At 36.9% G+C, this 72,089-nt stretch overlaps 2 protein-coding genes and 2 long non-coding RNA genes across 5 annotated transcripts; 3 read left to right on the top strand and 1 right to left on the bottom strand.

Annotated features, from left to right (window-relative positions):
- Positions 1–10,650: 10,650 nt before the first annotated feature.
- On the bottom strand, positions 10,651–12,751 carry LOC121430067. Its single transcript, XR_005971996.1, has 4 exons — positions 12,724–12,751; positions 11,966–11,993; positions 11,370–11,411; positions 10,651–10,684 (listed from the first exon to the last, which is right to left on the bottom strand). It is a non-coding gene; the product is annotated as an uncharacterized LOC121430067 (long non-coding RNA).
- Positions 12,752–42,096: 29,345 nt separating this feature from the next.
- On the top strand, positions 42,097–47,504 carry LOC121430198. Its single transcript, XM_041627477.1, has 4 exons — positions 42,097–42,120; positions 44,924–45,052; positions 46,436–46,556; positions 47,368–47,504. The coding sequence occupies exons 1-4, from the start codon at positions 42,097–42,099 to the stop codon at positions 47,502–47,504; spliced, it is 411 nt and encodes a 136-aa protein (XP_041483411.1).
- Positions 47,505–52,128: 4,624 nt separating this feature from the next.
- Positions 52,129–63,204, top strand: LOC121429691. Its single transcript, XR_005971957.1, has 3 exons — positions 52,129–52,364; positions 52,917–53,117; positions 63,028–63,204. It is a non-coding gene; the product is annotated as an uncharacterized LOC121429691 (long non-coding RNA).
- On the top strand, positions 57,148–61,317 carry LOC121429690. 2 transcript variants are annotated; one of them, XM_041626853.1, is made up of 2 exons: positions 57,148–59,244; positions 60,370–61,317. In XM_041626853.1, the coding sequence occupies exons 1-2, from the start codon at positions 57,289–57,291 to the stop codon at positions 60,949–60,951; spliced, it is 2,538 nt and encodes an 845-aa protein (XP_041482787.1). In that variant the 5' UTR covers positions 57,148–57,288; the 3' UTR covers positions 60,952–61,317. The 2 variants fall into 2 exon arrangements, with proteins under 2 accessions (XP_041482787.1, XP_041482788.1); XM_041626854.1 differs by having other exon boundaries at positions 57,148–58,966; positions 60,684–60,776.
- Positions 63,205–72,089: the final 8,885 nt, after the last annotated feature.

Here is a 72,089-nt window from a genome sequence, read left to right as displayed (position 1 = left end):
GATACACCACTGGCCTAGATTATAGGTTATTATAGGTTAGAGGCAGAGAGATATATACTAATAAGTGTACATCTCTATGGTTAGAGGTTACTTTAAATTCACTTTTTCTTCATCTCTGTTGCACCCCTTCTTCGCCTTCTTATCTCATCAATTATTGGTAAATACAAACGCGTTCAAAACATGAAAATGATTATGTGTTGAATCTTAACTTACTTTTAGATTGAATCTCCAATGCAGCTTAACGTTCTCAAACCTGAAAAAGAAAAAGAAAAGCTATGCATTTTTATATGAAATTAGCATGTACTATTTTCCTTAACATTTGAAACCATTCTCGTTTTAACAAAACACGAACAAGTTTAGTTTTTCAGTTTGGGTGATTTGGGCACTTTCATTGCAAAAGGCGTAACAAATACAAATATCAAGATGGGACATACTTTCATAGCCTTGATTGACATAAAGAAAAATACAATCTGTATACTGGAATTAGAATTATATTCTATTAACTATCTCTCTCTCTCTTCCTTTCTTTCTCTTCCTCTCTCTCTGTATATATGCTTGTGTATGTATATGTGTGAGGGTGTATGTGTGGAAATCTCTCTGTTTTTATTATAACAGTAATGATAATAATAATAGTAATACTAATAATATAATATATATATTACTACCACTGTTACTACTACCACTACTACTACTACACTGCTACTTTTACTACTACTACTGCTGCTACTTTTACGACTACTTTTATACTACTACTACTACTTTTACTACTACTTTTACTACTACTACTACTTCTACCACTCCTACAACTACGACTACTACTACTTCTACTATTACTACCACTACCACCACCACCACTACTACCACTACTGCTACTTTTACTACTACTACTACTACTTTTACTACTACTACTACTTCTACTACTACTACTACCACTACGACTACTACTACTTCTACTATTACTACGAATATTACTACTACCACCACCACTACTACTACAGCTGCTACTTTTACAACACTTGCTAAACTACTACAACTACTTTTATTACTACTAACTACTACTACTACTTCTACTATTACTACCACTACCACCATCACCACTACTACAGCTGCTACTTTTACGACTACTGCTAAACTACTACTACTACTACTTTTACTACTACTACTACTACTTTTACTACTACTACTACTATAACTACTTTTACTACTACTACTACTACTTCTACTATTACTACCACTACCACCACCACCACTACTACCACTACTGCTACTTTTACTACTACTACTACTTCTACTACTAATACCACTACGACTACTACTACTTCTACTATTACTACCACTACCACCACCACCACCACTACTACTACTGCTACTTTTACTACTACTACTGCTGCTACTTTTACGACTACTGCTATACTACTACTACTACTTTTACTACTGCTACTACTACTAATACTACTTTTACTACTACTACTACTACTACTACTACTACTACTACCACTACTACTACTTCCACTACGACTACTACTACATCTACTATTACTACCACTATTACTACTACCACTACTACTACTACACTGCTACTTTTACTACTACTACTGCTGCTACTTTTACGACTACTTTTATACTACTACTACTACTTTTACTACTACTTTTACTACTACTACTACTTCTACCACTCCTACAACTACGACTACTACTACTTCTACTATTACTACCACTACCACCACCACCACTACTACCACTACTGCTACTTTTACTACTACTACTACTACTTTTACTACTACTACTACTTCTACTACTACTACTACCACTACGACTACTACTACTTCTACTATTACTACGAATATTACTACTACCACCACCACTACTACTACAGCTGCTACTTTTACAACACTTGCTAAACTACTACAACTACTTTTATTACTACTTACTACTACTACTACTTCTACTATTACTACCACTACCACCATCACCACTACTACAGCTGCTACTTTTACGACTACTGCTAAACTACTACTACTACTACTACTTTTACTACTACTACTACTACTTTTACTACTACTACTACTATAACTACTTTTACTACTACTACTACTACTACTACTACTACTTCTACTATTACTACCACTACCACCACCACCACTACTACCACTACTGCTACTTTTACTACTACTACTTCTACTACTAATACCACTACGACTACTACTACTTCTACTATTACTACCACTACCACCACCACCACCACTACTACTACTGCTACTTTTACGACTCCTGCTATACTACTACTACTACTTTTACAACTACTACTACTACTACTTTTACTACTACTACTACTACTACCACTACGACTACCACTACTTCTACTATTACTACCAATATTTCTACTACCACCACTACTACTACAGCTGCTACTTTTACGACTGCTGCTAAACTACTACTACTACTACTAGTACCACTTTTACTACTACTACTTTTACTACTACTTTTACTACTACTACTACTACTACTACTACTTCTACTACTACTTCTACTACTACTACTACTACTACCACTACCTCTACCACTACTACTACTACTACTTTTACTACTACTTCTACTACCACCATATTTCTACTACTACTACTTCTACCACTCCTACCACTACGACTACTACTACTTCGACTATTACTACCAATATTACTACTTCCACCAATACTACTACTACTAGTACTTCTACTTCTTCTACTACTACTACCACTACTACCACTACTACTTCTACTACTGCTACTTTTACTACTACTACTACTAGTAGTCGTAGTACAACTACCACTACTTCTACCACACAACTACTCCTACTACTACCATTACTATTACTACTACTACAACTACTACTTCTAGTACAACTACTTCTACTTCTACTACACAACTCATACTACTACAATTACTACTACTACTAACACCACTACTACTACTACTACTACCACTACTGCCACTTTTACTACTACTACTTCTTCTACTTCTACTACTACTACTTCTAATATTACTACCAATATTACTACTACCACCACCACTACTACTACTGCTGCTACTTTTACCACTACAGCTATACTACTTCTACTACTACTACTAATACTTTTACAATTACTACTACTAATACTACTACTATTTTTATTACTACTACTACTTTTACTACTACTACTACTACTACTACTACAACTACTTCTACTACTACTTCTACTACTACTTCTTCTACTACTACTACTACTACTACTACCACAACCACTACTACTACTACTAGGACTACTACTACTACTACTACTTCTTCTACTACTACTTGTACTACTACTACCACTACCACTACTACCACTACTATCACTACTACTACTACTACTACTACTGCTACTTTTACTACTACTACTACTACTAGTAGTACAACTACCACTACTTCTACCACACAACTAATCCTACTACTACCATTACTATTACTACTACTACTACTACTACTACTACTACTACTACTACTTCTTCTATTACTACTACTACCACTACGACTACTACTACTTCTACCATTACTACCAATATTAATACTACTAATACTACCACCAATACTACTAGTACAACTACCACTACTTCTACAACTACTTCTACTACCACTACCACTACCACCACCACTACTACTAATACTACTGCTACTTTTACTACTACTACTACTACTACTACTACTACTACTACTAGCAGTAGTACAACTACTACGACTTCTACTTCACAACTACTCCTACTACTACAATTACATCTACTACCACCACCACTACTACTACTACCACTACTGCTACTTTTAGTACTACTACTACTTCTACTACTACTACTTCTACTACTACTACTACCACTACAACTACTACTACTTCTACTATTACTACCAATATTACTACTACCACCACCACCACTACTACTACTGCTGCTACTTTTACGACTACTCCTATACTACTACTACTTTTACTACTACTACTACTTCTACCACTCCTACAACTACGACTACTACTACTTCTACTATTACTACCACTACCACCACCACCACTACTACCACTACTGCTACTTTTACTACTACTACTACTACTTTTACTACTACTACTACTTCTACTACTACTACTACCACTACGACTACTACTACTTCTACTATTACTACGAATATTACTACTACCACCACCACTACTACTACAGCTGCTACTTTTACAACACTTGCTAAACTACTACAACTACTTTTATTACTACTTACTACTACTACTACTTCTACTATTACTACCACTACCACCATCACCACTACTACAGCTGCTACTTTTACGACTACTGCTAAACTACTACTACTACTACTACTTTTACTACTACTACTACTACTACTTTTACTACTACTACTACTATAACTACTTTTACTACTACTACTACTACTACTACTACTACTACTACTTCTACTATTACTACCACTACCACCACCACCACTACTACCACTACTGCTACTTTTACTACTACTACTTCTACTACTAATACCACTACGACTACTACTACTTCTACTATTACTACCACTACCACCACCACCACCACTACTACTACTGCTACTTTTACGACTCCTGCTATACTACTACTACTACTTTTACAACTACTACTACTACTACTTTTACTACTACTACTACTACTACCACTACGACTACCACTACTTCTACTATTACTACCAATATTTCTACTACCACCACTACTACTACAGCTGCTACTTTTACGACTGCTGCTAAACTACTACTACTACTACTAGTACCACTTTTACTACTACTACTTTTACTACTACTTTTACTACTACTACTACTACTACTACTACTTCTACTACTACTTCTACTACTACTACTACTACTACCACTACCTCTACCACTACTACTACTACTACTTTTACTACTACTTCTACTACCACCATATTTCTACTACTACTACTTCTACCACTCCTACCACTACGACTACTACTACTTCGACTATTACTACCAATATTACTACTTCCACCAATACTACTACTACTAGTACTTCTACTTCTTCTACTACTACTACCACTACTACCACTACTACTTCTACTACTGCTACTTTTACTACTACTACTACTAGTAGTCGTAGTACAACTACCACTACTTCTACCACACAACTACTCCTACTACTACCATTACTATTACTACTACTACAACTACTACTTCTAGTACAACTACTTCTACTTCTACTACACAACTCATACTACTACAATTACTACTACTACTAACACCACTACTACTACTACTACTACCACTACTGCCACTTTTACTACTACTACTTCTTCTACTTCTACTACTACTACTTCTAATATTACTACCAATATTACTACTACCACCACCACTACTACTACTGCTGCTACTTTTACCACTACAGCTATACTACTTCTACTACTACTACTAATACTTTTACAATTACTACTACTAATACTACTACTATTTTTATTACTACTACTACTTTTACTACTACTACTACTACTACTACAACTACTTCTACTACTACTTCTACTACTACTTCTTCTACTACTACTACTACTACTACTACCACAACCACTACTACTACTACTAGGACTACTACTACTACTACTACTTCTTCTACTACTACTTGTACTACTACTACCACTACCACTACTACCACTACTACCACTACTATCACTACTACTACTACTACTACTACTGCTACTTTTACTACTACTACTACTACTAGTAGTACAACTACCACTACTTCTACCACACAACTAATCCTACTACTACCATTACTATTACTACTACTACTACTACTACTACTACTACTACTACTACTTCTTCTATTACTACTACTACCACTACGACTACTACTACTTCTACCATTACTACCAATATTAATACTACTAATACTACCACCAATACTACTAGTACAACTACCACTACTTCTACAACTACTTCTACTACCACTACCACTACCACCACCACTACTACTAATACTACTGCTACTTTTACTACTACTACTACTACTACTACTACTACTACTACTACTACTAGCAGAAGTACAACTACTACGACTTCTACTTCACAACTACTCCTACTACTACAATTACATCTACTACCACCACCACTACTACTACTACCACTACTGCTACTTTTAGTACTACTACTACTACTTCTACTACTACTACTTCTACTACTACTACTACCACTACAACTACTACTACTTCTACTATTACTACCAATATTACTACTACCACCACCACCACTACTACTACTGCTGCTACTTTTACGACTACTCCTATACTACTACTACTTTTATTACTACTACTACTACTACTTTTACTACTACTACTACTAATACTACTACTACTTTTATTACTACTACTACTACTACTACTACTACTACTACTACTACTTTTACTACTACTACTATTACTACTACTATTACTTCTATTACTACTACTACCACTACGACTATTACTACTTCTACCATTACTACCAATATCAATACAACTACTACCACCACTACTACTAGTACAATTACCACTACTTCTATAACTACTTCTACTACCACTACCACTACCACCACCACTACTACTAATTCTACTGCTACTTTTACTACTACTACTACTACTAGTAGTAGTAGTAGTAGTACAACTACTAATGCTACTAATACTACTACTACTACTTTTATTACTACTACTACTACTACTTTTACTACTACTACTACTACTTCTATTACTACTACTACCACTACGACTACTACTACTTGTACCATTACTACCAATATTAATACTACTACTACTACCACTACTACTACTAGTACAACTACCACTACTTCTATAACTACTTCTACTACCACTACCACTACCACCACCACTACTACTTCTACTACTACTTCTACTACTACTTCTACTACTACTACTACTACTACTACTACCACAACCTCTACTACTACTACTACTAGGACTACTACTACTACTACTTCTTCTACTACTACTTGTACTACTACTACCACTACCACTACTACCACTACAACCACTACTACTACTACTACTACTACTACTACTACTACTACTGCTACTTTTACTACTACTTTTACTACTAGAAGTACAACTACCACTACTTCTACCACACAACTAATCCTACTACTACCATTACTATTACTACTACTACTACTACTTCTATTACTACTACTACCACTACGACTACTACTACTTCTACCATTACTACCAATATTAATACTACTACTACTACCACCACCACTACTACTAGTACAACTACCACTACTTCTATAACTATTTCTACTACCACTACCACTACCACCACCACTACTACTAATACTACTGCTACTTTTACTACTACTACTACTACTACTAGTAGTAGTAGTAGTAGTACAACTACTACGACTTTTACTACACAACTACTTCTACTACTACAATTACTTCTACTACCACCACCACTAGTACTACTACCACTACTGCTACTTTTACTACTACTACTACTACTACTTCTACTATTACTACCGATATTACTACTACTACCACCACTACTACTACTGCTGCTACTTTTACGACTACTGCTATACTACTACTACTACTTTTACTACTACTACTACTACTACTACTGCTGCTACTGTTACTACTACTACTACTACTTTTACTACTACTACTACTACTACTTCTAATACTACTACTTTTACTACTACTTCTACTACTACTACCATTACCACTACCACTACTACTACACTACTACTACTACTATTACTGCTACTCTTACTACTACTTTTACTACTTTTACTACTACTTTTACTACTACTACTACTACAACTACTACTACGACTACTACTACTACTACTACAGCTGCTTCTTTTACGACTACTGCTAAACTACGACTACTACTACTTCTACTATTACTACCAATATTACTACTACCACCACCACTACTACTACTACAGCTGCTACTTTTACGACTACTGCTAAACTACTACTACTACTACTACTTTTACTACTTTTACTACTACTACTACTACTTCTACTACTACTACCGCTACGACTACTACTACTTCTACTATTACTACCACTACCACCACCACTACTACTACTACTGCTACTTTTACTACTACTACTACTTCTATTACTACTACTACCACTACGACTACTACTACTTCTACTATTACTACCAATATTACTACTACCACCACTACTACTACTACTACTACTACTACTACAGCTGCTACTTTTACTACTACTACTACTTCTTCTACTACTACTACTTTTACTACTACTTTTACTACTACTACTACTACTTCTACCACTCCTAACACTACGACTACTACTACTACTACCATTACCACTACCACTACTGCTACTACTACTATTACTGCTACTTTTACTACTACTTTTACTACTGGTACTACTACTACTTTAACTACTACTACCACTACGACTACAACTACTTCAACTATTACTACTACTACTACTACTACCACCACCACTACTACTACTACTACTACTGCTACTTTTACTACTACTACTGCTGCTATTTTTACGACTAATGCTATACTACTACTACTACTACTACTTTGACTACTACTACTACTTTTACTACTACTACTACTACTTTTACTGCTACTACTACTACTACTTCTTCTACTACTTCTACTACTACTACTACTACTACTACTATTTACTACTACTACTACTACTATTTTTACTACTACTACTACTACCACCACCACCACTACTACTATTACTTCTACTACTACTACTACTACCATTACCACTACTACCACTACCACCACCACTAATACTACTACTGCTACTTCTATTACTACTACTACCACTACGACTACTACTACTTCTAATATTACTACCAATATTACTACTACCACCACCACTACTACTACTACTGCTGCTACTTTTACGACTACTGCTACTACTACTTTTACTACTACTACTACTACCACTACGACTACTACTACTTCTACTATTACTACCAATATTACTACTACCACCACTACTACTACTACTACTACTACTACAGCTGCTACTTTTACGACTACTTTTACTACTACTACTTCTTCTACTACTACTACTTTTACTACTACTACTACTACTTCTACCACTCCTAACACTACGACTACTACTACTACTACTACCATTACCACTACCACTACTGCTACTACTACTATTACTGCTACTTTTACTACTACTTTTACTACTGCTACTACTTTAACTACTACTACCACTACGACTACAACTACTTCTACTATTACTACTACTACTACTACCACCACTACTACTACTACTACTACTACTACTGCTACTTTTACTACTACTACTGCTGCTATTTTTACGACTAATGCTATACTACTACTACTACTACTACTACTACTACTACTACTACTACTTTGACTACTACTACTACTACTTTTACTACTACTACTACTACTACTTTAACTACTACTACCACTACGACTACAACTACTTCTACTATTACTACTACTACTACTACTACCACCACTACTACTACTACTACTACTGCTACTTTTACTACTACTACTACTGCTGCTATTTTTACGACTAATACTATACTACTACTACTACTACTACTATTCTCTACTACTACTACTTTTACTATTTTTACTACTACTACTACCACTACCACCACCACCACTACTACTATTACTTCTACTACTACTACTACTACCATTACCACTACTACCACTACTACCACCACTACTACTACTACTGCTACTTTTACTACTACTACCACTACGACTACTACTACTTCTACTATTACTACCAATATTACTGCTACCACTACTACTACTACTACTAGTACTGCTACTACTACTACTACTTTTACTACTACTACTTTTTCTACTACTACTACTAGTACTACTACTACTACTACTACTACCACTACTACCACCACTACTACTACTACCACTACGACTACTACTACTTCTTCTACTATTACTACCAATATAATTGCTACCACCACTACTGCTACTACTACTACTACTACTACTTTTACTACTTCTACTATTACTACTGCTATACTACTACTGCACTACGACTACGGCTCCTATGATTACCACTACAGGGACATCAGGGAAGACCAGATGGGCTATATATATATATATATATATATATATAAGTTTTATATGTTGTATTATACTCATTGTGCTGTAAGAAAATGAAATGTTAATTCAGCACTTACATTGCTTGTATAGTGACTTCACTACTTTTGTAGTTTAAATTTGAACTAGAAAAAATGCATATGTCCCTTTTTTTAGGTCTGAATATAAAAAATCAGCTCGCGCTTCGCGCTTGAGTTATTCGATTACTGAGAAAAATATTTCAATGGCCCAGTCCTGTTAGATCATTATACTTTCGCACACCCACTAAGTGACTCAAAATGTTTGCTGGTTCCCCCCCCCCCCACCACATGCCGTGACCCACGATTCGCCAATGGCCTAGATTATAGGTTACTATAAGTTATTATAGGTTAGAGGTTACTTTAAATTCACTTTTTCTTCATCTCTATTGCACCCCTTTTTCGCCTTCTTATCTCGTCAATGATCGATGAATACAAACTCATTCAAAACATGAAAACGATTATGTGTTGAATCTTAACTTACTTCTTGGATTGAAATTCCAACCTTGTTCTCAAACCTGAAAAAGAAAATAAAGAAAAGCTATGCATTTTATATGAAATTAGCACGTACTATTTTTCATATTGTGAAACTACATTGACACCATGCTCGTTCTAAAAAAACACGAACAAGTTTTGTTTCTCAGTTTTGGTGATTTGGCCACTTTCATTGCAAAAGGTGTAAAAAAAATACAAATATCGAGATAAGACATACTTTCTCAGCATTGATTGAAATAAAGAAAAATACAATCTGTAAAATTAGAATTATATTCTTTTAATTATACATATATATAAACTCTTCAAAAAAGTTTGGAAATGAATAGGTCATTTCATTTCTTTTAAAATGATACCCTACATGATATGATTCACATGGAGGAGCAGTGACTTGAAATGTGGGGCAAGGTCAAAATTCAAAAGTTGCAAAATGACACAAAACTGGAAGTCACTGTTCTTTATATATATATATATCTTAAAGTTTCACGTATTGGCTACTCTAATGGTAACAAAATATGCTGACGATAATGCTTTCAATATATATATATATATATATATATATATATACATATATATGCGTGTGGGGTATATGTGTACACACATAACATATTTCTTGCAATATGACCAGAAATAGCTGTATTTTTAAATGATAAACAGTAATGATAATGACAATAATAATAATTCCGTGGATCCTTTTTACTTATTACTTACACGAACACCAACTGTCACGAATCAAATCAAATCAAATCGAAACTGAAAATGAAGTGGAAAAATAAAAAAACATTATGCATTTTTATATCAAAAGGGTATCAGAATTAGCAATATCAAGAATGGGTATACTTAGATACATGTATATAATTACATAATGAAAACTCAAATTGCAAGAATATTTTGCGCAAACTGATTTGAAAACGGGATGTTTTAAGCATCCTGTGATCCTTTTGAGTAAATTAATATTAACAGAACAGTTTAAATTTCATATGATGTCATGAAAGTCTCTTTTAACCGAAAACGGCAATGACATTAATGGTAATGATAAAAATCAATGATAAATCCTACAACAACCAGTGGTGGATCCAGACAAGGGCATATATTTGTAAGGGAATATGTCATTCATATTTCAGCATTCTTTTCGCTGGTAGAATTATTAATGGGGGCTGTTAATTTGTTTTATACCAAAATGCCTACTCCCCTCTTGTGAAAAATGCTGGATCCGCCCCTAACAACAACTTTAGTGATGATAATAATAGTAATACTAATAATATTGATAATGATTGTTATGATCCGGGTAAATAACTTATACTTACTCTGAACGATATACGAATACGTAGCAACCTGAAATTGAAATTGAAAAGAAAGAAACGCTATGCATTTTATCTAAAATCAGCATGTGATAATTTTCATATTGTTGAAAGTTTGGTGACACGTCAGTGAACACCTTGCTCATTCACAAAAACACAAACAAATTTTATTTTTCAGTTTGGGTGATTTAGGCTACTCGCCTCTAATGAAAAGGGTATCAAGATATATATATATATATATATATATATATATATGTATGTATGTGAGTGTGTGTATACATGTGCATTTATATTATACATATATATTCTGTATACATAATAATGGAAATATAATTGAGATGTTAATTACAGTGAAAATACATGTTGAAGGTACTTCAAAATCGACTGATGATTAACTGTTTTGGGTCTAGTTTGAAGGTGCATTAGTGCACAAGCATGGTATCAACATTTCAATAAGAGATGCCCCCTGGTCGGGCCAGTCCCCTGTGTAAACAAAAATAAACCCGTCAATGTGGCAAAATCATACTTTTAGAGGTATGATAAAGAATTTAAAATTGATCATACTTAATTGTGCCAACAAAATGATACTGGCTTGATGATGATGATGATGACAATGATGATGATGATGGCAATGATGATAATGATGATGATGATGATGGTGATGATGATGATAATGATGATAGTGATGATGATGATGATGATGATGACAATGATGATGATAGTGAGGATGATGATGATTATCCGGGTAAATCATTTTTACTTACTCAGATAATTATGATGAACGAAGCAAGCTGAAATTGAAAATAAAGAAACACTGTATTTTTATCTGAAATTCACGTCTGATATTTTTCATATTGTTGAAAGTTGGGTGACACGTCAGAGTGATTGGGCTCATTCACAAAAACACGAACAAATTTTGTTTTTTAGTACGCGCCTACAATGAAAAGGATATCAAACTTACGAATATCAAGTTGGCGCCTGTACTTACAAAGCCTGGATACATTAAATATGATATATATATATATATATATATATATATATATATATATATATATATATCACTCTATAAAGGAACTAGAATATTTGACATGTTAATTACATTGGAAATAGATTAAAAAAAACGTTTAAGGTACTCGAATGATTACTACTAGTTTTGGTCTCTTTTGAAGGTGCATTTAAAGGGATGGTCTGGTATTTATTACTGAATAAATACCAGAATACTGAATATTAAAATTCACTGAGCAAAATGCTGAAAATTTCATCAAAATCGGATAACAGATAATAAAGTTATTAAATTCTAAACTATCAATATTTTGTGAAAACAGTTATATGCACATCATCATGAATATTCATCAGGTGAGCTGATGATATCACAACCCCACTTTCCTTTTGCTTATGTTATTACATTAAATCAGCAATGTTTCATTTTTCGTACATGTGTAAATGATGTGTCTCCATTATGAGAAAATAAGTTGCGGCAATAAATAACTAATGCACTTAATCAGTTGTTAATCCAATTGTTATAGTTCTTGGTAGAAAAGTTTGGAATTTACCTAATTTCATATAATAAAATACAAAAACAAGTGGGGATATGACATCATCAGCCCACCTATGCCTGGAACTGTTTCAGTAGAATAATTCAAATCTTTAAAATTCAATATCTTCGTTATTTGTTATCCGATTTTGATCAAATTGTCAGCATTTTCAATTATGAATTTTACTATATTTCTTGAAATATAAATATCTCTAGCCTGGACCATCCCTTTAACAGTGTACGAGCATGGATTTGAAATTCCATCAGTTTTGACACTGCCGTAGAAAATGGGGTTGGGGACTTTGGATCCTAAGTTTTTTCTGACCAAGGGGGGGAGAAAAGAAGAGGTGGAGGGACGACTTGTGATGTTTTAACAAAAATGTTTGTGTATTAAAAGGGTATTTTTTGGCTCATTCGCTTAGCTTGCACATTTTCATTTTTTTATCATGCCATATATGCCATGCCTGGTGCCCTCAAACGTTTTCCTCATTACGATTTAATCATGTTAATAGCAGGACCCCGCCCCCGGGGGTACCCCCTGGATTTTAGAAGACGAAAAGTACCTGTCAAGTGGCAAATTCATAGGCGTACTTTGGAGGTATGATGAAGATTTTGAAAATATCATCATGCTCTTGCCTGCAAAATGATACAGGATTGACGGAACTCCTTTTAAAGAGATTAAAACATGCTAGCAGTAGCATTTGGTCGTATATATTTTTATGCATTATTACGAACTCAAGCAAAATCCTATCAAACTAATTTCTACTTTTTATGTATTTGACCCAATATTCCAACTTCCAAAATCCTGCATTTATAGGGAAATTGTGTATTTGAAGAGCTTGATTCCACACTCTAAAAAATGAAGTGCTAATTTAGCTCTTAAAGAGCGTGTATAGTGACTGCACTTCGGAGTGCTGATTTTTCACGTTCAAATTTGAACTAGACAAATCAGCACTCCGAAGTGCAGTCACTATCCACGCTCTTTAAGAGCTGAATTAGCACTTCCTTTTTTAGAGTGCATAAGGGGCTAAATCCACTTTTGATCAAAATTGATGCAAATCTCAGACATTGGATTCAATTGCATCACATCGCATTGGAAAAAAGGGGTGGTTGGTAAAAATTGATTTTGAAAATTGTATTAAATTTGAGTTTTATTCCAAAAGGAGCTTAATCTAAAACATTTTTATTCTAAAGTAGCCAATTCCTCTACATGAAAATTTAAAATTGGTCAATTTTACTACTCTGCATAAAGTTATGCCCTCAAACTTTTAGGTACATACAAGTTCAGACTATAAATGCATGAAAATAACCGAACTCTACTATTTTCATTAGTAATTTCATATTTAGATCCTTTTGGAATAAAATATCGAAAAGCTACCGTCCTTAAAAAAGATGAAATATATATATATTCGTTTCTATTTTTCAACAGATAAACCTCAGAAAAGATGTAACATGCATTCTGCAAGCAATATTTATGTATTTCATGTTCAATTTCCAATATTAGGCATGTTCAAATTGACCAGAAATGGGCATTCGAATTAGGTTTTATTCCAAAAGGAGCAGAATCCATTAAAAAAAAGAGTTTTCAAAAAAGGTTAAAAGTTGATAATGAAGGTTAGATTTTTTAAAACATGATTTAAAAACATATATCAAAATAAAACGGAAAACGCCAAAAGTGGATCTACCTCTTTTTTTCATAAAAAAGACAATTAGTATATGAATTAGACCCTTTGCAGATTGAAATCTTTTGTTTTGGGTTAAACTTAACGCACCGAGCGCCGGTGACGATAACTCGAGCTAAATCCGACATAATAATAGTAACGGTTTGTATCCCCAAGCAAAAAGCGCATTAAAATCAAACTATTATTATTATTAATATTAATAATAATTTTTTCAAGAGACTTCATTTAATTTCATGGGATGGTTTCATGGGTATACGATAGAATTGAAAACTTGGGTGTTAAGCTAACACTCGTTGATAGAGATCCATACATTCACACATTCACAAATCAAACCTTACAATTTGTATAACGAGTAGTGTATACATGATAAAAGGTTCCAAACCAAAGGTGCTGCCTTAAGGATTGTATTACATTCGGAGTACCCAAACTGTCTCATTTGACTAAAATATTACTTTCCCTTAACACGTATGTATAGCGTTGTAAAATTAAGAAAAAAATATGAGGCACAAAGTCTTCCAGATATTTTTATCAGGATTCAATTCTTTGTTAAATATATGCCTACTGGCAATATTTTGTGGGGGGGGGGGGTTAAGAGAGAGAAGACGCTTTTGGACAGAATATGTTTAGAAACATTGAAAAATGTACTAAATGAAACAGATGTGGGCTCGGAGAGCATTCTAATTTTTTTTGCATAGTGTCTACATAGTGTCTACATACAAGTGCCCATATAGAAAAAAAAAGTCATTAATAATTAAGTCATAATAGTGTGCGCCAAAGTGCTTGATTCGGAGAGGCCAGACATGTATGTTCAGACAGAAAAGTCACGAGAAATCAAAATGTCATTAGCTTCTGTGAATTTAAGGTTTTGAACAGTAGCTTTTTGATCATTCTGATTAGAAAAATATTGCATACTGATTGCTAATAATAGACATGCACGGGCTTAAAATTGAAAAAAATCGAAATGAGACAATAATTTTTGGCCCTACCATGCCGGATACTCTCAATGTTGAGAAGTAAACGTATATTTCACAATATCTTTCCTTTCGCAGGTTGTTCAAATAATTCCCAGTAGCATTCCATCTTAATTTTAAGACAAAACTCATTTCATTTTATGATGCGTTTATAGAAAGTATAAACTAAAAAACTACCTATCAAACCCATCGGTATTAAACTCATATTGACATTAAAAAATATAAACGACTCATGTGGTCCTGTACGTACACCGTTCGAAACGACGATTTTATTCCCCCTTGGTAATGGCGCCATTTTTAACGCTATCATGGAAGCCGTCTTTATATATTACGGCACGACGTAAATGGCAATCACATCACACGACATCAACAAAATCCGTTGAAACCGAAAAGTATAAGGTTCAGAATTATCAAGACATACATGGTTACTATATAGATCTTATACACGTTTAGTCATGCACATTCTAATGGTCAGGGGCGTCGATCCATTTTTCAGATGGGGGGGCAAAATTATGAATCAACTTTCCAAAGGCACTCGATGATATCGATCAAACAAAACAAACAAACTCACACACACATATGCCTATGTATATATATATATATATAATGACTCGTGAGATAGAGATACATATCTCACCAACAAATTAATGCGAGCGCGAAGCGCGAGCTGAAATTTCTTTATATTCTTTCCTGAAAGCTTGATATTCTAAGCATTTTTGGTACTAATGATTAAGACGTGTATCTAAAAAACAATAGATGCGAGCGCGAAGCGCAAGCTGAAAATTTTGATATTCGATCTAAAAAGAAATGAGTTTAATGGAGGTTTTTAATAAAGAACAAGATATACATCCAACAACAAAAAAATTGCAAATCGAAGAGGGAGTTCTTTCGAGGTTTAGAACTGAAAACGGGACATTCTATTCACCTATTTAATCATGAAAAGTATGCACATGCGGAATTATTGGGGGCCAAAACGATCTGTTTGCCCCCGATATTTTCATTGGTGGTGCGATCGTCCCCCCCCCCTCCAGGATCGACGCCTCTGCTAATGGTTATTGGTTGCACACATACACAGTCACTAAAGGCGCAGGAACATTTCCCTAAGACGGTCGAAAGGCGAATGTAATAACCAGCTAAATCATATGTTCTTTGAATTAAAATAAAATCGATGTTTTCGACTCGCTGTATGGCCGCCGTAGCCTAAATGTGACTGTGCCTTCAGCGAACTCCACCAGAAATCACACAACATAATATTAATATAATCTAAAGGAATAAAGTTTCAGAATTAATTTAGACGTACAGTTAATTGTACACATAGTTAAAAGGAAATGTCCTTGATATCGATAAAAACAGACTACACCCATACACGTAAACATTTGCCATGTATATTCTAAAGGTATTGAAATATTGTTAATACACGCATATAGTATATAACTATATTATGTTTATTTAAAATTGGCGCCTCGAAATAGCGTCATAATAATGGCGCCACAGTGACCGATTTAAAATGACGCCACAAAGATGACACCACAATCCTTAAAGAATTAAAATAAGATGTGACATCTTAATTAATAAACACACACATAGGCCTACTATATAGAACTACATTGTATCTAAAAATGGCGCCTCAAATGGGCTCCATAATGGCGCCACACTGACCTATTCAAAATGACGCCAAAAAGATGTCACCATAATCCTTGAAAAATTAAAATAAGATGTGACATCTTAATTTAGAAACACACACATAGGCCTACTATAGAACTACATTGTATCTAAACATGGAGCTTCAAAATGGCGCCATACCGACCGATTCAAAATGACGCCACAAAGATGTCACCAAAATCCTTAAAGAATTAAAATAAGATGTGACATCTTAATTAATAAACACACACACATAGGCCTACTATATAGAACTACATTGTATCTAAACATGGAGCTTCAAAATGGCGCCATACTGACAGATTCAAAATGACGCCACAAAGATGTCACCAAAATCCTTAAAGAATTAAAATAAGATGTGACATCTGAATTAATAAACACACACATAGGCCTACTATAGAACTACATTGTATCTAAACATGGAGCTTCAAAATGGCGCCACACTGACCTATTCAAAATGACGCCACAAAGATGTCACCATAATCCTTGAAAAATTAAAATAAGATGTGACATCTGAATTAATAAACACACACATAGGCCTACTATAGAACTACATTGTATCTAAACATGGAGCTTCAAAAATATCGCCACAATGACCGATTCAAAATGACGCCACAAAGATGTCACCATAATCCTTGAAAAATTAAAATAAGATGTGACATCTTAATTAATAAACACACACACATAGGCCTACTATATAGAACTACATTGTATCTAAACACGGCGCTTAAAAACAAAGATGTCTCTACAATCCTTGAAGAATTAAAATAAGATGAGACATCTTAATTAAAACACACACACACAAGCCTACTATAGAACCACATTGTATATGGCAGTGTATCCTATTGCCGGACACCTTTATTTCAGTGCTTTAAAAATGACAAGTAGAGGAAATACAATGAAGAAAAATTATACCTTGCTATTCCAAATCTTCTGAAAATTATGAATATGGTGAAATTATTTTATATTTTCCAACCGTTTTCTTTGCACCGCACTTGCCGCATACCCCTCCGCGAAAAACAATTATTTTCGTGCGTGACAAATTACATCATAATTCCGGACGCGCCACGGACGAGTAAAAATATTCTTAATTATAATGGTGTAAGAAAAAGTTGGTGTGATTTTTTCATGACATATCATCTCATGAGTAAATTCTAAGTTTTGGTTTGCTTTCTTATATCGATTTTGAGCAGATCTTTGTAATAAATTGGTGTTTGCTAACTAATTTCATTTTTTTTTATTTTTTTGATTGCGAGTTCGATATGGCACTTTCCCGTATTTATGCTCGTTCATATCGTGACCCTCAGTCAAGTTCTATCGATGCGCAGACGATCGTTGACGGCTCTCTACCCCGCGCACGGACGGCCGGGGTACATACCTTGAGAACTAGCCGCCGTCGACGATCTGATCGATGGAGCGGACGAGATTGAAATTCGGCGAATCAGGCCCGAAATTAGGTCCGTATTGCCATCAGAAAATAGATCATTTGGGATCAATTTTTAATGCAAAACTATGCTTTATATGATATTTTAAGCATTTTCTGTCATTTTAGAGAAAAATAAGGTAAAAGTTTGATTTTTTTCGCCTTGTTTTTGCAAACTTGTTCTTTGAATTGATCTGTGAAATTGAACTGCGGAAGTCTTACGGTACGAAATTGATTTCGTACGCAGTACTATGCGCGTCCGGAAATATGATAGTGTCCGGTAATACAATACGTGACTAATCCTTGAAAAATTAAAATAAGATATGACATCTTAATTTAGAAACACACACATAGGCCTACTATAGAACTACATTGTATCTAAACATGGAGCTTCAAAATGGCGCCACAATGACCGATTCAAAATGACGCCACAAAGATGTCACCATAATCCTTGAAAAATTAAAATAAGATGTGACATCTTAATTAATAAACACACACACATAGGCCTACTATATAGAACTACATTGTATCTAAACATGGCGCTTAAAAACAAAGATGTCTCTACAATCCTTGAAGAATTAAAATAAGATGAGACATCTTAATTAAAACACACACACACAAGCCTTCTATAGAACTACATTGTATACATGGAGCCTCAAAATGGCGCCACACTGACAGATTCAAAATGACGCCAAAAAGATGTCACCATAATCCTTGAAAAATTAAAATAAGATGTGATATCTTATAATAAACACACACACATAGGCCTACTATATAGAACTACATTGTATCTAAAAATGGCGCCTCAAATGGGCTCCATAATGGCGCCACACTGACCTATTCAAAATGACGCCACAAAGATGTCACCATAATCCTTGAAAAATTAAAATAAGATGTTACATCTTAATTTAGAAACACACACATAGGCCTACTATAGAACTACATTGTATCTAAACATGGAGCTTCAAAATGGCGCCATACTGACCGATTCAAAATGACGCCACAAAGATGTCACCAAAATCCTTAAAGAATTAAAATAAGATGTGACATCTTAATTGATACGCATCTTAATTAACACACACACACACATAGGCCTACTATAGAACTACATTGTATTTAAACATGGAGCTTCAAAATGGCGCCACACTGACCTATTCAAAATGACGCCACAAAGATGTCACCATAATCCTTGAAAAATTAAAATAAGATGTTACATCTTAATTTAGAAACACACACATAGGCCTACTATAGAACTACATTGTATCTAAACATGGAGCTTCAAAATGGCGCCATACTGACCGATTCAAAATGACGCCACAAAGATGTCACCAAAATCCTTAAAGAATTAAAATAAGATGTGACATCTTAATTGATACGCATCTTAATTAACACACACACACACATAGGCCTACTATAGAACTACATTGTATTTAAACATGGAGCTTCAAAATGGCGCCACAATGACCGATTCAAAATGACGCCACAAAGATGTCACCATAATCCTTGAAAAATTAAAATAAGATGTGACATCTTAATTGATACGCATCTTAATTAGCACACACACACACATAGGCCTACTATAGAACTACATTGTATCTAAACATGGAGCTTCAAAATGGCGCCACAATGACCGATTCAAAATGACGCCACAAAGATGTCACCATAATCCTTGAAAAATTAAAATAAGATGTGACATCTTAATTAATAAACACACACACATAGGCCTACTATATAGAACTACATTGTATCTAAACATGGCGCTTAAAAACAAAGATGTCTCTACAATCCTTGAAGAATTAAAATAAGATGAGACATCTTAATTAAAACACACACACACAAGCCTACTATAGAACCACATTGTATACATGGAGCCTCAAAATGGCGCCACACTGACAGATTCAAAATGACGCCACAAAGATGTCACCAAAATCCTTAAAGAATTAAAATAAGATGTGACATCTTAATTGATACGCATCTTAATTAACACACACACACACATAGGCCTACTATAGAACTACATTGTATCTAAACATGGAGCTTCAAAATGGCGCCACAATGACCGATTCAAAATGACGCCACAAAGATGTCACCATAATCCTTGAAAAATTAAAATAAGATGTGACATCTCTATTAATAAACACACACACATAGGCCTACTATATAGAACTACATTGTATCTAAACATGGCGCTTAAAAACAAAGATGTCTCTACAATCCTTGAAGAATTAAAATAAGATGAGACATCTTAATTAAAACACACACACACAAGCCTTCTATAGAACTACATTGTATACATGGAGCCTCAAAATGGCGCCACACTGACAGATTCAAAATGACGCCAAAAAGATGTCACCATAATCCTTGAAAAATTAAAATACGATGAGACATCTTAATTAAAACACACACACACAAGCCTACTATAGAACTACATTGTATACATGGAGCCTCAAAATGGCGCCGTAATGGCGCCACAATGACCAATTCAAAATGACGCCACAAAGATGTCACCAAAATCCTTGGAGAATTAAAGTAAAATGAACAAATAAAGCGATAAAATGGTATATTATAATTATAAATGACGACGATTCAATGTCTCAATCCTGTGCAAACATGAAAAAATGGTATATGATATAGCACATCGGTACACAATGTATATAGGCCATACAGAATAAAACGGAAGTTCACTCACCGAGCATATGACAAAATTGTGAAGAGAATTGAACTGGGGTTCGTATTTATACGATACCAGGACCTGGGGTCCGTTGCAGAAAGAGTTGCAATCAAACGCAACTCTAAAAATCATGCGAAACTTGATTTTCAACCAATCAACAGCGCGCATTTTTATACTTACGATTGATTTTTTGACTTGCGTTTAAACACAACTCTTTCTGCAACGGGCCCCTGGTCCCCCACCTTTGACCATGACCACTGAACTACATAAATCCCATTGACTGAAGGGAAGTCTTCTTAAGTAGCTTAAATATCTTGTATAACATTGTCTTTCTATAGCTCCTGGAAGACTTCATTGTAATGATAGGTTAACTAGTCCACTTAAAAATATCTTAGTCTTAGTACCCAAATACCCAACTCGAGCGGTATATATCATGCATAATTAATTATTATCATTATGATTTATTACAATTGTCATGATTGTCATTAGTATTACTAAAAATACAAAGTTTAGATGCAATGAGATGAAGTTGTTGGATAAAAATATGGGATTCAAATATATTTATTATCATGCAATTCCCAATTTGTCTCCTATTTTCTATAAGAGTTTAAACTTTTAGACTACGCAATTTGAAAATGGGGCAGTGTCGGTATGTTAAATGGGGAGGGTAAGATGTGAACAACAGAGGTAGTATCATTGGCGTCGCTGGACCATTTCCGGGGGTGGGATGGAGACCCTTGATTACCGACAGGTATCGGTACTAATTACCCCCACGTCCGACGACTATGAAATAGTCATCTTATTCCCATGCAGGTCAGCAACTCATATCTTACTAATTATTGGTGTGATCTGGAATCACTAGATTTTGACATTCCGACCTGACATTTTAAACACGCATTTGCTTGATAAAGAATAACAAACAGTTTTTGCGGTATCGAAGCGCAATCTGAAATTTTTTTAGATTTTGTACTAAAACGAGACATTAATATTTTATACATTTTTTTATTATGAAAAGAAAGCTTGTCATGCCCAATACATAGGTGGATCCAGCTTTTGGCAAAGGGGGGGGGGGGGGGGCGCACTGCCGAGCGGCGCACATATTTTGCACTTCACCGGCGCCATAAAAGAAAATGTTGAAAAAGGGGTAAAGTCTGACCCTTTCAAACACTCTTGTCAAAATTTAGATATTTCCGAGCTATAAAAATAGTTGGTGCACATCTTACATTTGCACATTTTTCATAGTTTCATGAAATGTTAAGGAAAAAATGTGTTTTCACAACAGCTTATCAGGAATTTGCCCCCCCCCCCTTCCCCCTTGCTGCATACGACCATTCCCTGAAGTCTACTTAAACATATCTCATTATAACAGAAAATAAACATCAATTTCAATATATTATCTTTCTAAAACATATTAAAGAGAGATTGGAAAACTTATTAAAGAAATAAACAAGCAAAAAGTAACACAAATTATGCATGTTATGTGCGATTTCAAACAACCCTTTTATTGCGACGAGGCCCTTATTTGTGTATATAAATTGAGATACAATTTTTTGTTTAACTATATATATATATATATATATTGTAAAGAAATGGATGAAGAGAACAATGGTAGGCGTAGCTTAAAATCGTTAACTATTTTTAAACTCGTCGTGAACTTGTCGTGAACTATGCGTGAACAAGTCGTAAAACAGTGCGGGAGCCTCCCAGTTCGTGCCCAAAAATGGCACGACTTGCCACGACAAAATCGTGGCCAAAAGTCGTGCAAGTGTCAGCCTGGCATGACACTGAAAGTTGTGTATGTCAAGAAACAATACGAGCGTGAGGAGATATTTTGTGTATACTGACCCAAAATCATGAAAATTGTATCTTTTAAGCACTGTACAACATGGAGGGAAACTTTTATATGAAACTTAATCACTAAATCAACAATTTTTGGGGCGATTTAGAACAGAAACCTGGACATTCTAATCACTGTCGATACAGAGAGCTCTTATCGTTTAAATTGCGACCATAACTATCAGGGCAACATTAGAAGAGCGCTATTTATATAATATTGACTGGCCATGAGGGGAACATCAATTGATGGTCATTTACAAAACCGTATTGCCCTATATTTTTTTAATATCGGGAAGGGTAGGTATATTGTTTGTATTTTCCTCGGTCTCAATGCGCGTATTGCTTTGCATATGCAGAGACGACGCAAAAAACCTTTGTATTTCCCCTTGTCTCACATCCGGGCATTTGAGGATGCGTATAAAGAGATACGCTTCATAAGAACCTGCGCGCCAACAATATATATTAGTGCTTGCAAGTATGTCATAATGGTAAAGTGCAGAGCCTAGACCCTTATATAACTATTTTAAAAAGAAATATCACCATTATCACAATTTTTCCTCTAGATATCTGATTTGGATGATAATAAAAATATTGACTGGCCCTTTTTTCGGGGAACATCAAATATATTGCCCTTAAAAGACCCATATTGCCCTCGTCTGAAGACTCGGGCCAGTATGATTCTTTTGCTGGCAATATATTTGATGTTCCCTCAAGGCCAGTCACTATTATAAATAGTGTACAATCTATTGTACAATATACTGGATTATATGTACGACAAATATAAAATTATCCCGAGTGCAGGTTTATTTCACCGAGGCCGAAGGCCGAGGTGAAATAGGCTTGCACGAGAGATAATTTTATATTTGGAGTTCATATAGTCCAGTAATATTGTATGATAGAACGTTCACTATTTATTATAGTAAATAGATCCCTTAATCTAAGCCCCCCATCATGGATTTTGCCATCCAAAACTCGAAAGTTATATTGTACATATGTACAATATAACTTTTTGAAGAGAGGTCACGTGGTACAAATCCAGCCAATCACAGCTCGTATTTTACTACCACTATTTACTATTATATAATTATTTTATTGGCAAAGATTTGATGGAACTCAGAGTAAAAAGACGGTATACATGAAGTAATAGGGACAGCCCTGCTTGACACGACAATCCTGCGCATATGTTCTGATTTCCTCAAAACGTAATTCACCTATACACCGTCACCTTTACTCATTCCTTTTCTTCTCTCTCCTCCCTTTTTTTCTTTCTCCGCCCTTTTTTCTTTCTCCCTCTTGTTTCCTCATCCACTTCTTTCCTTTTTGTCTCACCTGCGAAGCAAAGTGAGACTATAGGCGCCGCTTTTCCGACGGCGGCGGCGGCGTCAACATCAAATCTTAACCTGAGGTTAAGTTTTTGAAATGACGTCATTACTAAGAAAGTATATGGACCTAGTTCATGAAACTTGGCCATAAGGTTAATCAAGTATTACTGAACATCCTATTAGAGTTTCATGTCACATGACCAAGGTCAAAGGTCAAAGGTCATTTAGGGTCAATGAACTTAGACCATGTTGGAGGAATCAACATCGAAATCTTAACCTGAGGTTAAGTTTTTGAAATGTCATCATAACTTAAAAAATATATGGACCTAGTTCATGAAACTTGGACATAAGGTTAATCAAGTATCATTAAACATCCTGTATGAGTTTCACGTCACATGACCAAGGTCAAAGGTCATTTAGGGTCAATGAACTTTGGCCGAATAGGGGATATTTGTTGAATTCCCATCATAACTTTGAAAGTTTATGGATCTGATTCATGAAACTTGGACATAATAGTAATCAAGCATCACTGAACATTTTTTTTCGAGTTTCAGGTCACATGATTAAGGTCAATGGTCATTTAGGGTCAATGAACTTTGGCCGAATCGAGGGTATCTGTTGAATTACCATCATAACTTTGAAAGTTTATTGGTCTAGTTCATTAAACTTGGACATTAGTGTAATCAAGTATCACTGAACATCCTGTGCGCGTTTCAGGTCACATGACCAAGTCAAAGGTCAATGAACTTTAGCCGAATTGGGTGTATCTGTTGAATTACCATCATAACTTTGAAAGTTTATGGATCTGATTCATGAAACTTGTACATAAGAGTAATCAAGTATCACTGAACATCCTGTTCGAGTTTCAGGTCATATGATCAAGGTCGAAGGTCATGTAAGGTCAATGAACTTTGGCCATGTTGGGGTTTTCGTTGAATAACCATCATATCTCTGTAAGTTTATTGGTCTAGTTCATAAAAAAGTGGACATAAGAGTAATCATGTATCACTGAACATCTTGTGCGAGTTAGAGTAGTAATCAAAGTGAGCACTGCTGCTATATTGAACCGCGTGATGCAGGTGAGACTGCCAGAGGCATTGCACTTGTTTCTTTCCACTTTTCTCCTTCTTTCCTCTCCTTTTCTTTTGCACATTATTTTTTCGACGGGAGCAGGGGCAGCGGAACAAGTTCAAAGAGGGGGGGGTGATCGTGGCCCCAAAATCACAAATTTTACGGTAATTTTTCATTTTTGTTTTTAAAAAAGTGGGTGACTGAAGCCCCTAAGCACCCCCGCGCGCTTTTGTGGTCCCTGGGGTTGCAGATTTTTCGTCGATATCCAGAAGAGGGGAGGAGGAGGTCGAAGGTGCGATGGGTTGAAGGGGCATTGGCTCCCCCCCCACAAAGAGAGAGAGAGGTAGAATGCTTCCTTAAAATATTCGTCCATCCTCTATACGCAACATTTATGTAATTAATTCATTATACAAAGGGGATTTTTTTCTTTTATCCTCTTTTTCGAGGTATTTATTCACAATAACATGTACATATATTACAAGCAAAGAAATCAATTAACTTCAGTAATGCAATAATTTTTTGAATATCACAGTTTTTCAAAATTCCGAACTTGCCTTTTTTGTTTACATAAACTTTCTAAATAAATAATCATTGTACGCTGGAATTCAATCTATAAAGAAATAACATTTTATCTTTTTCTTTTGAACTAGCTTTTTATATAATTTCGATAAATAACAAATAGAGCAATAACACAAAATAGATTACACGTAACATTGCTGGAATTTTGCAGATCATAACCTATCATTAATGTTTTTTATCTATAGAAATAGTAATCTTAAAAATATAAAATACCAACCTTTCTATAACCCCCCCCCAAATCGAACATATTTACAATAAAATGAAAAGTGGTATCAACTTCTCCCAAAATGTTACATGTGTTCTTTTCTATTACATGCCACTTAAAAAAATTGTCTCTTGATCGTAAAATCTTGTTAAAAATCGTAAAAGTTAATTGTCTAATACTGATATCAACAATTAAATGCAACTTGAAATAAAATACATGGTTCCAATCAAAGGAAACTGGTACGACAGAAGATTAGTTAAAAGAGATACAATGCCTGGTTCTTCCGATAACTCCGAACATAATAAAGAATATATATTTCTTGTTGGTAAAGATTCTAAAGTTATTTGTACTCCACTTTTTAATGAAATTAAAATTCGTTCCCTTTTTTTTATTCAAGTAGATAATTTTCCTTAAACAACTTATTCAACCAATAAACGCAAAAGACTTTCTTAATTTAGCATATTCTAAATCAAATAAAATCTGAGAAGAATAGACAGATTTATTCAAAATATTTGGTGCTAACCGCTGACGATTTATTATAACATCTTTTACCATAATTATAACTGCATGCTTCCATTTCTCAAATACTAACATACGTTTATTAAAAGTTATATTGCTGTTATTCCAAATTAGTTCATCTGCAATGTTTTTTGATCCAAATATACCAATATACAGTGCGTATCAAAAAAAGTTTACACTTTGAAAAAGCCCTGGGAATTTAAAAATATACAACATGTGGGTAATTTTTTCACATACAATCCTGGGTTTGGGTCTCATCTATCCAATGAAAGTTAAAGTTTTGATAGAATGTTACAATTGAGTGAGCACTGCCCATTTTTGTAAAGCTCGCTGAAATCTGTTTGCGCAGAAATGCCCGTTTGTACGCTGTGTCAAGGGGAAAGGGTGAAATCAAACTTACCCTGCGAAAGATTTCTCATACATTTCCCTTGCACTTTTAGTCAATTGAAATAAAACGGATACATTCAAACATTTTCTAACAATTTTGCCACCCAAATTGAATTTTTTTTCACTTAGTATACACAACTTTTACCGTTTTGTGCCTGCTGGATCTGAGGACATAACTGAATTTGAAACAAAGTTTATATCAGACATCTCTAGCACTTTTTCACTAAGTTTTTATCATTTAAAGTGGGTTTACATTTCATTTTTTATTTAATACTTGTTTCTCCACACTTTTTCCAAGCTTGACAATGATTAACAAAATAAAAATTAAGCCTAAGCCATTTCATGTAAATCACAGCTCAGTGTAAAGCAAATATCGTCCCGATGGCAGTGGTGTGTGGGGGATTGGGGGTGGCGCAATGCACTCCTCGAAGTGGTTTGGGCAAAGAAACAAGTTAAATAGGTAAAAGATATCTTCAAATCAATTCTACTAGCTAAATTCCATGTGTTATTCATGAGTAAGGTCTAATTTTATTTGCATAACTATTTCAAAGTTCTGCGCAAATCATTTTTCACTAACTTTTCAAAAGTAAGTGGTGCTCACTCAAGCGGTAATATTTTTCGACAGTTTTATCGTCATTTGCTTAAATGGACCTGTACCAATGTTAAAATGTGGAAAAATCTTCAGGATATTACAAATGTAAAATTTTACAGGATTTCTTCTGAGTGTAAACTTTTTTTTGATACGCACTGTATATGTATCTTAACTCAGACCAGCTACAAAATATCGTGGTAAAAGGTAGGTATATTTGCTTTTGTATAAGTAAGGGGATAATTGATTTCTTGTGTACACAGTGATTTATTTTATGAAATCTTACTTTGTGTATAGTTTTACTGTTGCATTATGTGATTGTTTTATTTAAAGGTCAAGTCAACCCCAGAAAAATGTTGATTTGAATAAATAAAGAAAAATCAAGAAAGCCCTATTCTGAAATTACATCAAAATCAGACGTAAATAAAAACGACATATCAATTTTCGCTTATTTTTTACAAAACAGTGATATGCACAATTAAGTGGCATGCAAATGAGACAGTCGATGATGTCCCTCACTCAACATTTCTTTTATTTTATTGTTTGAATTATACAATATTTCATTTTTTACAGATTTGACAATACGGACCAACCTGATTGAACCATATAGTATTAAACAATGCTAACTGCACATGTTCAGGGAGGACCAAATCGTTGTTTCACACGACAATAGGCAAAAAACGGAATATTTTATATTTCACATGATAAAAGACAAAATAGATAGTGAGTGATTGATATCATCAGTCTCCTCAATTGCATGCCGACAAGGATGTGCATAAAACGGTTTTGTGAAATTAAGCGAAGCTTACAACATCATAACTTTCTTATTAACATCCGATTTTGATGAAATTTTCAGCGTTGTGCTTGTTGAATCGTTCCCTTTTCATTCGAATCAACTTTTTTGTTGGTGTGGACTTGTCCTTTAAAGAAGCGAATAATTTAAAGAAGAATTCAGTAGTCAAGTAGGTAGAAACACTACTCTTGGAATCACTGCCCCCTGACGAGCCACAACCCATGCAAGGGACGTATCCCTCCCCCTGATGAGCTTGAAGACCTTTTTTTTTTTGCTTTTTTGGGGGGCTTGTTAATTTTTTGGCGGACGTTTTTGCCCCCCCCCCTGTGGAAAATCCTAGGTACGCCACTGCTGGAAATGACAGGAAGTCTACAGGTTTGCCTTATAATTCCGTACACCGATGATGATGGTGGTGATGATGATGTTGATTATGGTGATGATGATTATGATGATGAGGAAATACAAATTTGAAAGAGTGAACATAAAAATGAAGAGAAATGAAAGGGAGAGGGGAAAGCAAAGAAGGGAACGGAAGATAAAGAGAAAGAAAATTAGAGAGAAAAGGAAGGGGACCAAGAGGCAAGAGACAGGAGGGTGATATGGGTAGGAGAGAGTAGACGAAAAAAAAAGAGAAAGAAATAAGAGAAAGGGAAGGGGGTAAAGAATACTAAGAAAACAAGAAATTGGAGAGAGAGGGGGAAATAAAAAGAGAGGGGAAATTAAATAGCAAAGATAGGAAAGGGGAACAGAGAAGGTGTAGATTATTGGACAGTAAGTGAATGCATAGAGGGGCAATTGGAACGAAATAAAAGACAACTATGAAGGTCTTAAAGAGGGGACTAATGCTCTGATTAAACCAACAAAAAGAAGAGAGAGATTGGGCGGTCCAGGTCGTTGGCTACCATTGTTCAGTATTCCAGTAAAGGTGAATAAAACATTGATGTTGAAGAGGGACATAAATGGGAATTGACAAGATCAGTTGTAGAAGGTCTTGAAAAAGAAGAGGGAAAGAACAGTCATCCCAGACAGTACGCATAAACGGGAAAGTCAAGAACACAAAGTTCATTGACTATAGTAAGATTGAAAGAAAAGTTGTTGGTTAAAACACTTCAGCGAGGGGGTGTTAACTAGCGGAAATCGGAGGGGAGGATGAAAATCAGTATGGTTGACGCCATAGATATTTAGTTGATGATGGGTACATTGATGCACATTGAAAAAAAACACTTGGGGCAATTTAACCTAAAGGTTGACCTGAATTGTTTTCAAAACTATATTCAATGTGCATCAATTTAGGAGTCGTGTGGAACATTATAGCTCTATGTATGGAGGCACTGCAGGAGCCGCGGAACGGTTTTCAAAGTGGGGGGGGGGGGGGTACTAGTATAGTGATGGTACTAGTATGGTACTTGTATATGAATTATGATTGTTATTTTCAATATCTGTGATGGTGGTTAATTGGGCTATTCATGTTCGCATTCTTCATGTATTTTGTGTGTGTGTGTTTCTGTTTGGTGGTGTGTGTGCTACGTACTGCCCTCATTGGAATCGAAGACAAACTGGTACTGGTTTAATGAATTTGGAATAGATACTTGAATTGAAATTTAATTACATGTAAAGATGTTTTTTTAATTATATTTTTATTGGAGAATCATCGAGGATCACAATATATACAAACAATTTTTACATGATTAAAAAACAAAATCAATTAGGCAGAATAACAGCAAAATGGTGCATTGATCAAAAGCGAAGTTCCGAGACAGAAAAGGATGCAGTGATACAGACCTTAGTTTACAAACCTCCAGAAAGTCACTATTTTACTGACATCGAAGACCTACAAAAAACAGGTAAACAACGCGCAGCTATGGCCGGAATAAACAAAGTCGAACGGCAGGGCGATTCATGTAAAAACACAAATTGCCTTCCACCGCCAACCGATGACCCAGGCACCCCCCACTGTCTCTCTCTCTCTCTCTCTCTCTCTCTCGCACTTGCTCCTTTCAACCCCCCCCCCGGCATTACAATTTTTTATCACTTCTAAGTACACCGCACCACATGTAAAGATGTTTGTAACCGGAATGATATTGTACTATCATATTGATTGGGGAAATAACAATAACCGTTGTAGATATATTTATCTTTTATGATCCTTGCTAAACAGAAGAATTTATCATCCCATTTTTTGAATCATAATGGGATTCATGACAAAGCGTGACACGTATGCTTGTCAGGATTATGCAGTTGAATGAAATCTGCCCAATAAACAAAAGTTAAACAAATTGTATTAAATATCTCGTCTTTTCCCCTTTTTTCTTGGGTCGGAAAAGTTTTTTGGGTATATGCCCCCAAGCCCCTACCTGTTTGTCAGTGATCTGATACCAAATGATAATTCATTAATCCAAATTTTTACGAAAAGTTAATTGTTCAGGCATCAATGTATATGCCCTCTCTATACAGTACGTCCCACAAAAAACAAAACCGAGATATATCGATGATATATACATTAGACAAATGACCTACTATTGTAAAGCTGAGAATATCCTCTTTCATCTGGAATTACTTATTATTATTTTTCATTCACGCATAAGTGAGCAAAAACAATTTGAAAAGGAGATTTCAAAAAGTCACTTGGCGGGTCGTATCTGGGTTTTAAAAAGAAAACCATATTTTTAAAAAGTTCAATATCAGCTCTTTAATTTGACACCTTAATTACAGAAAATGGTCAATTATTAGGAATAACAAAGTTTTGGTTATTTGAAATAAGGCTTGAATTTCAATAATTTCATAAAATGAAGACGTTTTACAGGCTACCATTCAAACTCACTCGACACTCCGTTTTGTTAACGATCAGCCATACATTAACTCTTTTGTTACCGTGCGATAGCTTCTGTGAGAAACTGGTGAAAACACGTTTATTTAATGAAATTATGGAAATACAAGCATTGTTTCGAGGGATCATAACTTTTTACTTCTTGACCAATTTTTGTGATTAAGGTATCAAATAAAAGAGCAGATAAGGAATTTTTTGTCATGTGACTTTCTTTTTGAAATTTAGATACACCCCGCCAAATTAGTTTTTGGCATCAATTCTTTGAATTGTTTTTGCTCACTCATGCGTGAATGAGGAATAATCTAAGTAGTACCAGATGGAAGAGGAGATTCTAAGCTTTACGTTGGTAGGTCATTTGTCTATTTTATTTATGATTAAGTTATGATAAATTATCACTAAATCTCGGTTTCGTTTTTTCTGGGACGCACTGTACATGCTATAAAGTTGTAATTGTTCAATGTGGCGTGCGACTGTAATCCAACCTACATTGGGAAAATTAAAAATTCATTTGTCCCTCTCTCTCTATTTGTTCTTTCTTTCTTTCTTTCTTTCTTCCTTCCTTCCTTCCTTCCTTTCTTCCTTTCTTTCCTTCTTTCTTAATTTCTTTCTTTCTTTTCTTTTCTTTATTTCTTTCTTTCTTTATTTCTTTCCTGTCCTCTCTTCTTTCCCCTTTCTACCCCAGTTTCTACCTTCTTTCTTCTCGCCCCTTTTTCCATTTTCCCGACGACAGCGCTGATTTACCGACGATTTATTTATTTGTTTTATTCTCGAATATTTATACAGAGTATCCTGATCAGCACGGTATAAAAACATACAATATGCGAAAAGCACAGTAACAGGATTACCCCTTTTTAGTCCGGGGTTAGCGAGTTTTGTGTGTGAAAAGCAAGCATTCCTTATCCGGGGTTAGCAATAACAATTTTGCATGTGTGAAAAGGAAAAAAAATAGTACGGGGTTAAGGATAGTACGGGGTTAGCGATAGTCCGGGGCTAAGAAAATCCTGTGTAAAAAGGGTATATGAGACACAGAAAAAAGGAGCAAATACAAAGCAAACATACGAAAATATGTTAGGAGTTATACAGATGGCAAGATGCATGATATAAATGTGCAAAATATTACATTAAAAGCTGGTGTTCCTCAGGGTACTCGGATTATATAAAAAATAAAAAGGATGACAGATCGTTAAAACATAAGTATACACAGTACTAATGAATTCAAGTTTGGAATAAACAAAACAAGCAGAAGACATATATCTTTTGGTAATTTTATCACTAATATACATCGAGATAAAAAAGAAAAAACAAACAAAACACGGCACGTTTTAATGTCTAAATAATAGGGGGAATGATAGAAAGACAAGAAAAAAGAAACGATATCGAAATGAATGGGGTTCCACTGGGGGGGGGGGGGGCGTGTCGCACCCCGCACCTCCCCTTTGGCGACCTTCCTAGAAGAGGGAGTTTACTCCATTCCAATCTTGGACGATAAAAGACATGAAAACATGTGTTGTGTGATAGTGACAGTGGCACAGTGGGGAGTGGTGCATAAAGAAAATAATTTGTCTTGGGGTATATTGCAGCAATGCAAGGTCCTTCCTACTGTGGTAAAAATTTACCAAACCAGCCTGGGGCATGCGCGACTGCTCCCTCGTAGTTATTGCCTCGGCCTGTGGATGATGGAGGATGCGTGCAATCCACTATGCACACACAACAATAAACACATTCCACGGAGGCCCTGTGCATTCATCCATGCACCGGTGCTCAGCTTAGAATAAGGCAACTTAGGCAAGCCCCAAGATCTGATCATTTAGGACGTCGGACATACCGGTACATCGAGGAGGACATGTTACACCATATTTTCATCTTCCCCAGTCTTCGCCTTTCCGACAATTACAACGGCGAGGTGTTTGATACTGCTAGACTAATACTGTCATGATACCGGTACTTCACATCTCCATTGCCACCAACTTCACGGTGATCAACTTTCTTCACATCCTTATCTACAATACTTAAAGCATGGACTTGGCTGGCCAGTCAGCAAGTGTTGCTCAGTTTCACCAAGCTAGGCCTAGGTGAGTATATTAATGAGAAAAGCTTTGACCCAAACGTTGAAAGCGATGGCGTTTGATGTTGACCATGACTGAGTGAGGGCTCCCAATCCATTTCTGACCAGGGACGGACTTCCATTGCGAGGGGAATTTATGTTGAGGGGAAGAATTAGATGAAGATATTTCCTGAATTTTCGACACCCATTTCTAGCGAGGGTTTGTGTTGATTTGTTATTACTTTTTGTTTCTGAATCTGCAAATTGTAAACTAAATGATATTATTTATGACACTTAAAGGGATGATCTGAATGGTCCAGGGCTGAAAATATGTATATCTGAATACATAGAGTAGACTTCACTGAGCAAAATGCCGGAAATTTCATCAAAATCGGATGACAAATAATTAAATTATTGAAGTTTAAGGTTTAACAATATTTTGTGAATACAGTCGTCATGAATATTCATTATATGGGCTGATGTTAATCTCCACTTTCTGTTTTCTTATGTTATTAATACATAATATCATATTTTTTCATTATTTCATACTTGTGTGAATATGTCTCCCTTGTAATGAAATAAGTTGCAGCAATGAATATATAATGCATTAAATCAGATGTCAATCCAATTTTTCTAGTTCTTGGAGGAAAAAAATTGAATAAACCTATTTTCATATAATAAAATACAAAAGAGCAAGTGGAGATCTATATGACATCAGCCCAAATAATGAATCATGACGACTGTTTTCACAAAATATTGCTAAACTTTAAACTTCAATAATTTAATTATTTGTCATCCGATTTTGATGAAATTTTTAGCATTTTGCTCAGTGAATTCTACTCTATTTAAGTTATACCCCTTCAAGATCCTTACATTCCTCCCTTTCCAATTCTCTTGTTACCCCCAAAGTTTCCAAAACCTGGGGTGAAAGATCATTTGTTTACTCATTCTCGAAGCTATGGAACAGCCACCCTAATAACATCAAACAGTGCTTGACTTCTGAAACTTTCAAAAATTACCTCAAAACATTTCTGTTCAATTCTTTTATAATTTCCTGAAAGGCACCTTGAGCACTCTACAGAGTGGATTTGGCGCGATATAAGTCCAATTATTATTATTAAGTATTAAATACTTTCAACCCAGACTATCGTTTAAGTCTAGGTAGAGTGGTAGAAATGGAAGCCATGTCACCAGGTATTTCAGAATTGTAAATAAAATAACTGTCATTTCTAACATTTCTGATAGTTCAGAAATTGTCTTTTAATCCAAGTCTGAAGTGTTTGATGTAAATAAGTGTAAGATTGGGTTGAACTGTCCAGAAGGAATTAACATACCTGTGTATTTATTGCTCGCAAATTTAGATTTAAAAGCACGGTGTCCTAAGTTTTCAAACCAGGAGATTGACTTCCAGGTGCGAGAGAAAAGTATTCATATTGCTCAATGACTCTAACCCCTTAAATCATGATTTGATTTTAACTTTATAAAAAGATTTCAAAGGAAAAATATCGTGAAGTGTATTATTTTCACCTTTTGCATCTAGAACGACCATTCAATCTTTTTTATGATGCACTACAAGTGAGTGAAAACCACTATGATATTTTGTTATTCACGCATATTTTTCTGGGAATATTACCCCTGAATCCTCAAATATGAAAAGGAGGGGGTAGGGAATAATGAAAACTTTATTCAATAGTTAGTGATTTTATTAATTTAAAGTAAACCCTGTCTGTGAACATTGTTACTTTTTCCATTTAAAGTTTGAATATACTTGTATTGAGGAATGGTTTTGAAGATATTTTTTTCAGATCTAAACTTTAATGTACATATAACATACAGCACACCCCTTCAGTTTTATCAAAAGGGTAAATGCTTTTGAATTAATGATTCAAAGTTATTTCCATTGATTGTATACAGATTCCTCAGGTAATTGTGTTCAAAGATTTTATACAAAACTACATGTACTCCCTTTTAGTCAAGCAGATGTTGTAGATAATTTCATTCAGCATTTTCTATAGAAAGTTAAATTCCACCGATTAAAACAGACTCTTCAAATAATTAACTCTCTGACATAAAACATCACACAATAAGCTATGTGTGTTTTTTCAACATAATGCAAATTCATTACTTTTGTTCAAAGTTTCTTGAGCAGACCCTCTGATTGTTTGAGAAGCATTAAAATGTATTGTCTTCAACCCTGGTATTTCTCTCATTTAATCACAGAGCATACATAATAGGTTGGAATTGCTATTGTCTGTAGAAAGGTAGGGCAATTTGTTTAAGGGTGACAAACTATTCAGGTGAAAATGTTGTAAAGTTCACTTTCGGAGTAATTTCTCTTTTAGGGCAATGAGTTAAGTAATTTGCATTCTTTCTCTAAGAATCTTCCAGGACTCCAGTAGATAGTTCAAAGGAATCCAAGTGTCACTGTGTGTGAATTAATCTTAATTGTTCAGACATGTTTGTCTGAATTGATCTTTACTGTTATTCCAAGATGTTGCTAAACCAGGGAATTCCAGGTCAGTCAGTTTATTTAAGCACATATTTATTTTGAGAAAACTTATTTCCATGTGCTTGTCCATCGTCAAAATACATGTCGTTGCCTCAGAATACTTTTTGTGCTGACAACTAACGTCTTTGTGAGAGAAGCTGCATCATTGACATTCATTTTCTAAAAGTAAAATCTGGACTTTTTTACTATTATCAGAATGTCATTGACACTTATAATAAGGTGACATATTTGTTTATCATTTCCCGAATCTCAATTCAATTTTATTTTTTCCTTCAATTATAGAACATCTTAGTAGAGTGCTGTATGTTCCTTATAAATTAGGCCTTTTATTCCCCCTTCTTGATTTCTCTTCAAAATACCCCCCCCCCCGGGCCACTTACAATGACGAGTGGATACCATGCGCGACAAAAAAAACACGTAAAAAGGATGTCTTTTCAAGCGAGGGCACGTTACGTATGTAACGTGATAAGGGTGTCAAAACACAAAAATAATGAGAAAAGAGTATCTATTTCGCAAGGAAAGCTACTGCGTGTTTAGGGTCGAATTTGCGGGGAGGATAAAACAAAATAAAAATGTTTTATAAAGGATGTCCTTTTTGCCCCAAACATTACGTGTTTAGAGTCCAATTTGCGCGAGGTGTGGGGCTGTACCAAACCAAAATTAATGATGTGTAAAACCAACGACCGAGCGACCGACGGACCCGTGACATAATGAAATTTCGCTGTACTTGTTTAGGGGTTCATTTCAGGAAATACTTGCAAAGAGTATTGTTTTGTTCCCATACTTGCTAATACCATGGTCACATTTGTTCTACGGCGGCCGTACGGCGAGTCAAAACAGCCGTTTTAACATTTTTGTACCAGCTAAATATAGGTGGTTTGAATAAAGATGAATAAAACGGCTGTTTTCGACTCGCCGTACGGCCGCCGTAGAGCAAATGTGACCATGGTATTAGGGTAGGGTTTCACTAGAGGTGCATTTTCAGAATATGGAAAATACGTGTTTAGGGTGCTTTTCGAGACCCTATGGTCGCGCATGGTATCCAAAACGTCATTGGAAGTGGCCCCCCCGGGAATAAACCATATGAAATGAGATAAAAACTTAACTTCATTTTTTCCAATGAAAAATCTCTCATAAATCAACGCTTAAATTATGCATCCATCCAAGCACAACGCCCCTGCATATGAATGAATCAGCCTACAGTCTTGGGTCCAATTTACGTCTCTGTATAAACAACTCATTTATGAAGTATTCTTTGAGACAGACACCCATGAGGTGCTTTTTACTTATTGAAAATTTTCATCCATTGCCAACACCATGCCCCAACCCATGCATGTGCCGTGGTACTGCCCACGATGTTAAAATTATTTTGCAAAATATTTTTCACTTGAATTATTACCTCTCAGAATTACAATTTCTGATCATTTGAACCTATAACTCAGTCTGTTTCTGGAGACTAGTCGACATTTAGAATTAGGTGATGGCACGTGTTGGAACGTTATTTTGATTGTGTGAGGGAGAGGCCAAGATTTAAAGAGATTGCATTGTTTTGAAACATGAAAGAATTCCCGCAGCTAGGTCTTTCTCTCACTCGCACCATGCTCACACACACACACGCACACACCCAAACACAGAGGTGGGGGAGGGGTCAATTTTTCTGGAGTCACGACCTATAATGGGAACGCACGTAGCTGCTTCTTTGTCTCCCAGATTGCAGAAGTTTCATTGGCTATTGAACGTCCAATCACATCGGTCTCGATCAAGTCGTCTCCTTGTGTGTGTGTGTGTGTGTGTACTTCTGTTTTAAGCACACATACATTCAACCATAGAGTTATTATACACTAATGCATAGTGTACGAGGGCACGGAAGGCCGGATGGGATTAAAATGTTCGGATCTCTTTCAGGTTTGTGTTCAACTGTGAATGTGATGGAACCATTGTTCATTTTTGTCTCACCTGCGAAGCAAAGTGAGACTATAGGCGCCGCTTTTCCGACGGCGACGGCGACGGCGGCGGCGACGGCGGCGGCGGCGTCAACATCAAATCTTAACCTGAGGTTAAGTTTTTGAAATGATGTCATAACTTAGAAAGTATATGGACCTAGTTAATAAAACTTGGCCATAAGGTTAATCAAGTATTACTGAACATCCTATTAGAGTTTCATGTCACATGACCAAGGTCAAAGGTCATTTAGGGTCAATGAACTTAGACCATGTTGGAGGAATCAACATCGAAATCTTAACCTGAGGTTAAATTTTGAAATGTCATCATAACTTAGAAAATATATGGACCTAGTTCATGAAACTTGGACATAAGGTTAATCAAGTATCACTGAACATCCTGCATGAGTTTCACGTCACATGACCAAGGTCAAAGGTCATTTAGGGTCAATGAACTTTGGCCGAATTGGGGATATCTGTTGAATTCCCATCATAACTTTGAAAGTTTATGGATCTGATTCATGAAACTTAAACATAATAGTAATCAAGCATCACTGAAAATTTTGTGCAAGTTTCAGGTCTCATGATTAAGGTCAAAGGTCATTTTGGGTCAATGAACTTTGGCCGAATCGGGGGTATCTGTTGAATTACCATCATAACTTTGAAAGTTTATTGGTCTAGTTCATTAAACTTGGACATTAGAGTAATCAAGTATCACTGAACATCCTGTGCGCGTTTCAGGTCACATGACCAAGGTCAAAGGTCAATGAACTTTGGCCGAATTGGGTGTATCTGTTGAATTACCATCATAACTTTGAAAGTTTATGGATCTGATTCATGAAACTTGTACATAAGAGTAATCAAGTATCACTGAACATCCTGTTCGAGTTTCAGGTCACATGATCAAGGTCAAAGGTCATGTAAGGTCAATGAACTTTGGCCATGTTGGGGTTTTTTGTTGAATAACTATCATATCTCTGTAAGTTTATTGGTCTAGTTCATAAAAAAGGGAAATAAGAGTAACCATGTATCACTGAACATCTTGTGCGAGTTAGAGTAGTATTCAAAGTGAGCACTGCTGCTATATTGAACCGCGTGATGCAGGTGAGACGGCCAGAGGCATTCCACTTGTTGACGAATTATATCGGTAACATCTTTTCTAAAGCTGTATCAGTACTTAAAAAACAATTTTTATCATTGTTATCTCGTCATTTTGTTACTATTACTTGAGTAATCTAGGTATCCCAATTGTCCAATCGGGATCTGCAGAACATTCGATTAGTGTAAGTTTTGCTAATCGATTAGCGATCGGCGGCAAGTCATTCGATCGATCGATGTTTACTCCCAGGCCAACCCAGTGCGTCCCCCCAAAATTATACTTTTGAAATGGATGCCAAATAAAAATATAGCACTTTGACTTTGGGAAAAGACTTATAGATATGAAAAGCCAATAAAGCCAACTTTCAAATGACACCAACAACTTGGAAAACTATTCATGCTTGAGCGAGCACTGCCCACTGAATCAAAGGTATTGAAATTAGGGTGGGCCGGAACTAGCCTTCCATTTTTTTTCCTTTTTTTGTTTGGTACCTTCAAAGTTGAGGGTTATTTGGTTAAAGATCAGTTGTCATCAGTTTTTCTTTTGTGAAAATTTAATGCGTTATTAAATTAAAATTTAATGCATGAGTGATCATGAATTGCAATTTTTAGTGATCATTTTTGATCATGTGGATCTCAACAATGTGTCCATGGGAGAAGAGGGAGTAATATGACTTAGTGACTTAGGTAGGTGAAGTATTTTGATGGGATAAAGGTCAACAGAAAATTTAGCAACCCCTCCCTCCATCTTGCCCCCCTCCACTTCTCTTCTGAGAGAATAAGCACAGCTAGGCTGGGCAGGAATTGGCCTTTGTTTTGAGTTGTTTTGAGTGGTTTGTCCTCTGGAACTTATAATGGTGAATTAATGAGTGAGATAAGTTTTGGTTTCTTGGTGTAGAATGGTTATTTTGTCAATTTCAGAGTTTGTTTATTTCTTTTGACCTTCAGCTGCTTTACATTTCTGTTCCATCTAGATTTGAGTTCATTTCTATTTCTTTTCAGTACTGCCCTTGCAGTCTGGACTTATTTGAGTTAAATGATATTCAGTTGTCATTCATTCTACTCTGAATGCCTTTCCCGATTCTCTTTTGTCATCTTCATTCCTTCTCTATTCTCTCTTCAGGTGTTCCACTCATTCCATCCCTCACCAGACTCCTTAGTTTCTACTTCCATTATTACATAATCACCAGACATCTTTGTCATCTCATCTCATTCCTTATTGGTTTATCTTATGAATTTGGATCTTACATTTTAGTTCGATCCTTCCATTTTCTTCATTTTGCATCTCAGTTTAACTTCTTACCCTTCCGTTTGATGATTGAGTTTGCTGATTTAAAACTTCATTTATTTTCAACTTCAAACTTATAATTTCCTTCAACCCTACATTAGGCAAAGTTCACGAGTCACTAAATTGAAATTTAACATGAGTGAACAGGAATTGTAATTTTAGTGGAGCATATTCATCTTGTGGACCTCAGATGTGTGTTCATGACAGAGTTCCGGGTATTGTTGTAGGATTGTTATTTTGTCTTTTTCCTATTTTATTTCCTTTATTCTTCAGCTGTTGTACATTTCTGTTCTGTCTTATACTTATGTTCATTTGCATTTCTTTTCAGCAATGCCCTTGCAGTCTGAACTTAGGTTATTTGAGTTTAATGATATTCAGTTGTCATTCATTCATTCTACTCTGAATGCCTTTTCTCCAATTCTCTTTTGTCATCTTCATTCCTTCTCTATTCTCTCTTCAGGTGTTCCACTCATTCCATCCCTCACCTGACTCCTTAGTTCCTACTTCCATTATTACATAATCACCAGACATCTTTGTCATCTCATCTCATTCCTTATTGGTTTATGTTATGAATTGGGTTCTTACATTAGTTCGATCCTTCCATTTTCTTTACTTTGATAGGATGTTATTTCTGATTTAAATATTTATGTAAATTATAGAATGATTTGATTTTAGCTGAGGCAAAGTAGCCAAGATATTAAACAGTGCACTACCAGACTTCATCGAGTTAAGTTCTATTTTGTTCCTGTGTCTTAAGAGTTAAGTTCCCTCTTCTCTCCGTTTGCTTCTGTTTGATGTGTGATTGAGCTTCTGTTACTCCCATCTTCAGTTGAACATTTTATTTCCCCATAAACTGTATTTTTTTTTCAACCCCACAACTGGTGGCAGCGGTGGGATGGTTGCGATAGTTTGTTGGTTGAGATCGGTTGTGATAGCGATGTGGAGATGGCTGGATTTGCTGGTTGAAATGGTGCCTTTGGGGAGAGTTGTTGCAAGCGTCCTTTGGAGGAGAGTGGGGGTGGCGTTTCTGTCGCAATGGGTGAGGTTGGTATCTTGGTGGTGAATGGTGTAGCTGGTCTTCTGGAGATGAGAATCTCTTCATACTGCTGCTTTGTGGTGTTGGCTGAGGAGTACGATGAACTCTGCTTCTTTTGCTTTAGCAGATGGTTCAATGTTCTGTAAATTCTGTGATGGCACCTGTTACAAGCAAGAGGGTGAGATATGCTAAGACTTAATGGTTAAAAGGGTATTCCTCTTGTCCAGCATTTTACAAATTAAAAGTCATGTACCCTCCCCTCTCCACCTCCATTTCCCAGCCTCCTCTCTCACTGTCTCACTTCCTGGATTGTAGCCTATTCAAAACTAAACTGCCAAGTGACCAGTGGCTGATGGTCAAGTTTTTTTATGGAAGGATTACCAAGAAATTTATTTGATTATGATGATTAATGAAATTTATTAAAAGAACAATGTTTGATTGATCACATCGCACATTGAATGACTTGATTTACAGATATATTGTTGATTAAATGATTGATAGGAAAAAGTTGATGCCCCAATTCAGAATTAATCATATCAACATTCTGCTCTTCACTTCATGCATACATGACATCAGTCTCTTAACAGGAGGGGAGGGTTGAATGTTCTGTTGACCCTTATTCCACCAACCTACTTCTCCCACTTAAGTCCTATCTCACCCCCTATTCTCCAGACTCCCATGAACACATTGCTGAGATCCACATGATAAAGTTGAAATGCTGCCCAAAAAGTGTCATACCCCTTTCATAAACCCAATTATGCGGCTAATAGCAGCAAATTTGGTCGTAAAATTGGAGGACAAGAGTAATCCGCATTATTTTGATGCTGCTATTATCCGCATAATAGCAGCATCGGGACAAAATTTTGAGTTTATGAATGCATTTCCAAATAATGCGGATAATTGCCATGGTGCGGTCACAAGGTCACCCTTTTCCAACACAACCGCATCGGAGGGGGCGTGTCCAGTTGTCACGATGATTATCCGCCTTTTTCAGGACGGGCGCTCGTAAAAATAATGCGGCTTATTTTCGGAGTTTGTGAACGCAATTTTTATTGAATTATCCGCATTACTCTTAGGCGCTAATTGGAGGATAGGTTTATGAAAAGAGTATCAGTTGTGTTCACTCATGCATTAAAGTTCAATTAAATTCATAAAATTTGCTTAAGCATCTAAAACTGGTCACGTTTGATCATTAATTTATCACAACGCCCTTAACTTTGCAAGTTCGAAAGGATTTGCCTCTCAAATACTGACATAAATTGGAAGGCTAATTCCAGCCCACCCTAATTTTCATACCCTTTGTTTCAGTGGGCAGTGCTCGCTCAAGCATGAATAGATTTCCATCTTTTTAGTGTCATTTGAAAGTTGACTTTATTGGTTTTCCATATATGGAAGTCTTTTTGCCAGAGTGCTATATTTTTTATTTGGCAGCCATTTCAAAGGTGTATATTTTTTTGGATGCACTGTATATATATATATATATATATATATATATATATTGTACAAAAATGAAAGTTTAATTAATCTCTGGAAAAGTTAACACTTTGACAAATAGACATTGAGTACTATGCCAGTTTTCATTGATTTTGATTATGCATGGATTAAAAAAAATCCCTGTATCCATCTATTTAGGCAAGTTTCTTTTTAAATATTTTAATTTCTTAAGCATTGTGTCATTATGTGATTGATTATCATATATTCTTGTACTTGTTTTGTAAAAATATTCTGCAATTCAGCCTTTGACTGCAAATGAATTTTGAATAAACCATAACCATTACCTTTACAATTATCATCATTATATACATTCTCCTTGTATAGGATTAGGAGGATGATACGTGCCAACCAAAGAGTGGCCAGGGGAGGGGGAAGGTGCTTGGAAAAAACCAAAAAAGGTCACCGCTGCACTAGGAAGGCAGCTGAACTCGATTTGTGTATGCAACACTGTAAGTACAATGCCTTTAATACCTTTTTTCCATTGGCGGATCCAGGGGGCCCGGGCCCCCTATTGGCGGAGCAAAAAAAAATGAAAAAAGGGGGAAAGAAAGAAAAAAGGGGAAAAGAGAGTGAAAAAAGGGGAAATATAAGAGACGAAGATGATTGAATGAAACAAGATGAGGGGACTTGGAAAATGATTTGTTTTTATTCTTTTGTATCTCTATATAAAATTATGACATATACCTACTAAAGTGTAATTTCTAACATTTCTACCACCTGAAACACTCTCAGTTTCTCGATCTGATAATAATTTATACGATGTATGTTTGAAGGAAAGACAGGATGAAGCAAGAAAAGCCAAAATCAGAATGCCTTTTTTTAGCGCAAACTAGGTGTTCGAATTATAATTGGCCCGTGTCCACTTTGCTGACAAGATACTTTTCTTAATTTATAAAAGGTACTTAATATTCTCACTTATTTTTCTCACTCGCTGGTATATTTATTTCAGGTTGACAGCTAAGCCTGTATATGACACCACGATCAAGATTGAGCTAATCACGCCATACTGTTAAAAGGGCATCCCGTGCGTGATGTTGTGAGCGCTAATCGCAAGCTCAAAGTTTTGGGATATTTCAATAAGAAATGAAAATAAAAAATTCTTGTAATCATAAAAAAGATGTGAAACTGAACAAAGAATTAATGTGAGCACGAAGCACAAGCTGAAATTTCATGATATTCAAACAGAAAAACTGGACACTCTAAGCAAGTTTATAACCAGAAAAGGGTGAATGCCTTACTACATTATAACTGGACTGAGCACGAGCAAAAATGTATTTTCTAACCTGAAATGTATGTTTGACTTCAAAGAGAGTATTTAATTTAATGCATCAATTTTAGAAAGTTCTAATTAATCTTTGGAAAAGGTAACATTTTGACAAATAGATTTAGATAAGTCATCAAGAGAAGAACATAATTTAATTATAAGATCGACTAATTCTAACGATGTTCTCCTGTATCATTTCCTTATCATTATTTTTCTCCTTTAGGATCTGGAAATGATATGGTGCGCCAGCAAGGCAGGATCGGCAATGGGGCCAATTAGATGCTTGGAGAAGACTAAAAAAGGACATTGCTGCCAAAGAAAGGTGGTACAAGAAGCTTTTGTACACAACACTGTGAGTACTATGCCTTTGAATAGCATGACGAAAAACTTCCATTTGAGAACACTATACCCCAGTTCCCCTTCTCATCAATTCTCTTCTCCAGCCGTAACTGCCGCAAGAAAGCAATTTAAGTATCAAAACACCTGTTTCTTGACGTTGGTCTGAAGATAAAACAACAGCCCGGCATATACAGTCACAGCAGGGGGCCACACACGATGGGATGCATGCGCAGCGCTGAGTGTGGTCCCTGTAAGCATGCCGTTATTTTTATTCGCTTTCCTTATTCCGATGTTAATTTTCTTCATTCGAAATTGAAAATGGACTAACATTGGGTTACTGAATACAATATGCCTTTGAAAACGTGATTAAATATGGAATACTTTCATTCCGAAGGTCCTACTACAGGCAGAGAAGTCTTACGTAATAGCGCAGCTGTTTATCTTTTCGTCCTTTGCTCAACGCTCATATACTGGCCTGTGGGGGTGAAATTGAGACAGTGGGGATTACCCCTGGATTACTTGGCCAAGCGCAGTTGATAAGGGCTTGGAAATGGTTTTTAGGAGATCCAAATGGAAAATGGGGTACAACACCGCAGTTCACAATCCGAACTGAGATCCAAATGGAAAATGGGGTACAACACCGCAGTTCGTAATCCGAACTGCGGTATCGTTTCAAAGGGAAGTTTGAAGTAATGGACTATTCTGATTGACCCATGTCAGATTCATAGAATTGATAAGGACAGTAAGAAGGAGTGGACAAACAAAAAGAGAAAATCGAAACGGGGAAAGGAACAGATGGGCTTATACTCCCTACAACATTATCAACCCCAGTATTCAGTCAAATTACTTGCAACCGAAACATAAATGATAGGGTGATCAAAACCGGGAAAATGTTCAATGAACCTACATTTTATAATAATGATAATGATGATAATGAATAGTTGTAATAATTTACATGTGGCTACAAAAAGAGCTATTGGGCATACAAAGTATGTTAGTTCATAGTCCCTTTCAATATACACACCCCAAAGTAGAACAAGAAAGAAAAGGAAAAAGGTAAAATGTGATGTTTTGAATCTTATTACTATATTATAATTTACCATAAATATGTTGAGCTACCATTTTATGCGCAGGTAGAAATTGCATGACTAAAGAAATTACTTGAACCTAAAGATGGTGAGAGATATGATGACTGCAGGCCACAGACGCCCACCCAATGAAGAAGCAGTTGGGGGAAAACAATTTTTTATCACCAAATAAAAATGGATAACTTGAGCAATGTCTTCCATGTTATATTTAGCCAGGAAGACAGATGAAAACAAAAATGTAACTATTTGATGCATGATCAGATGTAATGATATTCTCCCATATCATTTCCTTATTATTTCTCCTTTAGATTCCGCCGGTTAGTACACCAGAAGCAGCAAGTCAGATGAGGGGGATAGATGCCTTGAAAAGACAAAAAAATTATCAGTGCTCAAGAAAAGCCGTACAAGAGGATCTGTGCACGCAACGCTGTGAGTACAATGCCTTTCATACACTATTTTGATTGACCTATGTCAGATTCACAGATTAATAAATTAAAGGAGATTTAAATGAAATCTAATATTGAAGTTTGATTATGATTCTATGAAGTAAAGCCTAGTCTGAGGTTGCCATTCATATGCAAATGAGCACAACCGTAAGTAAGCACAGCAAACACGCTTATTCACCAGTTTTCAAAGTGACAACAAGGCTTATCCAAATCGCTTACGGGAGGGAATAAGAGCTATTATATTTGGAAGAAAAAGTTGGGTGGGACATGATACCTCTGATTAGGCTTTACTTCGTAGAATCATAATTAAACTTCAATATTAGACTTCATTTAAATCTCGTTTAATTTATTGATTCTACTTCATAAGCCTAATTGTTCAGAATCATGTATGGGACTTCAAAGCCAAAACTTTGGATGAGCCGATTAGTCCAATAGATACACCCAACTCATATGATCATCGAGATCAGCACACATGACATTACCTTTCGCGACATTCACCCTTGCCATGCATCGAGACATAAATATTCTGAGACAAATTTGTAAATATTAACTTATTTGTCCTTTTAATAACAGAAAACATATTTACAGTCTTCTCGACTGATTCAAGAAACTATTTTAGTAGAACTAAAGTAAAGGCCTAATCTCCAACTGTATATGGCCCACGATATCTTAAATGGCATATGCTGGCAACATTTAATAGAAATACCCATTTAGGAGGCAATTTGTACTGCGTCATGTTAGCAGCAATTACTTATGTATATTATATGTATTATATGTATATATATTTCCTATAGGTACAAGATGTAAGCATCGAACTTGCCACAAAAGCGGGATTTGTGGCCAGCATCATAAGGCGTTGAATGACGGAGTAAGTATCCACAATCCCCTCATTCAGATGAATTTGACATGCATGATATACTTTTCAATATGAACCCTGATTGATTTAGGAAAGTTAACATGATAATCAGATACACAAGGGGCCCGTTGCATAAAACTTTTTTACCTGAGAAAACTCACGTTGTTTTACCTGAGTTTTTGCCCTGTGTTAAAGTCAATGGCAGAAATTTCTAACCTTAGTTTTTGTCTGCATAGCAGAGTGATGCTATCGGCGCCGCTTTTCCGATTGCGGCGGCGTCAACATCAAATCTTAACCTGAGGTTAAGTTTTTGAAATGACGTCATAACTTAGAAAGTATATGGACCTAGTTCATGAAACTAGCTTGGACATAAGGTTAATCAAGTATTACTGAATATCCTATTAGAGTTTCATGTCACATGACCAAGGTCAAAGGTCATTTAGGGTCAATGAACTTTGGCCGAATTGGGGGTATCTGTTGAATTCCCATCATAACTTGGAAAGTTTATGGATCTGATTCATGAAACTTGGACATAATATTAATCAAGCATCACCAGAGCTACCAAGTCTCGCGCATTGTGCGTGAGACTCACGCATTCAGGGTCCGTCTCACGATCTCACGCATGGCACCCGTTTTTCTCACGCATCGGGACCCAACAGAAAAAAAAGAGAAAAAGTAGCATTATTCGCTAGATTATACGACTGGCCGACTGCCTTCGCGTCTAGCCCGGCACGCGAGACGAATCGAGAGTGCCGTCAGCGCACAGCTAGTACGTGATACGATGAATCGTGTGCGTGCATCGCATGGTTTTGTAGTATGGATCGATATCATGATGAAGCCCATATCTCATGCGCGCGCGCCTTTTGGCAACGTACGAGTGTAAGTACTGGCCGCGCGCGCGCGCAGAGACGCCGAGTCATGAAAATCTCACGCATAACATTTTTTGTCTCACCTGCGAAGCAAAGTGAGACTATAGGCGCCGCTTTTCCGGCGGCGGCGGCGGCGGCGTCAACATCAAATCTTAACCTGAGGTTAAGTTTTTGAAATGACGTCATAACTTAGAAAGTATATGGACCTAGTTAATAAAACTTGGCCATAAGGTTAATCAAGTATTACTGAACATCCTATTAGAGTTTCATGTCACATGACCAAGGTCAAAGGTCATTTAGGGTCAATGAACTTAGACCATGTTGGAGGATTCAACATCGAAATCTTAACCTGAGGTTAAGTTTTTGAAATGTCATCATAACTTAGAAAATATATGGACCTAGTTCATGAAACTTGGACATAAGGTTAATCAAGTATCACTGAACATCCTGCCTGAGTTTCACGTCACATGACCAAGGTCAAAGGTCATTTAGGGTCAATGAACTTTGGCCGAATTGGGGATATCTGTTGAATTCCCATCATAACTTTGAAAGTTTATGGATCTGATTCATGAAACTTAGACATAATAGTAATCAAGCATCACTGAACATTTTGTGCAAGTTTCAGGTCTCATGATTCAGGTCAAAGGTCATTTAGGGTCAATGAACTTTGGCCGAATCGGGGGGGTATCTGTTGAATTACCATCATAACTTTGAAAGTTTATTGGTCTAGTTCGTTAAACTTGGACATTAGAGTAATCAAGTATCACTGAACATCCTGTGCGCGTTTCAGGTCACATGACCAAGGTCAAAGGTCAATGAACTTTGGCCGAATTGGGTGTATCTGTTGAATTACCATCATAACTTTGAAAGTTTATGGATCTGATTCATGAAACTTGTACATAAGAGTAATCAAGTATCACTGAACATCCTGTTTGAGTTTCAGGTCACATGATCAAGGTCAAAGGTCATTTAGGGTCAATGAACTTTGGCCGAATCGGGGTATCTGTTGAATTACCATCATATCTCTGTAAGTTTATTGGTCTAGTTCATAAAAAGTGGACATAAGAGTAACCATGTATCACTGAACATCTTGTGCAAGTTAGAGTAGTATTCAAAGTCAGCACTGCTGCTATATTGAACTGCGTGATGCAGGTGAGACGGCCAGAGGCATTCCACTTGTTTTAACTTGGCATCTCTGCATCACTGAACATTTTGTGCAAGTTTCAGGTCTCATGATTAAGGTCAAAGGTCATTTAGGGTCAATGAACTTTGGCCGAATTGGGGGTATCTGTTGAATTACCATAACTTTGAAAGTTTATTGGTCTAGTTCGTTAAAATTGGACATAGTTCCAAATCGTCCTTCAAAGGAGTGTAATTATGAGAAAAATTGAGATTGTGAGCATAGTTAGCAAGCCCTAAAAAAGTTCTAATCATTTTAAATTATTGCTTAATAACAGAGAGTAATAAGGGTATATTATTAATTTCCTAAGTACCCATTCCCCAGGGGGCAGTAATCTAAATACAACCCGGGTAGAATGTGTCTTCATAAAAGAAAATTATAAGTTGAAGTGAAACTTGATTTTACCCTTCTGTATTTGAGTACATGGAAGAGTAATCATGATATGACATCACATATCTGCTGCCAATTTGAAGTCTTCATGGGTAGAGTGATTACCAATATTTACAATTTTTGTCTCACCTGCGAAGCAAGTGAGACTATAGGCGCCGCTTTTCCGGCGGCGGCGGCGTCAACATCAAATCTTAACCTGAGGTTAAGTTTTTGAAATGACATCATAACTTAGAAAGTATATGGACCTAGTTCATGAAACTTGGCCATAAGGTTAATCTAGTATTACTGAACATCCTATTAGAGTTTCATGTCACATGACCAAGGTCAAAGGTCATTTAGGGTCAATGAACTTAGACCATGTTGGAGGAATCAACATCGAAATCTTAACCTGAGGTTAAGTTTTTGAAATGTCATCATAACTTAGAAAATATATAGACCTATTTCATGAAACTTGGACATAAGGTTAATCAAGTATCACTGAACATCCTGCATGAGTTTCACGTCACATGACCAAGGTCAAAGGTCATTTAGGGTCAATGAACTTTGGCCAAATTGGGGATATCTGTTGAATTCCCATCATAACTTTGAAAGTTTATGGATCTGATTCATGAAACTTGGACATAATAGTAATCAAGCATTACTGAATATTTTGTGCATGTTTCAGGTCTCATGATTAAGGTCAAAGGTCATTTAGGGTCAATGAACTTTGGCCGAATCGGGGGTATCTGTTGAATTACCATCATAACTTTGAATGTTTATTAGTCTAGTTCATTAAACTTGGACATATGAGTAATCAAATATCACTGAACATCCTGTACGCATTTCAGGTCACATGACCAAGGTCAAAGGTCAATGAACTTTGGCCGAATTGGGTGTATCTGTTGAATTACCATCGTAACTTTGAAAATTTATGGATCTGATTCATGAAACTTGTACATAAGAGTAATCAAGTATCACTGAACATCCTGTGCGAGTTTCAGGTCACATGATCAAGGTCAAAGGTCATGTAAGGTCAATGAACTTTGGCTATGTTGGGGTTTTTTGTTGAATAATCATCATATCTCTGTAAGTTTATTGGTCTCGTTCATAAAAAGTGGACATAAGAGTAACCATGTATCACTGAACATCTTGTGTGAGTTAGAGTAGTATTCAAAGTCAGCACTGCTGCTATATTGAACCGCGTGATGCAGGTGAGACGGCCAGAGGCATTCCACTTGTTAAAAATTAATAACTGTTTGTCTGATTGTTCAAGCTTTCATCTATCAACTTGTCTGTTTTTGTCTCACCTGCATAGCAGAGTGAGACTATAGGACCATGTTGGGGGAATCAACATCAAAATCAAAATCTAAACCTGAGGTTAAGTTTTTGAAATGTCATCATAACTTTGAAAGTATGTTGGTCTAGTTAATAAATCTTGGACATAAGAGTAATCAAGTATCACTGAACATCTTGTGCGCATTTTAGGTCACATGACCAAGGTCAAAGGTCAATAAACTTTGGCCATAATGGGAGTATCTGTTGAATTACCATCATAACTTTGCAAGTTTATTGATCTGACTTTTGAAACTTGGACATAAGAGTAATCAAGTATCACTGAATATCCTGTGCAAGTTTCAGGTCACATGATCAAGGTCAAAGGTCCTGTGAGGTCATTGAATTTTGGTCACATTGGGAGTATTTGTTGAATTACCATCCTATCTCTGTAAGTGTATTGGTCTAGTTCATAAAACGTGGAAATAAGAGTAACCAAGTGTCACTGAACATCTTGTGCAAGTTATTGTAGTTTTCAAAGTCAGCACTGCTGCTATGTTGAATCGCGTGATGCAGGTGAGACGGCCAGAGGCATTCCACTTGTTTTCTTTTTCCTCTAAAAACATGATTTTATCATAATTGATAAATAATTTTCAATGTTAGCAGTTGTTCCTTGGTCACATTTACTCTACGGCGGCCATATGGCAAGTCAAAAACAGCCGTTTTTAACAGTTTTTGTACCAGCGACATATAGGTGGTTGGAATAAAAATGAATAAAACTGCTGTTTTTCGACTCAACACATGGCCATCGTTGAGCAAATGTGACTGAGGTATTAAAGTATGGAAAAATATGTTACTTTTATTTACTTGGTGAACAAAAACTAAATTAAAGCCTTAATAATGGCAACTGATGTGTTTGACTTGTGTTTGTGTTTTGTACTCTGCTATCAATGCATCTCGATCATGTATTTCAACAAAGAAATTCTTATTTTTTTAAATCTAGAGAAGTATTCTAAGAATTCGTTGGTCGTGGCAAAGACACATCATAATCCTGGTCATGGTGACTCTGTGTGCTGTACACACCCATCCCCTACTCCCTCACTGACACAGGATATAATGGACTGGGACAGGGGAATCTGGTCTGCTGCCCTCTGTGGTGATCTATCAAGAGTTGAGAAGCGACTGTCATGTGGATGCTGTGTTAATAGTGTGGATAAATCAGGTTACACAGCTCTGGTACTGTAGGTACGATCTCATAATCCTTTCTACAACAAAGGTTGCTGTAACGTAACCTGAAAACTTCATCTGGGTGAGAAGTAAAAAATCGTAATAGTTGTAAACAAATTTGGCAAAGGGGATGCAACAGTATTGTAATGTTGCAGGTCGATACATTCAAGCACAAAAATTAAGAATTGCTATTATGGTAATCGTACTTCTATAGTCTAACTTGGTTAATATCATGTGAAACTTCTTTTTAGGAAATTTAGTCTATGAACTGGTAAAAATCTAAGCCTTAAACACTGAAGTTCTTGTATTTGTAGAAATTACTCTTTCATTGGTCCACTGGTCTTCAGGAAATTACACCAGTGGCTTGCATCCCCAGTGGGGCACCGATGGACCAATAGCTTCAATTCAGCATTTATTTCTACCTGTTTAAGTAAAGACCTTTGGATACACTGAGGCCATTTTTTTTGTTGGTGATATCAATTCAGTTATTTTGGGAAAAAAATGGACACATTGCTGTAATGTAGAACTGTTCATTTATAGTATGTGATATTTTCATTCAATACTTTACAGCATTATGATTGCCGCAATGGACACAAAGACATTGTTTTCAAGTTTCTCCAACATGGAGCTGATCTAAACCTTAAAAAACCGGTCAGGTCATATATGACACAGAGCTGCCTACGGTGGTCATCTTGACATTGTATCTCAACTTCTCCATGCCAAATCTGATGCCACTTTGGTAAACAGCTCTTCATGGCAGGAAATAAGCTGGTATGCATTTTAATGTTCTGCTCTTTTCTTTTTTGCATGGTAGCCAATTTTTACATTACAACTGTAGACATGTTCCCCCCAAAATATTCCCTGACAGCATAAACTGCTCATGAAAATGAGATGTAAAACTATTCACTGTATTAAAGATGATATATCTCATGTTTCAGAAACTTAACTTGAATATGGAAAGATGAACAATTTGACAATTAAACTCTTCAAGTGTCTGAAAATTCTGTTCGTTTATGATTATTGACTAGGGGGCTATGTGCTAGTACCAAGTAAGTGGCAATGTTATTTTACCTTCAAATTATGTATTGATTTTTTGAAGTAAATTTGTGTTAATTATGAAAATAAGTGTGTTGTAACCCAAAAATTTGCATGAATTATTTAGTGATTCAGAAAAATATAATGCATAAATTTTGTGTAATTTGCATAATAAAGGAAAGTACATTGTTTTTTGAAAAAAAAAATCTTAAAGGGGTTATGGAGATAACGTCGATGGCAATGTGTATGCCGATTTTTCACACAGTGGGCAGAGATTTGGGGGGGGGTTGGCAGTGCGTCCCACAAAAAAACGAAACCAAGATTTATCAATGATTTATCATTACTTGATCACAAATGCAATAGACAAATGACCTACCATTGTAAAACTTAGAATCTCCTCTTTCATTTGAAATTACTAAGATTATTTTTCATTCATGCATGACAAGCAAAAACAATTTGAAGAGGGGATAGGGTCATTCCATCTGGATTCACCCAGTGGTTGCACCCGACCGTCTCAGAATTCGTTGTAATTTGGTATACATAAAATTCACCATGGCTCAAGCACAAAACAAAAAAAATAGTCCAATCGGTCCGTCGGTTCTCGCGCTACAGCCAGCCCTTTTCTCCTTGTTTTGACAAAAATGGGCGTGACCTTCAACTTTCAATGGCCACTGCGTCGTTACGTGTTGACCAATTATCATGAAACTGGTACCATTTGATAGGAAATTCAGAGAGGAATCCAAAACATGCATCGAATAATGTATTGGAGCAATTTATAAGGTCATGACCTTTGACCTTAACTTTGACCTTGAGTTTGACCCCCGGACAAATAATTTTTTAACTTGATTTTCGTGTATGTTAATTATTGGTATGATATTGACAAAATATGTTAAAATCAATGATGATATTTTATTTCTTCACCTTTAAAAACTCTTCCAAAGATACCATGAAATTTCACTCTAGTCCCACACACTGATATCTACTTCAGATACGCCATACTTACCTATTCCCTTAAAAGCCATTCGATCGCCACGCTCGAATACACCCGGCAAAAAATTTCTCCTATAAAAGGAGAAAAAGTCTGCAACGCAGACTAGAGCCCCGCACGACAAGGAGGGAAACCCCGCCCTATATACTATAAGTACCTTGCGTGCGTGGCTCACTTCCTCTTTCTTTTGCCGGCGCCCGAACCTAACGGTTGTGTGGCGCTTACGCTCAGTTAGAGTTTCTATACACCCAAACAGTACAAGACTTCCCAAAGTAGACAGAGGTCTCAGAACCCACGTCTCAGGGCAAAAAGTAGACAGAGGTCTCAGAACCCACGTCTCATTACAAAAGTAGACAGAGGTCTCAGAACCCACGTCTCATTACAAAAGTAGACAGAGGTCTCAGAACCCACGTCTCATTACAAAAGTAGACAGAGGTCTCAGAACCCACGTCTCATTACAAAAGTAGACAGAGGTCTCAGAACCCACGTCTCATGACAAAAAGTAGACAGAGGTCTCAGAACCCACGTCTCATTACAAAAGTAGACAGAGGTCTCAGAACCCACGTCTCATCACAGAAGTAGGCAGAGGTCTCGGTACCCACGCCTCATCCGATCCCACAGCCATACCAGACGGAGGTACGTTTCAGGCCCCACGTCTATATTATCCACCATAATGAGCCAAACAACTGGATCGAAAGACTCTCCCCGTCAGGGCCCCAATCAAGCCAGTAATAACACTTCCCAGAACAATACGAAAGAGGATGGAGCTATGAAAGATGATGGAGGAAAGAAAACCCCAAATATAGCCAGGTCTAAACGAGGTACAGGGTTCAAAATCCCCCTCAAAGGAAAAGTCAAGACCCCCTCCCAGGCCAAACCCAAGGGGAAGACAGCTAAAACCCCTACTCCGGACGAATTAACCCTCGGGACGTCCGTCACCTTACTGGGAAAGATACCGAAGGGGGCCGAGTTTTCTTTGGACGACTCGGATAAATTCGAGACGATTCCCGTCACCAAGAAAGCGAAGATGGGGGAATCAGGGAAGGACGTAAAAACGGGTTTTCATCCCCCTGACGACACGGACATTGCCTCGGCGGCATGGTTCATGAAGATGTTCCAGGCGGCGCAAAAATGTATGAACTTGTCGAATCAGCCGATTGCAGGCGACACCAGCGCCCCTACCAGATCAGCGGCGCAGACCAAAACTCGGCCCGACAGCCCAGGCGCCCCGACGCCGGACGGGCCGCTGAGGCGTGACGGAGTACCGGCGAAGCGGCCACGGCCAGGACAACGGGACATTGAAAGCCGTACTCGGGGGAGAAGCCCGAGTACCTGTCATGCTCCCTCTATTGATATAAATGAGGATGATTCAGACTCTGAATATGGCTACCATCGGCCCATAGCATCCCGCAAGCGAAAATGGGCAGACTCTTTGCTGTCTCAACTTTCTACTTCAGGATCAGAGAGACAGAGCATTGCTAGCGGTCGTTATGAGAAGGAGGGGGCTTCAGTGATTAGTGAGGGTTTTTCTTCAGCTATTTTTGCTTCCAGCCCCAGCTCTCGCCATGATAGCGTAGAAAGCAAGCCTGTTTCGGCTGCAGATTTGATTACGAAATACTGCCCCCAGCTTAAGGCAGAGACTACCGACTTGGAGGAATCTAAGCCTATTTTCTGTCTCGATTCGGAGCTTGGGAGACAATCTGTCAACTCAGCTGCGGTGAAGCTTGACAAACCCTTCTCATCCTGCCTGAATTACCTTAATGACAGGGGAAGGGACTTACGTCCTACCAACAGAGTGGTTAAGAAGCACTTTCGCTTTGGGGAACGAGACTTTAAGCACGCTTTCAAGACTCCCACAGTCCCAGATGCAGCCTTTTGTGTTGGTGATGCTAAGGCTAAGAGATCGCGCTACTCTAATCAGAATCCACTCGGGTCACGTAGATTTAAGCGTATGGAGAGTCAGTTGACCTCTATTGACCAGGCAGCCAGGGCATCTATGCGCCTAGCAACCTATCACACATATCTTTTGACAGCCTTTCGGGAATCTGAGAGACTATGTATCTCCCCAGAGGATCGCAGAGACATATGGGAGTGTGTTATGAAGATTGCAGAATACCAGTTTGAACAGGCGTCGAGAACGGCCTTACTTTGCACGAGAGCAAGACGTTCACAGGTCATTGACCTACTTCAGATTGAAAAAAATGCTACTCGACTACTCGAAAGACTGCCAGCCTGGGGGGATGACCTTTTCAGTGGTCGTTTTCAGGAAGTTTTAGAATCTTCCATCTCTGCCTCTTCCACGGCTGATAAGACAGTGTACAGGCTGTCTTCACATTCTTATGGCCAACGTTCCTCCTCACGTCAGCAGGCCTCTGGGCCGAGTAACCAGCAACAGCAGGCCCCCCCACAACGCGAGGTCAGGGATAGGAGGCCCCAGACCAATCAAAGGACCCCTAAGCCCTTTCGGGGTCGACGCAGATCGTCCCGCGGTTCTCAGTACCCCCCTAAACACTTGTGACTCCTTGGCCGGACCGTTTTCCCAGACTTACTAGCCCCCATAGCCCCCGTAGGAGGAAGACTCATTTTCTTTGCAAAAAATTGGAGCCTCATAACAAGAGACAAACTAATTCTCAGGATAGTGCGGGAGGGATACCGGGTCGAGATCGACCCAGATTATCGGGACGCGTTCGCACAACTAAGAACCACCTCTGCCCTCCCCCGCTCTCTCGAAAAGAGAGAGGCTCTCTTAAGGGAAATCAACGAACTGGAGAGAAAGCATGCAATTTCCAAGGTGCCCTCCAGCCGAAAAATTGTTTTGTCAAATGTCTTCCTAATTCGGAAACGGTCCGGAAAATTCAGGATGATCCTGAATCTAAAGAAACTAAACAGGTTCATCGAAAACAAGCCATTCAAGATGGAATGCCTCTCCAAGATCCTGCCCCTGCTTCGCCCCCACGAGTGGGCGGCATCTATAGACTTATCGGACGCGTATCTTCACGTTCCAATAGCAAAGTCCTCTCAGCATCTCCTAGGTTTCGCAATAGGAGGGGACACTTACCAGTATCAGGCCCTCCCTTTCGGCCTTCGCTCTGCTCCTCGCATTTTTACAAGGCTCGTCAGGGTAATTGCTGCAGAGCTAAGAAGAAGAGGGGTAAAAATTTTTTGTTATCTCGACGATTGGTTGATCCTCGCCCCCTCAGAACAATCCCTTCACAGACACTTGAAGGTCACTATCGCGTTAACGACAAATTTAGGCCTTCTCATAAACTGGGAAAAATCAAGATTGACTCCAACTCAGACTCCGGATTTCCTTGGAGCATTTATAGACATCCCGCGTCAGCTGGCAGCCCCCCTTCCCCACCGGGTTCAGAGAACGAGAGCAGTCGCGGAGCAACTCCTGTCCAGTCGTTTCTCCACTGCGAAGACTTGGCAGATTTTTCTGGGACTCTTAGCAAGCTTAGTGGATACAGTCCCCCTTTGCAGACTGAGGATGAGACTACTCCAGCTACATCTCCTCAAGTTTTTTCGCCCACCCATGGACGCCGAGAAAACCTACATCCCTCTATCTCCGGAGTCAATAGGGGCCATTCAGTGGTGGCTTCTTCCCTTGTCTCTGACCTCAGGGAAGCCCTTCAGAGGTCCCCTTCCGTCAGTGGTCATCCTAACCGACGCCTCAAACCAAGGTTGGGGCGCAGTCATGGACTCGAAGAGGGTGTGGGGGGACTGGACTGGTCATCAGCTGAATTTTCACATAAACAGGTTGGAGATGATTGCGGTGCAGTTAGCCCTCCAACACTTTGCATCCGAGATAGTGGAAAAGTGTGTCCTGATAAAGTCAGACAACCAGACGGTGGTAACATATCTCAACAAAGAAGGGGGAACTCGGTCAAGGACCCTTTGCAGACTGACTCTAGAGATTTTGACATGGTGCGACAGTCGCAACATCACGGTGAAGGCATCCCACATTCCAGGAAAGGAGAATCACATAGCAGACTTCTTATCGAGGGGACGCTATCTCCCCTCGGAATGGATGCTCCACGAGGCTGTGGCCAAGGAGATATTCAATCAATTCGGCAACCCACAGATAGATCTATTTGCCTCAACACTAAACAAGCAGATCACTACTTACTGCACCAAGCACAGGGATCCAATAGCAGTGGCGACGGACGCCTTCTCAATTCCATGGGACAATGTTTTCGGTTATGCTTTTCCTCCATTTGCAATCATCCCCAAGGTACTTCAGAAAGTAGAGGAGGAAGGAGCAACCATACTGCTAGTCGCCCCCTGGTGGCCCCGCCGACCATGGTTCTCAACGATAGTCGGCCTTCTGTGGGGGAGCCCAGTGATTCTACCGATGAGGCAGGACATCCTGAGTCAACCAGGGACCCAGCACTACTACCCCGAGCCCAACAAACTGAGGCTCACACTGTGGCCCATTACAGGGCAGCAGCAATCAAGGCTGGACTTTCTGAACGGGCTGCCAATTTCTCGGCCGAATGTTTACGGTCTTCCACACGATCAACCTACGACTCCAGACTCAGTCACTATGTTAGATGGTGTCGGCAGGCTAAGACTAATCCATGCAAGGCATCTGTAGGTGAGATTGCTGAATTTTTTATATCTTTGTATGACAAGAATTTGGCATGTAATACTATTCGAGGTTACAGGTCTGCCATAGCTGTCCTACATGAAGGCTTTGACAATGGTGAATCTGTTTCCTCCTCTATTTTTCTGTCAAGGTTATTAAAGTCCTTCTTTCTTAACAGACCCAGTAGAAGGCTTCTTGCTCCTGCTTGGAGCCTTCCCCAGGTGTTAGTCTCCCTCAGTCAGCCCCCTTTTGAGCCAATGCATAATGCATCTTTGCGGGATTTAACCATATGTAAGTCATCAATCAGACGAAGCGGTTGTTTTTGCGGTTCTATTGGGTATGAGGCCAAGCTTTATTTCATCATGTCCAAATCAAACAAAAGAGGGTAGAAGACCCTTGACTGAGGTCACTTCAGTTGCTGTAGACAATTAAAAGACACAAAATTACAGTAAGTATTGCATCATTATGATCACAAATAATTACTTGCTACAGCTGCTTTCAGAGCAGAGCAGAAAAACTAAAGGTCCATAATTACAAATATATCATCTTCCATATACACTGTATGCAATTTAGTTCATACATGTACATTGTATATATTGAGTTTACCTCAGCCTATGAAATGCATGTAGTAAATAGATCTGCAAAGAAGGCCATTCCCTATTTATTACTTTCACATAGATATGGAAGGCCATTCCCTATTTATTACTTTCACATAGATATATACCGGTAACACAATTCTGCAAATTGAGTGAGCTATCATAATCATTCTATCAGTCTTAAGCAATATAGAAACATACTCAACTAATCACAATCCAAATCAGTGGGGCATGACATCTATCAATATTCAAGTCACCTCAACTCTAGAAAAGATTTCAATATTTGCTATCTGTAATTAGTTATGAACACATTTGCTTACCAAGGTGAATTCCACAAGAAAACCAACAGGCCCTGTCTTTATAAATACAAGGCTTACCAAAAGGCAGTTTATATATAGTATTATGTCTTAATGACACGCCTTTCTAGCATTAATAGGCATAACTCGGTTACTATACCAGCATGCCTCCTTCATGTAAATTGAAGTTATCTCCCTCTTCTTCACACAAATCATAATCTGTCTAATTTAGCTCCTCAGCAAATCTTAACATCAGAGAGTAAATTATATATTGTACTCACATATTAAGGTGTCCAAAATCAACTATATACATCAAGAATATCAGGATGAGACATCGATTACCACTTCATGTAGGCACATGCAGCTACAGCCAGCCTCATCTGCTCACTGCATGTATGAGCTTTTCCTGCATGCAGTGAGTGTATGTCCACTGGAGCATATCGCTCCTCTTTAGCTACATTCCTTTTTGTACCTGACTGATTTGCATTATAAAGAAGGGTTATTTCTCATCCCCTCACACATAAAAACTGTTTTCCTTCTGGCAGCGGCTTCTGGTCAGAGGCGTAGCTCTATCCATGCTCTTACCACAGCTCCTGGGCATATTCGTTGGGAGAAAAACAAGGTTAGACTTATTCCTCATGGTCGTTTTCTTGCCAAGAATCAACGGGAGTCCTCTCTCCCTCTTGAAATTGTTCTACCATCCATAAGTTCCTTTTCTTCAGTTAGGGAGGATAGGTTTTGGTGCCCGGTAAGAGCATTAAAATGGTATCTTGATAAGACTAAACAATTTCGTGCTTCCGATCAACTTTTTGTTAGTTTTATTCCCCCTCACAGGGCCGTCTCGCCGGATACTATCTCTCGTTGGATTGTGGAGGCAGTGAAATCTGCTGGTGATCCAGTCATCATTCACCAGAAAGTTAGAGCCCATGACACAAGAGGATTGGCTGCTTCCTGGGCTTTATTCAAGGGCGTACCCATGGAGGATATAATGAAAGCGGCATATTGGTCCAACACTAATACATTCACATCCTGCTACCTCTCGGATGTCCTCGGTGATGAATCCAAGTTTGCAAGGGCCACCCTGTCCGGTTCCCATCGCTAATCCAAGGTATGAGTTTAACTTTACAAGCTTGTCTTTAGTATCTTGTATAATAGATTTGATCTGTAGGGCCTCTTGGCTTTGGCCTGACCACCTCCCATAGTTGTTTCCGTGGGAATCTGGCTTTTAAGGGAATAGGTAAGTATGGCGTATCTGAAGTAGATTATGTTGTTCAGTAGTGAACACCATATCTACGAAGTAGCCATACTTACCTATGCTACCCTCCCACCTCCCCTCTTTCTGTTTCTGAGGTTCGTTTGCCTAAGAAAGAGGAAGTGAGCCACGCACGCAAGGTACTTATAGTATATAGGGCGGGGTTTCCCTCCTTGTCGTGCGGGGCTCTAGTCTGCGTTGCAGACTTTTTCTCCTTTTATAGGAGAAATTTTTTGCCGGGTGTATTCGAGCGTGGCGATCGAATGGCTTTTAAGGGAATAGGTAAGTATGGCTACTTCGTAGATATGGTGTTCACTACTGAACAACATAATTCATGTTAGTAAAGTGTTTACCAGTTACATGATTTCTTCCAATCTTAAGTTACAGTATGCAAGCACATGAAAAGAAATTAAGCTTAATCAGTTCACAAATAAAAGATTAAACCTTTATGCTCATGAATAGGTATCTGTTTAGGCATTTTGATGTTCATCAATATATATTCATTTTGATGTTCGGCAATATATATCATATATATTCATGGTAGTAAAGTCTTCACTTTTATCATCAAAATATATACATGTATATATATGTATATGATATATATTGCTGAATCATAAAATGCCTAAACAGATACCTACTCATGAACGTTTCATCTTTTATTTGTGAACTGATTAAGCTTAATTTCTTTTCATGTGTTTGCATGCTGTCACTTAAGATTGGAAGAAATCATGTAACTGGTGAACACTTTACTAACATGAATATCAGTGTGTGGGACTAGAGTGAAATTTCATGGTATCTTTGGAAGAGTTTTTAAAGGTGAAGAAATAAAATATCATCATTGATTTTAACATATTTTGTCAATATCATACCAATAATTAACATACACGAAAATCAAGTTAAAAAATTATTTGTCCGGGGGTCAAACTCAAGGTCAAAGTTAAGGTCAAAGGTCATGACCTTATAAATTGCTCCAATACATTATTCGATGCATGTTTTGGATTCCTCTCTGAATTTCCTATCAAATGGTACCAGTTTCATGAAAATTGGTCAACACGTAACAACGCAGTGGCCATTGAAAGTTGAAGGTCACGCCCATTTTTGTCAAAACAAGGAGAAAAGGACGGGCCGTAGCGCGGGAACCGATGGACCGATTGGACTAATTTTTTTTGTTTTGTGCTTGGGCCATGGTGAATTTTATGTATACCAAATTACAACGAATTCTGAGACGGTCGGGTGCAAAATTGCACATTCATTGGGTGAATTGGCATGGAATGACCCGATACCAAAAAGTCATTTGGCGGGCTGTATCCGAGTTTCAAAAAGAAAACCACATTTCTAAAAAGTTCAATATCTGCACTTTAATTTGATACCTCAATTACAGAAAATTGTCAAGAAATAGCAAAGTTCTGTTTATTTGAAATAAGGCTTGAATTTCGATAATTTCATAAAATAAAGAGGTTCTATAGGCTAGCATTCAAACTCACTTGACACTCCGTTTTGTTGATGATGTGTTGTGTCTTTTGTTATCCATGCGATAGCTTCTGTGGGAAAATGGTGAAAACATGTTTTTTCTAATGAAATCATGGAAATACCAGCATTGTTTTGAGGGAACATAACTTGTTTACTTCTTGACCTTTTTGTGTGATTAAGGATTAAGTTGAAAGAGGAGATTCTAATCTTTACATTGGTAAGTCATTTGTCTATTGAATTTGTGATTAAGCTATGATAAATCATCGATAAATCTCGGTTTCGCTTTTTGGGGGATGGGCCACATCCCCTGGAATTTTCATGCACTCAAAAAGCCCAGTCTAGTAAAAGCTTGTTCTTACCTTAAAGAATAAACCATTGCTAATATTTTATGACATTTTGTAATTGTTGAGAAAATAATCTATTTGAAATGAGTTTTTCTTTTATCTTACAATGCAGGCTGCAGAACAAGGCAATACAGAAATCTGAAAGGTGGTTCTTAAAGCTCAACCTAGTATGAAGACTGCAGAAGTCCAGAGGACAGACACCCCTAGACTGCATAAAGAAAAACAGTGATCTTGGACTGAGACAGGTTTTATCATGAGAGTCTCTCCTACTTGATGATCTGAAATGTATTGCAGGTTACTCTTTTACATAGAATATAGTTTTATTTATATATATATATATATATATATATATATATATATATATCATGTTGGTAATGATATATAGTTCTAAGAGAAGATTTCCTTTGTATCATTACATTCAGTGGAGTGAGAGATCAGCTGTTTTCAACTTTTTTTTCAGCGTATGTGCAAAGTTATTGAAACTTGCGCAATGCTGGCTATTTTTTTTTTAATTTGTGGCCATTCGCTCCATCATATATCATACTTCTGTTGCTGTGGCTGATTAAAAAAAAAAGTTGTGGCGCAGTGGATAAGTCTTCTGATTTTGAAACAGAGGGTCGTGGGTTCTAATCCCAGCCATGGCGTAATTTCCTTCAGCAAGAAATTTATCCACATTGTGCTGCACTCGACCCAGGTGAGGTGAATAGGTACCCGGCAGGATTAATTCGCATGAGCGCTGAGAGGCAGCTCAAGCTAAAGCCGGGGTAATAATAATAACAACGCGCCTCGGAATAGAATATTTCTAGATAGATGGCGCTATATAAATGCCTATTATTATTATTATTATTGAGTGAGATCAGCGTTAAATGTTTAGTTTATATTGTGATTATCAGAGGGTGAAATAATGCAGTAATAGCTAGATTCTAGAGACATTTGGCCTGGCAACTATGCATTTTCAAAGGCTGTTTTTAGTGATCAAGTACGCCGATTGTGTGAATTAGAAACGATCACTTCATTAGAGGGGAAAACAAAGAATTTTTATTTCAAGGCTACTTTCAGGGCTTGCCAGAATAGACCAGTTCATAGTTACTTCAGGGACAATTTTGGTCAAATGACCTTTCATTTCTTTCATTATTTCAAAGCAAGATAATACGTAAGTTTGCCTTACATAGCAGGATGAAGAAATTGAATAGACCAGTTGACTAGAATAGCACACCAATCTTGCAAATGAACACTTAATGAAGATATTTATTGCATTCCTACTTTAAATGCATATCATAGCATGTTGCACAATGTCCTTAGCAAACTGAAATACCAGTCGTTCGTGGACGCATTGTTTTTGTGGATGTAAATGAATACCACTTTTCAAAACAATATATGAATAATCAAGACATCAAAATTGGTGCTTATTTCATTAGTTTTTAAACCACCATGTCACTTTAGTACAAATGACCTTCCTCTGATCATGCGTAGAATCTCTTGATCATGCGCAGAAATGAACAACGAACTGGATTATACCAGTCTAACTTTGTTACATTGTATAACAGTTTATATAAGATCTTATGGAATTGCAGGAGCTCTCCTCAGCTCTCTTTTGCCCCAAGCTCCCATTTAATTTTTCCCCCGTTTCTTTTAACTGACCACACACTTGCAAGCCCACCGCCACAGTATTACACAATAGAATTATGGAATATTTTAAATGAAAGCCTATTTACTTCATTGAACAAGACTAATTTAGAAATGGCCTATTATAATAGGCCATTTCTGAACGTACATTGCAACGACTTTGACATTTGAGAAAAAAGGGTGTTTGATAAAAAACTTTCATAAAAGCAACAACAAAGAATAATTAAGTAGAACAAAAAACATCCACAAACACACAATTGAGGTACTGTATTAGTTATTTACATGGTGAATTTTGTTCAGCAAGTGTATAAAGTAGACATCACGTTTAGTAAATATAGCAACTTATCAATCCATTCTTCAAAATGGAGAGTGGGATGTCATTTATTCATTCAACAAATCTCCATTGTTTTTTTTCTCATAAAGGGGTTTTTGTCAAAGACAGGTACTTTCTTTCCTCATATGAATTCCTTCTGTGATCAACATGATTCTACTCGTTGTGTGCCAATACAGTCTCCACAGACTGCCTACTTTCTGTACACTCAATATAGAAGAAGACATTACCTTGGTAAGGGCGATGTAGATCTGCTCCCCGGTGGGTGCATTATTTGTTGCATTTGATATGTCAGACTGGCGTACAAACACTGGCTTCACTTTGATATCATTGTGTAGACCCATGTTAGTAACATTCTCATTGTACGTTTGTTTACGTGAACCTAGCTCTTAGATCCGCGATTATCCATCGCTTCTCCCTTTTTTATCCTTTGCATCTGCCAAATTTTGAGATGAAATGTTCATTTCTGATGCATTCTAAGTTTCAACAACTATCTTCCTTTCAAAAAGTGAAAATTTACAGAAGTGAATCCTAGTAGTCTTTTTTGCCCTCTTTGAACTTGTTTTGAGGGCGTTGTTGGCTTGTGCTTCTATTATAGGAGTGGCACTAGGATGAAGACCAGCCATACTGACCCCATGCTGAGATGTGGGGTTGTAAGGTGGGTGTCTTTGGTCTGCAGTCATCATCTCTTGCCGTCTTTAGGTTCAAGTAATTTCTTTGGTCTTTAACCCTATATAGCTCGGGCTATTTTGAAATTGCATAGCCCGGGGGGGGGGGGGGAGAATAGGCCCCCCCTCAGATCTCGGCCGTTTATCAACCGATTGCGACCAAATTCGGTGTGTGGGTGTCTCATTATGTATTTTACTAGAATGTTTGTCAAATTTGTAATTTATTATCATTTTTTATTTATCTAATTATGCAAATATTCAAATTTTTTCAAGGAATTTTCATTTTTTTGTAGTTTCCCCCCATTTTTTGAGAAAATGCAATGGAATCAAGCATGTTAGTAGCCAGTCATGTAATCTAAAAGACAGCTCGCTCAACTGTATTGAAATTGTATAATTAGATTATAATAATTAATTATGCGCATATGCTATTTTTTCTTGAAATTCTGAATTTCACATATTGATTACCACGTCTGGGCATAAATTTTTTTTCTAGTTGTGTACTGAAGAAAGGTGATATTTACTTTATATTTTGACATTATATCATCAAAAAGTGAAAATACTTATGCAAATTATAGAAAATGAATATTCATTCACCCTTGAGGCTATTTTGTTGGATAATCTTGTTTCCTTCCGTGTTTCCAAATTCTTATGTATTTCTTTGTTTTTAATTTATGTATTTCTTTGTTTTGAAATCTCTATTTTTTGTTTTTTTTAAATCTAGAATAGTTGGTGATAGCCCAAAAGAAAGATATGTGAGGAAAAACAGAAAAAAAACATTCATCTGACAACACTATTTGTAAAACCCATACATTGTACACACATATAAAGTCGATGGAAATTGCCAATTTCGGTGACATTGGTCATGAATATGTGCTATAACTCCGCAAGTGTACCCCCGATTTTCGCAAACAGGGTCTCACCATGTGCTGGAGGTGTGAAAGAAAAAAGTCGAAATTCAGCTAATTATTTTTTTGCATTTAGAAATTATCGCGAAAAATGTTGAGGGGGCCTTTTAGGCCCCCCTGGGCTATATAGGGTTAATCTGCTAAATTTCTACCTGTGCAGAAAACGATAGCTCAACATATTCACGGTTATTTCTAATTATAGTAATAATCAAAACCTCACCTTACCTTTTCTTTCTTATTCCACTTCGGGTTTGTGTATTGACAGGGACTACAAATTTCAGTGTAAGCACACAAATCTTCTTGTACTGCCTTCCTCTGGCAGCTATGGCCTTTCTCCTAGACTTCTCCGAGCACCTTGCCCCACGCTTGACTCGGTGTTTGTCATGAACTAACCTGCGAATTCTATCAAAGGAGATAGTAAATATATAATCATGATAAGAAAGTGATACAGGAGAATATCCCTTTCGTGAGCACCGATGTCCTTTTTTCATTCGTTCGGAACAGCGTCCTCCCCATGTCCTCTCCAAATTTGTTCTTTTTGTCGGACCATCTGGCAGATTCTATACAAGGAGGAAGTAAATAGTGATGATAATGGTAACGGTAATGGTTTATTGAAAATTCATTCGAAGCCAAAGGCTGAATTGCCGAATATTTTTACAAAAACAAGTACAAGAACATATAATCATTACATAGTGACACAATGCTTAAGAAATTAAAATATTTAAAAAGAAACTTGCCTAAATAGATGGATACAGGTTTTTTTTTATCCATGCATAATCAAAATCAATGTAAACTGGCATAGTACTCAGTGTTGGGTGGATAAATCGTCTTGGGTTGCCTAACTTTGGCAGTGATGACCTTGTCTAGTCTTCTATGAACATCTGCCTTTGCCTTGCTGGCTATAGCTTGCACTAATCTATGGAGGAGAAAGTAAATAATGATAAGGGAATGATACAGGAGAATATCGTTAAAGAAATTAGTCGATCATAGAATTAAAGTATGTTCTTCTCTTGATGTATTTAAATCTTTTTGTGAAAGTGTTACCTTTTCAAAAGATTAATTAGAACTTTCTAAAATTGATGCATGAAATTAAAGGGGAATGAAACCTTTGGAACAAATAGACTTATGTAAAAACATAAAAATCAAAGAATAAGAATAAAGAAAGTTTGAGAAAAATCGGAAAAATAATGACAAAGTTATGAGCATTTGAATATTGCAATCACTAATGCCATGGAGATCCTCCTATTGGCAATGCGACAAGGATGTGTGATGTCACGGATGAACAACTTTCCCTTTGGTGGACTATAAAATACCCTCAAAATGTCTCTTTTTGCTTTTTCTTATGATGATACAAACTCTTTATCCATAATGTATTCTTTAAAAATATGTATTACATGCCCTCATGTAAAAAGAACACATGATTTATGGATAGATGTGATAAAAGAGGCAATTCAAGTGAAATATATACTAAAGTAATGGGGAGAGTTGTTCACAAGTGACATCACACATCTTTGTCGCATTGCCAATTTGCTATCTCCATAGCATTAGTGATCGCAATATTCAAATGCTCAGAACTTTCTCATTCTTTGTCCGATTTTTCTCAAACTTTTGTTGATCTGTTTCTTTGATTTTTCTGTTTTCATACAAGCTATCTTGTTCCAATGGTTTCATTCTCCTTTAAATACTCTGTTTGAAGTCAAACATACATTTCAGGTTAGAACATACATTTTTGCTCGTGCTCAGTCCAGTTATAATGTACAATTGCTGATGTGGTTTACGGTACACCATGTGGAGTGTTATAGAAACAGTGGATAGAAGAAGAGAAGTGGATAGGCGAGAAAGTGGAGATTTGAGAATAGAGTATTCTTTCTTGAAAATAGTCCTGAAAAGGACTGTAAACCAGAAGGAATGTTGAGTGAGAACAGCTTGAGTAGTAGAGCTGATGAGGAGATGCTGGCTTGAGTCGGCGAGTAGAGATGATGAGTAGTAGAGAGACTCGACGTTTCGGACAGGTTGACTGTCCGTCTTCAGGAGAGAAGAAGACGGACAGTCAACCTGTCCGAAACGTCGAGTCTCTCTACTACTCATCATCTCTACTCGCCGACTCAAGCCAGCATCTCCTCATCAGCTCTACTACTCAAGCTGTTTTCACTCAACATTCCTTCTGGTTTACAGTCCTTTTCAGGATTTTTTTCAAGAAAGAATACTCTATTCTCCAATCTCCACTTTCTCGCCTATCCACTTCTTCTCTTCTATCCACTGTTTCTATAACACTCCACATGGTGTACCGTAAACCACATCAGCAATTGTACATGTCACCATGCAAACCTTCAAACAACATCTGAGTTATAATGTAGTAAGGCATTCACCATTTTCTGCTTATAAACTTGCTTAGAGTGTCCAGTTTTTCTGTTTGAATATCATGAAATTTCAGCTTGTGCTTCGTGCTCACATTAATTCTTTGTTCAGTTTCACATCTTTTTTATGATTACAAGAATTTTTTATTTTCATTTCTTATTGAAATATCCCAAAACTTTGAGCTTGCGATTAGCGCTCACAACATCACGCACGGGATGCCCTTTTAACAGTATGGCGTGATTAGCTCAATCGTGGTGTCATATACAGGCTTAGCTGTCAACCTGAAATAAATATACCAGCGAGTGAGAAAAATAAGTGAGAATATTAAGTACCTTTTATAAATTAAGAAAAGTATCTTTGTCAGCAAAGTGGACACGGGCCAATTATAATTCGAACACCTAGTTTGCGCTAAAAAAAGGCATTCTGATTTTGGCTTTTCTTGCTTCATCCTCTTTCCTTTCAAACATACATCGTATAAATTATTATCAGATCGAGAAACTGAGAGTGTTTCAGGTGGTAGAAATGTTAGAAATTACACTTTAGTAGATATATGTCATAATTTTATATAGAGATACGAAAGAATAAAAAATCATTTCCAAGTTGTCCCTTTATCTTGTTTCATTCAATCATCTTCGTCTCTTATATTTCCCCTTTTTTCACTCTCTTTTCCCCTTTTTTCTTTCTTTCCCCCTTTTTTCATTTTTTTTTGCTCCGCCAATAGGGGGCCCAGGCCCCCTGGATCCGCCAATGGAAAATGGTATTAAAGGCATTGTACTTACAGTGTTGCCTGCATAAATCGAGTTCCACTGCTTTTCTCGTGCAGCGGTGACCCTTTCGGGTCTTTTCCGAACACCTTCCTCCCCTGGCCAGTCTTTGGTTACAACGAACCATCCTCCGAATCCTATACAAGGAGAATGTAAATAATGATAATTGTAAAGGTAATGGTTATGGTTTATTCAAAATTCATCCGCAGTCAAAGGCTGAATTGCAGAATATTTTACAAAACGAGTACAAGAATATATGATAATCAATTGTATAATGACACAATGCATAAGAAAATAAAATATTTAAAAAGAAACTTGCCTAAATAGATGGATAGTTTTTTTTATCCATGCATAATCAAAATCAATGTAAACTGGCATAGTACTCAGTGTTGGGTAGAAATGTTAGAAATTACACTTTAGTAGGTATATGGCATGATTTTATATAGAGATACGAAAGAATAAAAACAAATCATTTTCCAAGTCTTCCCCTCATCTTGTTTCATTCAATCATCTTCGTCTCTTATATTTCCCCTTTTTTCACTCTCTTTTCCCCTTTTTTCTTTCTTTCCCCCTTTTTTCATTTTTTTACTCCGCCAATAGGGGGCCCAGGCCCCCTGGATCCGCCAATGGAAAAAAGGTATTAAAGGCATTGTACTTACAGTGTTGCATACACAAATCTAGTTCAGCTGCTTTTCTAGTGCAGCGGTGGCCTTTTTTGGTTTTTTCTGAACACCTTCCCCCTCCTCCTCCTCGGGCCACTCTAACGTTGGCACGTACCATCCTCCGAATCCTATACAAGGAGAATGTAAATAATGATGATAATGGTAAAGGTAATGGTTATGGTTTATTCAAAATTCATCCGCGGTCAAAGGCTGCATTGCAGAATATTTTACAAAACAAGTACAAGAATATATGATAATCACATAATGACACAATGCTTAAGAAATTGAAATATTTAAAAAGAAACTTGCCTAAATAGATGGATACAGGGATTTTTTTTATAGTACTCAGTGTTGGGTGGATAAATCGTCTTGGGTTGCCTAACTTCCGGCAGTGATGACCTTGTCTAGTCATCTCTGAACATCTGCCTTGGCCTTGCTGGCCGTGCACTTATATATGGATTCCATGAGGAGAAAGTAAATAATGATAAGGAAATGATACAGCAGAATATCGTTAAAGAAATTAGTTGATCATAGAATTAAAGTATGTTCTTCTCTTGATGTATTTAAGTGTATTTGTCCAAGTGTTTCCTTTTCCAAAGATTAATCAAAACTTCCTATTAAGGGTGTTGGGTTTGAACACAAGGAAAAAGTGAAATTCAAATATCAATTGGTCTCGAAAAAGAAATCTTTTTCATTTTGCGCATGGACAAAATAATCTCAGTTTAACGATATTCTAATCGCGATTCAAGTTCTAGTAGTGTGACTGAGGTATTGCTTAGCACTAATCCCTTAACCCGTTGCCAACGGGAGCCGGATATATACGGTTCCCTAAAACTTATTCATGTACGGGAGCCGTATATAGTCGGTTCCCCAAAGGCTATTACTCGCATCCATTTTCAGGCTTTAAAAATACAATTTCATACTATGTTTCTGCCTTTTCTGTGTTATAATTACAATGTCCATTAATTAAACTACACATTCCAGAAAGTCATACGTTTTTACCTTTTGTTTTTATAGTTTATAAAGCATTATAAAACGAGTTATGCTTCGAAGAGAGTCCAATATTGGCGTACAGTGGGCATTGCCGCGATGGAAGCTTGATTTCAACGATTTTCAGTTTCGCAGAACCACGTATATACCGTAATCAATAAAAGTGAGGGAAAACAATGGGAGCAGCGAAATGCAACCCAAAACGCACGCAGAGCTGCGTGCGTGCGCTGATATGATCAACGATAGATCGAAAACGATCGATACTTTATAAGATTGCTTGTGAGGTTTCAAAAAGTCCGGGGTTCGATCCCGGCCGCGGCACCTATGCCCGTGAGCAAGGCATTTAATCTACAATGCTCTTTTATCCTGCTTTTCAAATAAATGAAAATGCTATATGCATTACTGCTAACTAGGTGTGCACTTCTTTTTTAAAAAATGGCGCCGTTGATAAAATATAGGAAGAAGAAAAATCATGGTTTCAGTTTATAACACATCGATTTTTGTTTTCTTCTTTCATTTAGGTGCATTATTTTGCCTCTTGAAAATGGCTGTCATAATATTCAACTTCATGAACTGATCAAGCTAGATCAAACTAGAAGAGAGTACACGACTTTAAGTTGATATCGATTTCTATAATCCTAAACAAAAAGTGTATACAGCTGGCTATTGAGAATACCTCGGATCGTACGTACACTCTATTTTGTTCTAACGATACGGATGTGGTAATTGATGGAGGCATGGCCCCCCCTTCCTTTGAAAATCACAAAAGGGCATCCAGCGAAGGTCAATAAAGTTGCCACTTACTAACAATGTAAAAGAGTGACTTGAAAGGGAAGGATGTACGGATGAATTCACACTTTGTCAGTTTGG

This window comes from Lytechinus variegatus, chromosome 16, assembly GCF_018143015.1.
Source record: "Lytechinus variegatus isolate NC3 chromosome 16, Lvar_3.0, whole genome shotgun sequence".
NCBI classification, from domain to species: domain Eukaryota; kingdom Metazoa; phylum Echinodermata; class Echinoidea; order Temnopleuroida; family Toxopneustidae; genus Lytechinus; species Lytechinus variegatus.
This window is presented reverse-complemented; position numbering and strand designations above follow the sequence as displayed.

What these genes read in the sequence shown, in the direction of transcription:
- LOC121429690 (XM_041626853.1), top strand. Translation starts at nt 57,289, where the DNA reads ATGCCTCTCCAAGATCCTGCCCCTGCTTCGCCCCCACGAGTGGGCGGC. An exon ending in CATCTTTGCGGGATTTAACC is followed by an intron (nt 59,245 to 60,369) that starts ATATGTAAGTCA and finishes ATCCCCTCACAC; the next exon opens with ATAAAAACTGTTTTCCTTCT.
- LOC121430198 (XM_041627477.1), top strand. Translation starts at nt 42,097, where the DNA reads ATGGCACCTGTTACAAGCAAGAGG. An exon ending in CACCTGTTACAAGCAAGAGG is followed by an intron (nt 42,121 to 44,923) that starts GTGAGATATGCT and finishes TTTCTCCTTTAG; the next exon opens with GATCTGGAAATGATATGGTG. An exon ending in AAGCTTTTGTACACAACACT is followed by an intron (nt 45,053 to 46,435) that starts GTGAGTACTATG and finishes TTTCTCCTTTAG; the next exon opens with ATTCCGCCGGTTAGTACACC.